Source organism: Caretta caretta, chromosome 5 (genome assembly GCF_965140235.1).
Source record: "Caretta caretta isolate rCarCar2 chromosome 5, rCarCar1.hap1, whole genome shotgun sequence".
NCBI lineage: Eukaryota > Metazoa > Chordata > Testudines > Cheloniidae > Caretta > Caretta caretta.
In genome coordinates this window covers 63,195,159-63,267,247 of record NC_134210.1, presented here as the reverse complement: position 1 = coordinate 63,267,247, position 72,089 = coordinate 63,195,159, and the positions used below count along the sequence as shown (strand labels likewise).

The window sequence follows — 72,089 nt, the reverse complement described above, 5'->3', positions numbered from 1 at the left end:
TTGTAGTAACACTGATCACCAGGCATGTATTTAGTACAATCGTGCCAGCTGTTGGCAAATATAATATTCCATTATTTATTTTCCACATTTTTATGTTGAGGAACCCAGTTTTCTCCATAACCTTTTGAATTCATGAACCCCCATTCTCTGAATATTTTCGCCAATGGTTCCTCTTTGTCCCCAAACTCTCTATTACCTTCCATCCTTGAACATCCCATTCAAGCTGAGTATCCTGCCATGGCAAACATCTCACGCGGACAAATTCTAAATCTATGTAAACTACACAGAAGAGAGTGTTGATAACTCTTGATTTTCAACCCATACTCTCCAAATTAATAAAAAATGGGGAAATTTTTCAATGACAGTTTGAAAACTCAAAAAACATTGATGAGCTCTCATAACTAACAGCCTGGTTCTTCCACACTGACTCAGAATGATTTCAATGGAATTGCTCATGGAATAAGGCACTGCTCCCTCTGAGCCAGGGTGGTAGAACATAATCTGCTTGAGAACTAACCTATGTATCTATTTACCTATCTCATGGTACCTATCACCGCAGTATGTAAGCACCTCTTATGTAAAAAGATCAGCAATAGCGAAGTCCCTAGTGGACTTCTCTATCACAAAGCTCTAAGACTCAGAGTAGGGTTCGGGGCAGGAGCTTTGTGGGAGTGGTTGATATTACAAATGTAATTCTTATGGTTTAAAAAAAAAGCTTCATCAAAGAGGAAGGTTTTGCAATGTTTTCTAAAGATTGTCACTCCTTGGACACCAAGGCAGGCAGGTGGCATTTCCACCATTGTCTTCCCCATGTGTTCTAATAGGCTGGTATGATCCAGGTACCACATGATGGCAACAGAGAGGGGGGGTGCATAGTCATACCCAAGGACTTGCCTGGAATGCCCAGGCAGGCATGTTCCTGAGATCACCATCTTCACAGTATTTCACCAAAGGGGGCCACGTGCATTCTCTGCCAAAAGCTAAGAACTCGCTGGTTGTCGTGGTTATTGTGTGATGTATGCATGGAAAGTATTTTAAGAGTTATATAACCCATAGAATATTGTGTTCCAAAGCTGCTGCAGGTGAAATTGGTCACCTGCCGGGGGGAGAGGGGATGATTCTCAGAGTTAACTCAGTCGAACATGAGAAAAAAAAATATTGGAAATCCTGTCTAAAGGCCCCTCTCCCAGCCTTGTGGGAGGGACCACTGGACCCGGGAACCAGCTGAAGACAAGGGACAACTAATGAACAACAAGGTCTGGAGTGAAGGTCACAGGTTCAAAACTAGGGATCCAGAGCGGGACACAGAGCAGAGAACCCCAGAGAGCACCCACTGCTCCTCAAAACTGTCTAGGGAGCCAGCAGACGACACCTAGAGGAACTCTGCCCGGATGTGAGAGACCATGGAGGAGCAGAAATAGGCCCCACAGTCACAGAGCACCTCCTCGTCTAACATCCTCCTCCTGGTGTTGAAGATGGCCACTTTGTCAGGAGGAGGTCTCGTGACTTGGTGGTGCCATGGACAGGGTGTGCAAATATAAATAGGTGTGGGGGAAAATGCAGCCAGAACCTCAGCAGGAGGTTCAGGAGGAGCCGGAATAGGGGCTACAAGCTGGTACATTTGAGATAAGCATGCGCCAGGTTCTCCCTCACACCGCAAAAGGGGCAGGCATCGGGGATGAGGGTGAACTGTGCCAGGTACACACCCGTGCTCATGGCTCCACAAAGGAGCTGCCAGCTGATATCCCTGGCAGGCCATGGGACCAGGAAACATGAGAACAACTGACAACCCAGCCAACATTTACAGTCTAGACAAGGTGCAAGCTTGGGTCTTCTCAAAGCACAACAGTGCCCAAGAAGATGACCTTGAATATGGGGGAAACCAGCAGGGACTACCTGACGTTAACAAAATGCCATGGTTATGAAAAAGAGACAAAAGGGCTGGAATTGTATAATAGGAAAAAAATGGTTTCATTGACAGAGGCAACACTGCCAGCCTGTCTCATGAAAAGTGGATCCCAGCTCTCTGGATAGGATAAGCACTGTACCGCCTGACCATTGGCTGAGAAATACCTTATTAGCCAGAAAAGGAATTTGTTAATAAGGATAGTATCTAAACTGCATTTTAATCCTTATCTTTGTCTTAAGTATTGTCAAACTTCCATGTGATTTGACTATAGACCCAACAAAGTGCCAGATGCTAAGGGGAGTGTTTAACTGAGGTAAAGCTAGTGAACTGGGAGACACTGCTTCCATGGAGGCAGCGAATCTGTGTGCATTGTGAGTGTCCAGGAGTCAACAGACTGGACGCTTGAGTGTAACAAAGTGGGTGTACAAGTAGATTAGAGAGACCTGGTGCCCTGAGGCCAGCCTGGAATTTTGGGGACTAACTGCTCTCTAGATTTAGCCCCAGGTTCTCTCTGCTCTGCTCTCTGGGAGCCTAAGGCCTGGAACATGCATACCATCAGCCTGCAGAGGGGAAGAGCACAGCCTGCAGAACCCAGAGTGGGGCACTTGTGTTGCCAGCAGCTGGCAGTTTGGGGCAAGTTTCCCTTAGTAGGCACAGACCACACTCCCTTGTGCTATAAGCAGGTGGCAGCAATTCACCCTATGCCCCTGGGGTAGCCCCAAATGTGTCACACTGGGCAGGTTTAAATCCAGCAAGTGCTCCACAGGACCATGAGCAAAGTTCACTGATTCAGCACATCCCTAGCCACCCTCCCTACACACCTTGCAGAATAGTACCAGTAACTCTGTTGGTCTTTATGCCCCCCACACCTCACCACAGCAGCGGGGAGGTTGCTGACAACTTGCGCAATGGCAGCCCATCCCAGCCGACTTTATACCACAGGGGGCTCTCTCCCTTCTGCTGGTGCAGATCCTGAACAAATTTGGCTCATGGTGACCCTATGGCAATTCTTTCACAATGTGAGTGCACGTAGGGCTTTTTCCAATGGCATGCTTCGCATTCTTTGCAAACTCTTGTCACTGAAGAAAGAGTGGGCTACATTTTCTGCAGTAGTGACTTAACATCATGACTAGGCCCTTTACTTGTCATCAAACAAGCAGACGTACAGAGCAGTGATGCTACTTAGTTCAATGTACCCGACACATCCAGACTCCAACGTGTCATAGAAGTAGTATGAGGAGGCCGATCCTGCCATCTTTGAATTTGATGGCAAAACATGCATTGAATTCAGTATGAACAAGAGTGGGACTGAGATCTCTCTTTTGTAGGAGCGATGAGGAGTAGGGACACACAGTTAACATACTGGCTTTTCTAAAGAATCTAGGGTTCATCATGCTGCACAGGACATACTTTAGGTAATAGATCAGGTGGGAATATATTATAATGCTGGGTATTTTTCCCCACTGTGTTTGGGGAAAACTGATCTTATTTTTAATCTACCTAAAAGACTAGCTCTAGGACTTTTGCTCTGAAATAACCTCCCCCGAGTCAGTGGGGTGACTACACAACACATCTGAGAGTGAGATGGATGTTATAATGGTAGAGACTTGTCAATGCCACAGTTGTCATGCCAATCCAAACCTCGCTGATAATGCGTGAAATGAAGCTCCAGCCTCTTGATTACACTCTGCATGTTGCCTTCATGCAAGGCCAGCTACTTTGCTCTCTTATCTCCACTGCTGTTTTAATTTCCATAGCTTTGATTTCATAGCAGAATCTGACTTGCAGTGAAGACCTAAAGGAGACATTTTCTCATATTTTTGTAGCTACAACAATTTATATGATTTTTTTCATTACAAGATTGCAGTTCTATTCTGTTGTAACCTATTTTGACTTTAGTGCTGACCACCCTCAGACAACGCATGGGAACACTCAGAGTCCCACCTCAGAGGCTATGTTTACACTATGAGCTAAGTATCAGGGGGGAGCCATGTTAGTCTGTATCCAAAACAAAAAACAAAAAACCACAACAAGGAGTCTGGTGCACCTTAAAGACTAACAGATTTATTTGAGCATAAGCTTTCATGGGTAAAAAACCCACTTCCTCAGATGCATGGAGTGAAAATTACAGATGCAGGCATTCTGTACTGACACATGATGAGAAGGGAGTTACCTCACAAGTGGAGAACCAGTGTTAACAGGGCCAATTCAATCAGGGTGGATATAGTCCACTCCCAATAACTGATGAGGAGGTTTCAATTCCAGGAGAGGCAAAGCTGCTTTTGAAGTGAGCCAGCCACTCCCAGTCCCTATTCAAGCCCAAATTAATGGTGTTAAATTTGCAAATGAATTTTAGTTCTGCAGTTTCTCTTCGAAGTCTGTTTCTGAAGTTTTTTTGTTCAAGTATAGCTACTTTTAAATCGGTTATAGAATGTCCAGGGCGACTGAAGTGTTCTCCTACTGGCTTTTGTATGTTACCATTCCTGATGTCCAATTTGTGTCCATTTATTCTTTTATGAAGGGACTGTCCAGTTTTGCCAATGTACATGGCAGAGGGGCATTGCTGGCACATGATGGCATATATCACATTAGTAGATGTGCAGGTGAATGAGCCCCTGATGGTGTGGCTGATGTGGTTGGGTCCTCTGATGGTGTCGCTAGAGTAGATATCGGGACAGAGTAGGCCACAAGGTTTGCTACAGTGATTGCTTCCTGGATTAGCGTTTCTGTGGTGTGGTATGTAGTTGCTGGTGAGTATTTGCTTCAGGTTGGGGGGCTGTCTGTAAGCGAGGACTGGCCTGCCTCCCAAGATCTGTGAGAGTGAGGGATTGTTTTCCAGGATAGGTTGTAGATCATTGATGATGTGCTGGAGAGGTTTTAGCTGGGGGCTGAAGGTGATGGTCAGTGGTGTTCTGTTATTTTCCTTGTTGGGCCTGTCCTTTAGTAGGTGACTTCTGGGTATCTGTGTCACTCTGTCAATCTGTTTCCTCACTTCCCCGGGTGGGTAGTGTAGTGTAGTTTTAAGAATGCTTGATAAAGATCTTATAGGTGAAAAAACTTCAGAAACAGACTTTGAAGAGAAACTGCAGAACTAAAATTCATGTAAGGGCTAGGAAAAGTGGCAGAAGAGAGAATGAAGGACAGAGAGGGGACAGGGAGGGTGTTTATTCAAAATTGTGTAATATCTTTGGGGCTGGGAACATCTTTTTGTTCTGTGTACGTACAGCATCTAGCACAACGGGACCCTGGTTCATGACCAGCATTCCCACAAGACAGACAGACAGACAGACAGACCAATAAGCATGAGGCTTTAGCATGGGGAGAGTGGAGGTGTCAGGAAAAGGTCAGAACAGTGTCCAGAGTTCAAGTTAGGATGTTGAAGAGTCCAATGATGTCACAATGCTGTGAGGGGAGTGAAGATCTCAGTGACTACCTCCATTGCTATGGTGAGATCACAACCATGGGGGAATGGGGCTTTTAAAGGGAAATGATTCTCCTTCCCGTTTGTAATTTCTTCCTTCCAAACATAATCACTTCAGAATTTCAGGGTGGGAAGCTTATCCACCTATCTTTTAACAAGAACACTCTGCACCCGAACAATGTGTGGAGTGCAATCCCAATCACTCTAAAGGAGTGGAGGTTTCATAGGAGCCAGCCACACTGCATTTTCAAGTTAAAAAAAGAAAAGGAAAGGAAAAAAAAAGGGAGGGGGGGAGAAAGAGACTCACTACTTTTAAAAGTCAGGTTTGTGCCACCTCCGCTTTCTCAGCAATTTACAGTGAAGACATGATCTAAGTTCCATTAGTCTGAATGGGGACTTTTACTGAAAGAAAAATTGATGCTGTAGCAGCAGTGAAAGTATAACAAAAGGGAGGATATTTTACAGCAATCACTAAGCTGCAATATTTCTCCTGCTGAAGGCATAACTGCTGCAGTAAAGGACAGGACAGCCATGCGTGTCTGTGTGTGCAGAGGGCCAGTCAGTTTCCAGATTAGGATAATTGTGCGCCAAAGTACTGACAGTATAAATAGAGAAGAAGAGACTAAGTAGACTGGGTATTACATGAAGTATGAGCAACATTCATTCCTGGCATGACCCTACTGACATCGGTGGGATTACACCAGGAATGATTCTGGCCCTTGGTCCTCTCTAAGCTATTTCCACTCTTTTTCAATTGTTCAGCTACTGCTCCATTTTTCCCTTGCTAAATCATGTACATATAGACACCAATACATGTGCCCCACAGAGTGAGGGACTTGTGTCATCTCCATTCGTTTAACCCTCAGCTCTATTTAACCCTCAGCTGCTGCAAAGAGACTCAGTCAATGTCCCACATTTTACAGGCTCAGGAGAAGATCCCTGTTCCATATGACACCTTGCATAGTTGCTAAAACCTACCCCAATTTTCACAGGTGGCCCACTCAACTGGCACATGTGGCAATCTGCCCTTTTGGATTAATGTCAGTATCTGCCAGTATCCCAGTAGGAGAAGATCAGTGAGGCTGCAAATAACTGCTAACTAGGCCGTTAGGCCTGAATTGCTCCTAAACAAACTCAACCCATTGGGAGAAGACAAGGCTCATCAGACTGAATAGTCCCTACCCTACTGGGGACTTGAAAGACAGAAGGAGACCCCAATACCAGGCAAGCAACCCCCAAGCAACAACAGCAGGATAATTGAAAAACATGGGTTATAACTTGGGGTAGAAATGCCCCCAGCCACACGTTTCATTGACTGAGGTGGGAATGACCCATACTTAAGTGAGACTTTTTTTAAACCATAATAATAATAAAATAATAATACAGCCAGCCCCTATCCCTTCCCTGTTGCTACAGACCAGTAAACAGTGCCTCACCAGCCCTCATCTTCAGTGACTTGTACAGTCCCATTGAGGAGATGGCAGCTGAAGGGAAGGACACACCAAGAAGAGGAGTATTTCTACACATCCTGCCTATGGAGCAGGGTTGTTTCTGCACCACTGGTATCCAGACAACATGGTTTTAGAATTTGCTTTCACTCAGGGGTCTATTAAGGTATAGGCCCGTGCTTAGGCCCTAGCTCCTGGAGTTATAGGATTACATCAGAATCTCAGCTTTCATTCTCCAAAAAAAATGAAGACCTGAAGAAGAGCTGTGGATCTTAAAAGCTTGTCTCTCTCACAACAGAAGTTGGTCCAATATATGATATTACCTCACTCACTCACCCTGTCTCTCTCATTTAAAAAAAAAAAAAAGTAAGGTATCAGCTCTCCTGGTAGCTAAGGAAAGCTTGAAAATGTAACCCAAGAATAACTAACACAGTAATGTCTTCCTGAGTCTGCAGAGAGCCTGAGTCAACAGTTCTGAGAAATGTGTAAAATGTCCCATTCCTCTCCATTAACACCAAGACCCATTGCTTTGGGAGCCTTACCAACCACCCTACCTCATCCGAGGACTCATGTGGTTGGAAGACAAGATAGCAGAGGGCCCGGCTTCTCACCCAAGCAGATACACCCCAACCACTGAAGTACTTGGGCACTCCCTTTCTACCTCTCCTACTTCCCCCAGGAGGTAAGGATTTCCCTTGCTGACACTCCTGCAGGGAGCATCATGCTGCTGCTTCTGCCTTTTTTGGAGGGTAGGGAAGACCCCCCGCCAGTGCCACCCTAAGATGGGGGCAGGTCCTAGTGCAAGGGTGGGGTCACAGAGCACTTCAGTGTGGTGTTTCTAAGGTCCCAGACCGGCTTAACTCAGCCCTGGTCATGCCCCAGAAGGGTCACACCTCCAGTAAAAAAGAGAAGGGAATTTCCTTTCCTGGCAGCCTCAGGAAAGTAGGATGGGATGGTAAGTAATGATGATAAACAATCCATATCACTACTGTACTGCTTTAAAAATAGCATCAGTCATTAAATCTACCTTGTCAGAGGAAGAGCTGCTAGATGTGTCTCTGTTTCTCCTTTGTCTGCTGATAAAGCGTCCCCAGTCTCTTCTATCATTGTGCCTGAACATCAAAACAGAAGGGGAAAAAAGTTAATAAGAGCAAGACCTAAAAGGAAATAAATCCCACAAAGGGAGGAAAAGAATAAATGAGTAGGGTTCTACTGCTAGGTGGTAATTACACCTTAAAGTCCTTACAGCAAAGAGATAATGCTGCTCCGTGACTTCTGCAAATCTCTTGCTTTTCTAGGCAGTGCATTGCCACCTAGCAGCAGTTTGGGTAAGCAGCATGGTTTTGACTTTAAAAACCCAAAATCTCTTGAAGTACAGAGTGGATTGCTGTGGTAATATGCAAGGGTAGGAAACACAACAGTATGGACTTTATGCAAATACAATACAAGGCCCTGAAGCATTTGAGAAGCATGTCATTTGGAAAAGGTGTGATGGAGTTCACTCACCACTAGAGTGCCTCCTTCTGGGTAGGCATGGTGTAGCAGCTCTCACCCCATCTGGCATCCTCTGCCAACCATCACTCTGGTGGTCTCTCTTCCCATAACTCGGCCCTCCATGCAGCTCATGATTTAAGTCCAGCCTTTCTAGGTTACCAGAAAAGCACAACAAAGTCCAAGATCTTTTATCAGATCTTTTGCCCCTAGTCTGGACCTCATAGTCCTCACACCCTTTTGTCAGCCATCTTTCTCCCTGCCCCCCTGGGGCTTCATACCACCTTCCCTAGTGACTGGAAGGGGAACTCGCACCTTCCCACTAGGTTCCAGCCCAGGGATAACCAGCAGCCAAGGTCTGCTCCTTCGACTATTTGTTATGGGTTCCCTCAGCTTCTTCCTACCATGATCTCTTCTCAGGCCTTCTCCCCAGTAACCTCTCTAGGCTTACCCTTCTCTCAGGGCCAGGATATTCAGGGCACGCCCTTGGAATCCCCAACAAAGTCCCAAACTAAAATATAAGTTTAAACACCCTGCTACCCTTTTCAGGCTTTTTCCACACTCTGATCCCAAAGAGCTACAGCAAAGTTCCTGTTTCTTTTCCTACAGCCCGCAGGTTCCTGTCTTCATGCTGACTCCCAGCTCTTCCTCAGCTGGGATTCACCAACAATTGGAACTGGCCCACCCAATTGGTATGGCCAGGTACCTTAATTGAACTCTCTAGCTCTAATTACCCTTTTAATGCTAGTGTGGGGATACATACCACATCACACAGAATAACATTCAGTTTACAATGGTTTTGGCTTAGCAAAGGAGACCCACATAGAAATAAATTAGGGGCCAGGTCTTGGAAACCTTTATTCACATGGGTACTCCTCAATTGTGTGAGCAGTCTGGCTGCAGTCAGGATTTGTAGGATGCCGCCTATTTGGCTGGTGAGATCTGCCTTGGTGCGGCTGCGCAGGTCAACTGGAGTGCCAGCTCCTCAGTCACAACTTGTTTTCATCTGGGCACCCAAAAGCTGAGACTCACAAAATTAGCGAGCCTTCTGAATAGCTGACTACCCTGAGATAAGGGGAGATTCAGTACCATTATGCAGGGTGCTTGGTTTAAACAAGAGCTCAGTTAGGAAGCAGAGCCACAGCTGTTCTCAATCCTGTGAGGAGAACAATGAATTCTAGGGGGTTAAAACAAATCTTTGCTTTTTAGGCCTTTCATTTAAGGAAATCTGAGATCTTTTTGCTGCACCCAGCAACCAAGGGTTGTAAACACGGGTGTCCAATGTATCCAGCTGCAGGGGTCAGGACCAGAAAGTGGGCTAGCTGTTCTGAGAGATGAATGTGAGGCACTAGATAATGAGGAAAAAGAAAAGGAGGACTTGTGGCACCTTAGAGACTAACCAATTTATTTGAGCATGAGCTTTCGTGAGCTACACGATGAAGTGAGCTGTAGCTCACGAAAGCTCATGCTCAAATAAATTGGTTAGTCTCTAAGGTGCCACAAGTCCTCCTTTTCTTTTTGCGAATACAGACTAACACGGCTGTTACTCTGAAACCTAGATAATGAGGAAATTCATTTGTCATCAGGGATGGATCTAATCGGCAGCATACAGGCCTGCTGCTAATGGAAACGAAGGTTTGGTAGCACTTCTGGAGCTCTGGCTCCTTGATCTGAGTAACAGAGCCAGCTGATGAGCAGCTGCTAGCAACAGACCTGGCTATTGCTACTCCTTCCCCACTCCCCTTCCTCCCACTAAGTCTTTCCCAAACCTTTTCCCATCAGCTTATCAAGCCGTCACTCCATTTCTCCAGGGCCTGATCTGGCTTCCATCAGTCCCTGCATAAGGAAGGATGAATTCCCAAGTTTTTTTAGGTTGGCACAGCTGTGAATAACATGGAGGAAGAAGCTGGAACACACCTAGGATGGTTGTCCAGATAAATGAAGATGGAGGTTTGGTATAAAATCCACAAAATGAAATCCTGACAATGTCAATACCAAAAAAACTCAATACCAGAACAACTCGGGAATCAGAGTTATAATTAGGGCTTCTGATTTTAGGTTTTAACTGATAAAATACTCCAATACAAAAATAATTAAACTGATATTTATTCAATAAACATTGAAAAAAGTGGAAATGATTGTTTCTATCTAGGGCTCGTCCACATGGAGTAGTAATTTCTAAAGCACACTAATGTGTTGTGTGTTAATTGGTCCATGTAGTCCCTTCTGGTGCGCACTAAAGGTTCCCTAGAGCACTTTACCTTAGTGCTGTTTGAAACCATAGTACATTAAAGCGCACTAGAGAATAATACAAAAAAATTACTCATTACGGTATATACCTTACTCATGACAGAGTGTACAAAGAAAAAGCCCTGAAAATCCCTGATTTTTGGCCATCTGCATGTGCAACTCATCTCAGAAATTGCTAAAAGAAACATAATTAATAACCCTGACAAACAGAAGCCCTAATTTTATAACATATGAGACTTTGCAGAGAGGCCCAGAGGTGACTAGCAGAGATTTCATACCAGAATGAGACCATGGGAAGAGTTTAGAATGAAAGAAATATCATTGTTTCAAAATTATAAATAAGAAATGGTTTAAACATGAATAAGCCCTTTTTTTAAAAGGTAGCATATAAAGATCTTTGAGAATAATTTTACTAATAGAAAAGAATAGCACTGTGGGATAAATCCTGAGTGTAGTACTCAGGAATATAGCATACCATCAATACTAAGCTGCAGGCCTTAGCAGTGTGGCCAAGTGGTCTAAGCACTGGATTTGGTCTCAGGAGAGATGGGTTCTAGCTCTAGCTCTGTCCCTGGCCTGCTGGGTGACTTTACCTCTCTGTACCTCTTTCCCGATTTGTAAAAGAGAAAAAAGTGATACCTCCTTAGCAGGATGCTTGGAGATCGATGGATGAGAGCTAGGTATTTTTATTATTATTGATAATAATAAAATAAATGAGTTTAAAATTAAAGGAGCATGCTACATGCTTCAGTTTTTACCCAGGGTGAGCTCTATAAAGGGACTTAGGAATTGCAATGCTGAACATCATGGCGCCTAACTTTTAGGTACCTAGAAAATCATAGGAACTACGCTGCAATCCACAAAGTGAGTTAGGAGCCCAGGCTCCCTATACAATTTAGATAGGTGCCTTAGAATGCCAGCCACAAACGCCAGCATGCTAGACACGGAGCCACCTAAACTAGCTAATGGGAGATTCCGATGACAAGAGTGTGTCCTAAGACCTGCCCCACCCTCAGAGATAGATGCCTAAATCCAGGCTGCAAGGAGGCACCTAGTGCTGCTGAATGATCCACAAATGGGAACTAGTCACCTGCAGTGAGGGAGATCTAGAATGTGGGAAGGGAGATCACCTCCTGCTCAGCAGTGTGCTCTAACCACTGGGCTAGAGGATATTCTGCTCTGGGGAGTCTCTCAATCTCTCCTGTTGAAGCTGTTCTACTGTGGCTAAATAATGAACAACTGATTGGAGCAGGGATACTGATCCTAGGCTATCCCAGCTCTGTGCCCTAACCATTGGGCTACAAAAAGAACAGGAGTACTTGTGGCACCTTAGAGACTAACAAATTTATTTGAGCATAAGCTTTCGTGGGCTAAAACCCACTTCATCAGATGCATGCAGTGGAAAATACAGTAGGAAGACATACATATACACACACAGAACATGAAACAATGGGTGTTACCATACACACTATAATGAGAGTGATCAGTTAAGGTGAGCTATTACCAGCAGGAGAGAAAAAAAAACCTGCCTCTTTGAAACCTGTCATTGGGCTAAAGTCATTCACCTACTAATGTTCTCTCTCTGGCCCAGTGACTATTTAAGTACTTATCCACAGTGGAACAGTCTTTGGGCCAGAGGCAGTGGTAGCCCATTGGGGCCCCAAACAGGAATATCTTGGGGGCCCTCCCCACACAACACACAATAAAAAGCTAATAGGGGGTGCCTTGAGCTGCTTGGGGCCCTAAGCAATTGCTTAGTCTGCTTATGCCTAGTGCCAGTTCTGGGGCCAGAGAAGAGAGAGTGAAAGTGAGAATGACCTGAGTGATAAGTACTTGGTAGACAGATAGAAAACAATATTCAGCTGTACATCCAAACATGAAAATAGAGAAGCCCTGTTCGCAGCCTTTACCCACTCCAATTGTATGAATTTCCGTTCAATAAAAAAACACATTCTAGATATTCACATGGAATGAAATTCATCCCTGTGCAGAGAGCCAACACAAGGCACATCCACCACCTAAGTCCTATTTTGAGGGCTTACCTTTTTGTTTCCTTGTGTTCCCACTGTAGTAGAAAGAGACCCTCAGACAAAAGTTCTTGTATAAGAGGCCTGGTGTGAGGCCTGAGGTCTTCTGTGCCAGCTACCTGCACACAGCGGGGGCAGCACACAGAGAAAACACACATCTGACAGCATCCACGATATGTCATTTCTGATGTTACTTGTTATTTCTTGTCTTAGACTGTAAACTCTTTGCGGCAGGAACTGTCTCTTTTTCATATGCTTTTACAGTGCCGTGCCTAGCCCATCTGGACCCGGGCCTTTAAGGAGTACCACAATGCAATAATAAATAATAAACTGGAACATAAAATGTGGCTAGACCTTGCACTGACCCTCTGTACGGAGCAAATGTTACCACTAATTCTTGTAGAATGATTGGTGTATCCATCTATAAACTGCCTTAAGCATATCATTTCTTATTATTTCTATATTGCTGGTGTTGGAATAATTAAAATACTGTGTTATTTATTACTGAATTTTATTATATCTCTTTAGCTAAAAACAAAAAGCTCTTCCTGCAAAAGTGGTCAGTAGAACAGAACTAGGCTCCCGTGTGAGTATGTTCAGTAGAGTATAAGAGATCTGCAATGTTCTGTAAGTAATTTGATACTTCATAGCTACCAGCGCCAGCCTGAGAGCAATTGCTGTCCCAAGTGAGACTAGATTACATTGCCACACATGCAGCTAGGGACAAGAGAGGATTTTACTTCAATTCAAACGATGCCAATAAAAGCACATACCCCCATGGTGCACTGGTAGCAGACATACTAGTAACATGACTGATGTGTTAGCTTAGGAAGCCAAAAAATGGGAATTCTGCCTCTGGGTGCTGAAATACCGACTCATTTTAAAAATGGCAATCGTTTTTTTACATTTTAAAGGAAACTAAAGCAAGTCCTTTTTTTCCAGTGAGACAAATGAAAGTAGACCACATCCGCACTTCTGAGTGCCCCGTGAGACCCTTGGCTATCCCTGATAGCAATGGTGAATTCACTAAGAAAAATTTAACATGCGCTTCAAACTGCTTGTTGCACTTCCATGCAAAAGACTTGAGGTTTATTTTGGGGCAGTGTGGGGGCGAGTAGAGATCAGGGATGGCAAAGTTCACAGGCACTGTAAGTGCAATAAGATGCTTTCATTCTCTGTGAGGAATGTACAAATTATGATGCTCCTATTTCCTTCCCACCTCTCAACCAATCCTTGGAGCCGAAACAGGCTGTCCCAAATGAAAGGAAATAAACACATGGGAAGCGTGAAGCTCTTTCAAAAGAGGAGGAAATCACCACTCCCAAGAAACGTAACTCTGCCGTGGGCTTTGTTTCTTGGTTTTTTTAAAACTCCACAAACATAAGAAAGGGGGAAGTATAAAATGGTTGATTTTTTTTATTAATTATTTTTTAATAAGTGATGGAAAATGTGCCTGCTTGAAACCACGGAGCATTCGGACAAGCCCCTGAACCTCTCTATAGGCCCGTCAAGCGAAACCCCACAGTTTCAGATGGGAGGTGAATCGTGCAGCGATGTAACATGCAGTTACAGTGGTTCTTCTCCTTCTCTGTTCACCTTCCGAGGCCCCTTTACTCTGACAGGGGAGAGGAAGAAGGGGATCCCCTTGGTGGGAAGGACAATGAGTAGTGAAGCACAGTGATGCTCTTTAAGGCATGATGAAAGATTTAGATTAAAGAGAGTAAAAAGAAAGAGATCTCAATGAGGGTTAGGCATTTCCCACTGCTGTTGTAGCACATTGTGTAGTTACTTGATTCAAAAGCAACAGCTTATTTTGTGATACCTGTTTCCCTTATTCTCTTCCCCCAGATGGGAAAAAAAACTGAGCTGTATAAGGATGTAATGTCTCACATATACTATAAAAAGCTAATTCCTCATAATACTTGAGTCTTTAAATATAACCCTTAGCCCTTTACAAACATTAATTAAGCTTTCCAATGCTTCTGTGTGATATTATTGTACACATTCTACAGGCATCTAATTCAGACAAGGGGAACAAGTGACTTGTCTACAGCTAATCAAAATAAATGGCAGCTCCAGGTAAAGAACCCAGGAGGCCTGATTCTCAGTCCTTAGCTCTGAATGATACATAATATCCTCTCACAAAAGAGCCCATCGATTCAAATACAGAATGTCTATCATTTGAATTTAAAGGAGAATCTCCATTATCATTGAGCAGTAGGGCTCGCTGTGCACTTTGTTATATTGGAGGAATCTTGCATTATGTTCCTGCAGTGACAGGTGTCTCACAGAGGGAGGAAAATTGAACCAATAGCCACTCTGATGCCAGTAAATAGTGTGACTTTCTCACAGTAAATAGGCTTTGACTAAAGTGGGGGAATGCAGTGAATCACAGAAAAGAACCTTATATGAATCAAGAGCAATGAACTTGAACCACAGAAAAGTGTAAATGTAACTCTGAGGTACAAACATAGTTTCTTTCCTCAAAGAACACTATAAAATTCAGTCTATAAAACCTGACCGTTCTAGTTAATTAGTACTCTGTGCAGTAGATTATGTGATATGTGATAGTTTGATTTTTGTGTTATGAACTATGGCCTAATAAGTCCAACCAATTAATTTGCACAGGATTTCATGATTCTTTTTCTTATGCTCTCACAGTAAATCACTGGTTGGATTCTTTTTTGGGTTTTTTTTTTTAATACAGAGCCATGATTGCTTTTTGTCATATTTCCAAATCCTCAGTCCTGTGTCTTAGAACATCAGGCAGTGGAACATTTCCAAAACTGCTAATGTACATAATGGCCTGATCAGACCCCAACTATTGCCTTCCAGAGGAAATGATTCATTTATTAAGGTTGTAATTACAGGCAATGAAACAGCTGGTTATGGGCTCTTTCCCCAGGCCTCAACTACTTTCTAACATCTGTTCATGTGAGCAAGAGCAGGCCACTGACTCATTACGGAGAGACTATTAGCTTCCACATATATAATATTGCAACCACAGCTTTATTATAAGATCTGCTTTCACTCTGCCCCCCTTTAAAACTCCAATACAAAAATACACATATTCAAGGTTGGGATTAACTTTTAGTCATACATGGTGAAATTCATCTGTGTACAAAGGGCTAGCACAAGGCCTAGGGGCCAGATATTTAAAGGCATTTATTTAGGTGCCTAGTGGGATTTTCAAGAGTGCGTATACAGGTTCAGTGCCTAACTCTCATTGGAATCAACGCATGTTAGGCATCTATCCTTCTTCGGCCCTTTTGACAAACCCACTAGGCACCTAAATACTTTGGAAATCTGGCCCAAAGCACCACTTACATCTCACTTAAGGTCCCAAGGAAAAGGAGCAAGTCATTCTTTTAGATGATGACAATTAAAAATTATTTCTGGTTGAACTTGGTGAAAAGTATCTATCTTTTCCTTTCCCTATGGCTGGAAAATGGAATCAAATCATACTTCATCATTTACCATGGCAATCGCTTCCATAATTATCTAGCCCCAAGATCCCCCCTAAAAAAAGTGAAAATCTTAATTAGAATTTTTTAAAACTGTGCAAGTGCAACATTTGCTGTAGCCGATGGAGAACCAAAAAAAGCCAGCCAGCCAAAATGTGTGATGCCGACTATTTACATATATTCACTGACATAGTAGCTCCCCACGTCCCTAAGGGAGACTGAGGAAAGGGGAGCATGGTGCAACAGAGGGGAAGGAGGAGAATCTCCCCTCAAGCCTCCCAAACCGTACAGCAGAGGGTGGCAGCCCACGCATATCTCCAACGTTTCATAAGGGAGGGGAGTAACTAACTTTAACTCTGATCCAAAGCACAAACCCATCTCTGTTCAGTAAAGTACTTAACCAGGTGCTTAACTTCAAGTGTGTGCTTAAGTGCCTCTGAATTGAAGGCGACTAAAGCACATGCTTAAACATGTACAGAAGTGCATTCCTGAATTGGGTCCCAAGTACATATTTTGCACAGAAGTTGTAGGCATATTAGTTGTCTATAAGATGAAAGAGTTTACATTTTGGGGAGGTGATCAAATCTGGAATAAAGCAAAAATTCAACTACACTAAATTTTTGTGCAAGATTTCACACATAAAAACAGTGATTGTCTCACGGTTCACTTACTCAGTGTCATCATTCAAGTATGTCCACAAACCAGAGATCTTGTTTTAATGTTTAAATTCACCAAATGATCTTGTGCTAGGGAATAAACAACAATTAAAAGGGGATAAAAGTACCCTTCTGTAATAACATTACATCCTTTTCAGTACCTCTGATGTTCACTGCCCTGACTTCTGGGCTCCAGCCAGGGAAGAGTTTGAGATCATCAGATACCCGAGATAAGATACTCTAGAAAAAAAATATTAGTGGCTCCTCCAACAAGGAGTGACATGAATGTGTTTGCATTGCAGAGAGGGGGAAATGTAGAAAAATCCACACTGGACTGTGATATCTGTGTAGCTGCTATGTAATAATCTGTAATAATTGTATGGGTCAATGAGGGAAGTCACTGTATATTTGAATTTCCTGTATGACTGTAGCCACCTAACTTATGCTGGGGGCTGTGGGAAGAATAAACAGAGAAGCAACATCATAACTTCCTAGATAAGAATACACACTTGAAAGACAATGGGCCAAGCTGCTAGCTTCAAGGATCCTGTCTCTTCTGTGGCCAAAGAGTTGCAAACCTTGTTTTCCCCAAACCGGGGTTACCAGATCAAAGGGCTATAATCAGTTAAAAAGTGACTTGATTCTTGTGAAGGGGGAGCTGTCTAGGGAGATAGGCTGACACAGGCAGGCTCTGTGGAGGAGTCAGAAGGAACTGGGCTTTGCCAGGTGGAGGACAGACAGAGACATGGCACAACTCTTGCCAATTAATTGTGAAGGACACACTTTCTAAGTAGAATTAAGCCTGACTCATGGATCTTGTGATAGCACTCTCAAAGGTTAGTATTGTTTTTTCAGATGCAGCTGAGAGTTCTATTCTGAGATCATGAGGCAGGCGTAATAATTTTACTTAGAAACCACTGTCAGCCCCAGCAGCTGAGCACAGGCAGCCACATATGTGACCTGAGAGCACCTTAAAGGCTCAGAAACTGGAAGGGAAATAAAGCAAACCCACATTTCATTAAAAAAAAATCCCTCATGATTTTTAAGCCAATCTCATGATTTTCGGGGGTCTGACCCATGATTTTCCAGTGGCAAGGGTTGGCAACATTGAGATATGTCATGGGCCTGACTGTTCTCTGCATTCCTTCTGAGGTTGCCTCTCTTTGAGGTTCACTAGCAGGAAATAGTCTCAGGACAGCATGGATCAGTTATGTCTGGCCTTGGCAAAGCGGTACCAAGGGGTCAGGCTACTTACGCCTCACACACGGGCTCTAATCATTCAAAGTGCTTTATCAATATGAATCCTAATAATTCCCCTGGGAGGTGGATAAACATCATTTAGATAAAGAAACTAAGAGGTGAAGTGATTTTCCAAAGGTCACACAGCAAATAATCGGTAGAGCTAGGAACAGAAACTAGGAGTTCTGGACTCGCGTCCCATACTCATTCCTTCCTACCTCCCTGCCATGGGCTGCCTCTGTGTAATTAATTACAAATCTGTAATTGAATTACAAGATGTGATGGGAATAGACTTCACTAATCTGATTTCCCATGCTTTAATAAGGCACATTATTTAATAAAGAATAGGTAAACAAGAGTTTGGGCTTTTTTTTTTTTTTTAAATTGTACAGCCTCAGTCTAGTCTTTCCATGTGGCTGTTCTCATACGAAGGCTATCCCCAAAGTTGATGAAAGAAGATGCTGTGCTGTGCTAATACAGGGCCAGATTCTGCTACCTTTGGTCATAGAGAATAATATCTTAGTCTGGGAGTAGTTCCACAGAAATCAATGGGACTACATGTAGAGAAAGGTACTGTAGAACAACAGCAAGGATAGTAGAATTTTGTCTGCAAAGAAAAGAAATCACACCATCTGCCCTCCAGGTCATGTTAATAAAAACATGTAATATTCAGTACAATACCCAGCTTCTCTTAAGCATAAATATTCATCCACATCTAAAACAAAATTCTTATTCTGTTCATTCAAGGTAATTTGGAATTTGTATTGCTTCATTTATTGTATTGTTGCTCTGTGCTATGTCCTGCAATTAGCTGATATCCCACAGCCACAAAAGCTCTTTGGAAACATGACAATGTCTAACCTTTCAAAATGCATCTAATGCACATACCAGAAAAACAATCCCTGGAATTAATGAAGCTGTAATAGGTGCAATGAAAGGAATGAATTGAATTATGATAACATTGTTAGCAATAATTGAACCAATGTTAGAAAAATGAAAAGTCAGCCTGTGTTTTAATAGCGTGGAGATTTGAGGTGATTGTTTTAGAACTCTTCTTTCAGGGTTTTTGCTTTGTTGTACTGCGGCGAATTGTAAAGCAGTACATAGGATTCATGGGACTCTGCATTTCCTGATGTATCTTTGTCTTCCAGGAAAAACTAGTGGGGAGGATGAAAGAAGCAAGCAGGGAGGATGAGGTCATTAGAAACTTGCACTGTGGGTGATTGCAACAGGCTCAAATAAAGGACTTCAAGTTTTTGGGCCTCTTTCCTTTAATCATGATAAGCACTTTTAAAAGATGACCCTTTTAACAATGATAGCAGTGAGCTGCATTTCCAGAAGAGACCAACACAGAAAATGACCAATGAATATTAGTTAGCTCTTGCGCATGCATTCTGAGTACAAATCAAGATGGAGGTGGCATTCTACCACCACATTGAATGTAGTCATTGGATTCACTAAACCCCACCCTCAACAAGTCAAACTTTTGGCATCTGTACTGTCCTGGGACTAGGACAGTGAGTTGTCAAATCTGTAATACTCATTTTCTTTCTGTTAGAATTTTTATATTGACCGGAGAGGGAATGTCATTCTTGACTACCTCCACAAAAGTGAAGATAATACTGGATAAATTATAGAGGCATGTTGGTGCATTTGCAAAGGACAATGTGAGTAACTAATCCCATCCATATGGTATCCTACCTCTCAGAATGTACTAAATGCAAATGCATGCTGCTTTCATTATTTCCCTTCTGCAGTATTAATATTAGACTATAAGCTAAATTATACCACTTGCCATAATACTGGCTTCTTTAGAACACCACATAAGAGATTAATAGGCAGTATTATGATAGCCTAATTGTCTTTGTCTGTACTTGATAGTTACGTCCTCATTCCAGTTGATAATACAGGATCATCTCTTAATGGAGAACAAGGGATGCTTTCACATACCTGTGTATTTTTTTCTACATTTATCTTCAGTTGTTTTAAGCAGGCATGCTAGGTTTAAAGTCCCACAAATTGCTACGAGAGGATTTTTAATCTTCTAATGGAGCTACATATCAAACACTTAACAGCCTAGGAGAAGGAGTTCACATCCCAGCATACATACGTCAGGATGCTCATCTTACTGTATAGACTACCATCATGCATTCATGTCCATAAGAAAGTGGTGTTTCCCATGATGTTGTCTGGGATAATCCCTTCACACAAGAACAAAGTTTCTTCAGAATCACTGGATGCCCATGCATTCAGCTGATTTACATCACAAGCAGAAAATGACACAAACTTGTGTCTTTCTAAAATAAATAAAAACCCTTGTCTTCCACACATCTTCTGAAGATTAGATACTATATGAATCATCATGTTCTGTACCTCGTTTACTAAAGACATTACTGGACTGAGAAAATATCTGCAGTTTAATTCCACATTTTTCCTAATATAAGGCCCATATTGTTAGGATTTTGTATTTTACCTAAGGTTCTACAGCCCCAAATATGGCCACAACTGCAAATTAGGGAGATCAAATAAACAGCCCTTTGCAGGTCAGTTTGCCAATTACTATACTTTGCTTTCTGTCTGATGGACAAGGAGGCTGGTGTCAGTCTTCAGATCTTTGATTTAGTTTATTTCAGGTGCCAGAGATGTCCCATTTTAAAACATCTATTTAAACTACAGAGTCCCCTGGGGATAAATGATAACATACTTAAAATTTAATCAAAGCTAAGGAAAAATTGCCATTTGATACAGCAGCAAGGAACATCTATGACAATGGGCCCTTCATAGAGTTTTAATCCCTGCATGCCTATGGCTGCAACCCTCCACTGTTGCTTCGATTCATTCTATGATGTTAGCATGGAGTTATTTCAAACCTCAACAATTACACGTTCCTTTTTGCAAACACTGGGAAAGTATATTGATTTTCTTGGCATACACTATAATTTTCATTGCTGCTAGAACTGGAGAAATTTTGAAGGAACCATATTCCATCAGAATATGTAATTTCACCAAAATTGAAACACTTCACAAAATTGGAGATTAGCTGGGATTTTGTTTTGGAAGAAAAATGGAAAAAAGTTCTGACAATATTGAAAACATCCCATTTTGTCATTTTCAGAATGAAACATTTCATTTTGAAATGACTTTTTCTATCAAATTCCTTTTATTCTGTGTTATAATATAATACAAAATATAAAAAGTCAAAATCAAAATGATTTTTTTTTCTTATTTTGCCAAGACTAAACATTTCAATCACTTTCAAAACAATTGTTTTTCCAGAATTTTTCTTCATGGAGATTTTCTAAATTTTTTGTTTTCATTCCTAGTCATAACAAAGCCAAATTTCAAAAACTCAAAATCCTTTGCGAAATGGAGCTTCTGCCCTCCACACAGCCCTAAATGCTACCAAAGATTTGTGAGTACCTGGTTATGTGAGCACAAATATCCAGGCAAAGTGTAAAGAGAAACACAGCAGTAATAATGTTCACAACAGATTGGTCATTGTAAATATGTGAAAACTAGAAGTTCTGTGCAATGGAACTGAAACTTCTATAAAAGTGATCTTTTAATGACCTTTCGATTAGTGCCAAGAATACTAAAGTATATGCATTTAAAGAGCACTATGACCGAAGTGTTTATTTCATTGGTGAAATATACACCACCCCCTACGGATAAGCTGAACAATAATGAAATACAGAGGCCATGTACAATACTCTTTTATTATACTGTGCAGTACACCATTATGCTGAATATTGTCACCTGTTTTCCAGGACAGCTGGTATGCCAGGAGCTGGTCAGAGGGACAATAAAGTGTAGGTAAGAGAGTGCAAAAAGAACAATCTGAAACTATTTTACTGTATCCCCAGAGCCAGGGGAAGAGATAATCCCAAGGCAAGTCCAGGAGGATGGTTTTATGGTACTCAGGAAATCAGGATTCAGTTTCTGGCTCTGTCATAGACTTCCTGTGGGACTTTGGGCAAGTCACTTACGGCCTAATCCAAAACTCACTGAAGTCAATGGAAAGACTCCCTTTGACTTCAGTGGATTTTGGATTGGAATCATAATCTTTGTGATTCAGTTCCCCATCTGTAAAATGGTAAGCATAATATTACATGTCTTCTTTGGACTATAATCTGTATCAGAGAAGTACTTTACTACCTTCTAAAGTACAAAATGAGAAATAAGGACTGCACAAGACTGATTCCTAAACAAAGTATATCAAAATAATTCTATTTCACAGTGCTCTTCCAAACAGCTTGGAAGAGTCTCCTAATCTTGTAAAATGAGCACAGTTCTGCATTGCTGGATGCTAGGCACTGCAGTGACACTAGCTGTATAACTTCTCTCAAGAATTCATGTCTGATATATAAAAACTATAAAAGTATGAATCAATTCCATCCATCTCCCTAATAAAAGAGACTGAACAATCCTTCTTTCCGGGCCTTGGTGCTTACGTAAGACTGCTCATTGTCCACATCCAGCATTGTTCTACAACCAGAAGCATTTCAAATTGAAGTAATACAATCTCCACCAAAAGGCTGGCTGTCATCCGTAAGAAATGTCTACTTTCCTCAGATGGGCTGCATGCTTTTTCTAGGACTCCTCTAAGTAATAAATAGAAGAGTGGTGTGTTTTAGGAATGAATACAAATTACAACATTTGGATTTTCATACTCATGAAATGCGGCAGATCTGGATTCAGAAAAGCTTACCTTTTGTTTTATCATATTGAGTCCTTCCATCATGTGGCCAAGGAAGGTAAGTCTCTTTCTTCCTCTCTAACATGGTCAAAAGAGGCCCAGGAATTCATTTTCTTTCACTTACTTCCATCATATGAAATCATAGAATATCAGGGTTGGAAGAGACCTCAGGAGGTCATCTAGTCCAACCCCCTGCTCAAAAGCAGGACCAATCCCCAACTAAATCATCCCAGCCAGGGCTTTGTCAAGCCTGACCTTAAAAACATCTAAGGAAGGAGATTCCACCACCTCCCCAGGTAACCCATTCCAGTGCTTCACCACCCTCCTAGTGAAAAAGTTTTTCCTAATAGCCAACCTAAACCTCCCCCACTGCAACTTGAGACCGTTACTCCTTGTTCTTCATCTGCTACAACTGAGAACAGTTTAGATCCATCCTCTTTGGAACCCCCTTTCACATAGTTGAAAGCAGCTATCAAATCCCCCCTCATTCTTCTCTTCTGCAGACTAAATAATCCCAGTTCCCTCAGCCTCTCCTCATAAGCCATGTGCTCCAGACCCCTAATCATTTTTGATGCCCTCCACTGGACTCTTTCCAATTTTTCCACATCCTTCTTGTAGTGTGGGGCCCAAAACTGGACACAGTACTACAGATGAGACCTCATCAATGCCGAACAGAGGGGAATGATCACGTCCCTCAATCTGCTGGCAGTGCTCCTACTTATACAGCCAAAAATGTCATTGGCCTTCTTGGCAACAAGAGCACACTGTTGACTCATATCCAGCTTCTCATCCACTGTAACCCCTAGGTCCTTTTCTGCAGAATTGCTGCCTAGCCATTGGTCCCCAGTCTGTAGCAGTGCATGGGATTCTTCTGTCCTAAGTGCAGGACTCTGCACTTGTCCTTGTTGAACCTCATCAGATTTCTTTTGGCCCAATCCTCTAATTTGTCTAGGGCCCTCTGTATCCTATCCCTACCCTCCAGCATATCTACCACTCCTCCCAGATGAGTGACATCTGCAAACTTGCTGAGGGTGCAATCCACACCATCCTCCAGATCATTAATGAAGATATTAAACAAAACCAGCCCCAGACCAACCCTTGGGGCACTCCGCTTGATACCTGCTGCCAACTAGACATGGAGCCATTGATCACTACCCATTGAGCCCAATGATTTAGCCAGATTTCTATCCACCTTATTGTCCATTCATTCTCTTTGCTCCCATCCTTCATGATCTGACATAAACCCAGCAACTCAATCTCCACTCTTATTGGGTCTTTTTAACTAGGGAGTACAGTGATTGGCAGAACCATTAAATGTGTTTGAAGCTCTTAGCTCCCCGCACCCTCGAAGAGGATTTTCCACCAGAAATTGCTCCCAGATAGTACTGGAAAGGGGTCACACAGACATTCATGAAAACATTGCCAAAATCCAGAATGATGCTCTCAAAGAATCAAAGATGTTGCTTGAGCCCCACATACTTCAAATTTTGTAACATTCAAGCTTCAGGCCTGCACACATTCCCAGTATCTTTTAAACAGCACATTCAGTCAGAGAATTTGTGGCCAACAGTGTCTTGTGTCCTTCTGTGTCCCACTCACAGTGGGCTTCAAATATATTTCTTTACCTTGGGTATTTATAAAGCAACGGGCACCATAATGGTTTGACTAGGATTTAGGGGTAGGGGGTGCGTGCATGTGTTCATGTGTACTTAGCTGTGAAAAGCCTACTGAGTGAGTTACACCATATGCCACACTACACACTTGTGTGCTTTTAATTTTAAATGGGTTCAGGTTATCAGATATGAGGCTGAAAATCACAAACAGCTGGTAGCCTACAAATGATAGCCTACCAGCTATTATTGTTGGGTGGTGGGAGGTTAAATATACAGTAAAAACATTTTACATCAGTGACAATTCTAGACTCTCAGTTTTTCATAACAATATAAACAATTTCATGTGCCATTTTAAGCCTTCTGTATTTGCTCCATCCTATGTCCGCCAGGTGCTGTAATCTGTTACACATTTAGGTTTTGCTTTTTGGAAGTTTTCTGCTCTTAAACAGGAACTGTACTCGCTCTGAGTAAGAGGGAAGGTACACATTCTCCTCTTCAGAAGTATATTTACCTCTGTGTTAAAATTGTAGAGAGGATAACTCTTAAATAAGATCTAGGTTTTCTGGTGCCAAGCTGCTTTAAAAAAAGCCTAGAAAAGAAGAGCAAAGGCTGCTATAGATCTTATCCATGGATTGCAGAATCCATCACAAAGAGACTGCGCTCACAACCAATTTTCAAATTCAAATCTAAAGGTGGTGGTGAGCCATTCTTTGGGAATATGATCCCCATGAGGAATCTGAGATGAAATTCCCATCATCCAGGAATGAAAGAGGCTGAGAGAGCTGCAGAGGCAATGTGCTCCATTACTGTGGTTAGGATGCACCTTGAATCTCTCTCCGGAGACATTCTTTGGGTATGTCTACACTGCAAAAAAAAAAAAAAAGGAGAGAAGTGTTATTGGCATAATCCCAAACATTAGCTGAGTTATAGCGAGAGCTCTAAACCAAAGGTTCCTATGCATATAAGCCATACAGAGGATCCCTGGCTAAAAGTACACTTGTGCTCTATCAATTTTATAAGCCAGTAATAATACCAATATTAATTATCCAACTGGCTGAATGGATCTTCCCTTTACATCTTTTGGATGACTGTCTGTCAAGGACAAAGAGAACTGTTTTTACCAAGTTCTTGCCGCTGTCTGGGAAGGATACAAAAAAGATCCATTAATTCATATATTATTTTATATGACTTTTTTCCCTCTTGCAATTACTAAAACAGAGAGATACTATGATTAGCCACTTGGGTGTTGCCTAGCATGACTAATACTTGGGACAAAATGCACCTCCAGTGCTTTCTTGGATGTACAGATACGCCCTTTGAAGTGCTGACATTAGCACTTGAGAGAACGCTATTACCCTCCTGCACCACAGTGGCAACAAGAGAAAAAACAACAAAAAAGAAGGTTTTGTTTTCTTGCCAGCAGTCCCCTATGTTCTTGCTAAAGTTCCTTGGAAGGCGAGATTCATTCATTTGTCAGTTTCATCAGTGTCATTATTGTTAATTATTATTATTACCGGCTTTTAAAAATGAAATATAACACTACATTTTGCAAACTCCCTAGTCTGTCTTTGATTAACACTCTTGACCACAAAGGTTACAGTGAACCTTTATTCATTATAGCAGGTTCTGGTAGTGACCACTGTAATTAAAGTTGCTAAACACTTTCCATTTTAACCTCACCCCCAACCCTCACTGTTTTTCACAAACTCTTAACTCTCCAAAACATTGACTCTTGGGAATGAAATTTTCCATGCTGGGCCTCTGCATGAAGGTTAATATTTCTGGAAAAATTGAGCATAATCCATTCAGCCATTTTGAGTTATGGAAGAGTGAAAAAAAAACCCTCTTTTCTGTTTTTTTTTTTTAAATGAATCCTTACGTACTTATAATTATCCACAACCTTAAAGCAGCCTTAGCCAACCTTAAGGGCTTAGATCAGTTTCAACGATAAAACAGACACACATACAAAACAAAAAAAGGAAGAGTCTTGGAGGAGAGGTGACTAGAATGTGGGACAATTTATGCAGCCTAATCTTGCACTGAGAACTGCATGGGCAGACTCCTGTATCTGTGAACAGCCCACTGAAGTGGGGGTCTGTGCAGGGTCCACCCAAACATATGCACTTGTAAGAACAAGGCCTTAGCCAATTATGCTAAATAATACTAGGTGCCCTTTAGTTGAATGGTGCCTCTTTTAGAACTATTTTTTTCTTTTTTCCTTTCTAGGAAATTAAGTGCAAAAATATGCATAAAGCAATTTTAAGGTTGTAGAATTAAACACTTAAAAGTCAGAAAATGTGAAGATCATCTTTGAATGCACAGCCTTAACTTGGCCTCTCTGTGTGAATGTATTTAGATTACAGTAATCTGACATTTGGAATTACTGTTATGAACAGTGGCCACTCACACTTCACAACAGTATCTTGCTAAATTTGTTTTAACCCTAACCTAGAGGCAGAACACTGCAATCCCTAGCACCATACTAAAGTGTTGGTTCAGTGCCAGTTCACAGAGGTGAGTTCTATTTACTGAATCACCGCACACTTCCTAAAACATCTGCATATGTTATATTGTTTAACAAAAGATGGGGGTGTTGAGCACAGGAGAGATGAAAATGAGAAGGAAAGAAAAGCTAGACAGAATCATAAATCAATATCCCTAGTTACTTGTGGATCAGTATTTACAGTTTATCAAATGACAAAAACAAATACTCAGTATGTTATAAATAAAGTGAATATCAAAAGGATAACAAATGAATATTTTAGTTTTCTTTACATTTCTAGTTAAATTTATGTCTGATTCTGCAAGGTGCTAAGGACTCTTGTGAAGTATGAGCAACTTCAAATGTCAATGGGAGCTGTGGGTCTCTGGTATCTCACAGAATTGGGCCTACTGTAAGCTGTACTCAGAGACAGACACAATCACTCTTCCTAACAAGAAGGCATCATAAGTGAAAATGACTACTTGCACCGTCTCTCTTAAGAACATAAGAAAGGCCATACTGGGTCAGACCAATTATCCATCTAGCCCAGTATCCTATCTTCTGAGGACGGCCAATGCTAGATACTTCGGAGAGAATGAACAGAACATGGCAATTATTGAGTGATACAGCCCCTGTTATCTGGGAACTGGAGACTTAGGGACATTTCTTAGGGACTTCCTGCTGGCTTTCCAATTTTACAGAGATTGCATGTTACCACCACAGATTAACCCCAGATTGCAGACCAAACACATTTAACTAATTTCCCTCATATGTTTGGTCTTTGAACATGTGAAGGAGGATCGCAATAATAAGGATCTATACAATGTTATAAAGTAAACATCTCTCCACAGCCTCCAGGGGGCAGAATGGAAAACTCCACTCCACAACCATTCCCCTCCTCCCAGTCCTGACATGTTCTGGTTTTAGGAAACATGAACTAAACAGAGATGCCTTGAATCATGCCTCCAAGCTGGCAGAGGTAGCAGATTCCACCATCATGGATCCTCCACTAAGAATACTTTAGGGACTGACAGTAGCTGTATCTCAAGCTCTTCTCAGCTACCACAGTAGGCCAGGGGAAAGACAACCTTTTTAGGTAGCTGGTTCCCAGATAACTTGAGGAGAGGAGGAAGGGCCAAGCTGCTGTTGCAAAGTGGGAGTCCTGACGCCATTGCAGCTGCCTCTCTGTGGCCAGGCCAGCCTCTCCAACCCCAGGCCAGAGTATCAACTGCTGGTAGTAGGAAGGAGCTTGGAATCCCGCCACGGCCCACTCGGCCACTACCACTCAGGAGTCACCTACCCCCACCAGCTACAGGAGACCTGTAGTAAGTGTGGGGCCTGGGGGCAGGAGAGGGATTGAATAGAAATAGTGGGTGTTTTGCTGAGGGAAAAAGCATAGAATGGACAGATTTTTGAGGAGACTATTTTGTACAAAAAATAGAATGTCATCCACTGACTGAGGCACTGTACAACTGAGGGAGGCCCTTGCTAAAATTTCAGCAGTACACTCTGTTCATGCTATCTTTACACATTTCTAATGTTCCCAGCACTGTGGTGTTCAGACACAATATGCCTAATTAGGGATAACATTATTTCTGTCATAACAGCAGGCCAGTTGCTCACTCATCCCTCATCATAACCATTTTCCTTTGTGGGATTAAATTTAGAAAAGATAAACAACTTCAACTACGGCCAGAAGTGAATGGGGAAAGCGGGTGTGTACTAACATGGATGACAAGATAATGTCCACAGTGATCATATACTGTATGGAACCAGATCTATGCCCATAAAGCACTAGATACAGGTACTGTGATCCTGAACAGTGAACCTACAAGAAATGCAGAGCAATAAAGGGGTTAACAAAATAGCATTTTCCCTTTAAATACACTCAGCTCTTATCAGAGAGCAATCTTCATAAGCCAGGATTTTGGGTGCTGTAAAAGGTGGTTGTGAGAGTGTGAGTAATTACAATGAATTTCCATAAGGCTGGAAGCCTTGTATCAGAGCATTAACATGACTGAAACGTGCATATCATTTTTGGACTAGCTTCAAAGAAAATGTACGATTCAAAAGCAAAACACAGTTTGTTTTATTGTAAAATGGATGCTGGGCTTTACAGACTGAGAATTTTCAAAGAAAATAGTTTTTATGTTTTGAAAATTAATGTATTAATCTGCTTTTAAGGTTATTATAAAATAAATACTTCATGATCAAACACGTGCTTTTGATATATGGCTTAATTAAATCACAATGATTTGTAATAGAAAGATGCCAACGAATATGAAATGAGCTCTATTTTACTTAGAAAGGTCATTCTTTTTTCTCCTGATTAAAACTCCTAATAAAATTACAGCAGCTATGGTTTTCATCAAGGAAGTAGTTAAACAACTAATCTTTATATAAATATATTCCATGCCAGTTCAATAAATTAGAAAAAACAAGAATAACCTAGTTAAAATGCAATTCAGAGGAAACACTGGGCGGATGGCTATTTACATGAGAAAGCACAGAATAAATGAGCCTCATAAATTATTCACAGCTAACCAATAGAATTTAGGGGATCAGATCTCTTCAGAAATTAAGTGAGAGCTACTGCAGAGAGACTCCATTTTTTTTCCACCACAGCTGACAGGAGAATCTACTTTGAACAGCCTAATGAATTTCAGTCCCACATCTGCTTGCAAGCAAGACCAAGATCACCTTGAAAAGGAATCTGTGACAAATCACTCTGTCATTTGTTCCAGTAGTTGCTGTCCTGATACATTCCCTGTCTTCTGAGGCATAAAATACAAAGGATTCAGTATGAGATCAAGCAGCAAAGGAAATACATGGTTTTATGATTTTTTTTTTGTCTGTTCTGTGCATTGTTTTCCCTTTTTCGCACCCGAGTTAATTAAATCTTTCACTGTAAAAGCCAGATTCCATTTCTGTCAAGGGCCTCTTTTTTAAAAAATGGTTTAGTAAACTACAAAGTTGCCTTGCACATACCACAGATTTCATTCTCATCTCTCCAGCAGTTCTTTTTCTCCAAATGGGGAAAGAGAGGAAATGACACTCTCTCATTCCTGCTTTTTGCACCCAAACAAAGGCAATTATGTAATTTTCATGTTTCACATGTAATGTCAAGACCTTATTAAGTTTAATTTAGATTAATAAAATTGCAGCCAAGGAGAGGAAAGCAACTCTCATCATAAAGGGAAACATCTCAGGAGCTACCTTCTTTTCCTCCCCCAACTTTACCACATCTTGTCCTATGCCGGTTGTTTCGAGCTGAGAAATAAGTTAAAGGGGAGGAATTAGGCCCTCTTCTATGGCTGGATTCCACAAGGCACAGAGCTCTTCAGTGCTGATCCAGCAAAGCATTTAAGCACATACTTAACTTTAAGCACAAACTACCCACATGCTTAAAGTTCAACATGTGCTTGAATGCTCAGAGATGCTGACTTTTTGGTTTTCCCGGAGGTGCTCGACCCGTGCACTGCCCTGGTCCCGCCCGCACTCCACCCCTTCCCCCAAGGCCTCACGCTGCCCCACCTCTTACCACCCCATTCCACCTCTTCCCTCCTCCACTCCGCCCCACCTCTTCCCGCCCCATTCTACCCCTCCCCCAAGCACGCCCCACCCTCACTCCTCCCCTTCACCCCCAATGCCTCCTGCATGCCACTGAACAGCTGATCACTGGCAGACAGATCCTTTAGCCCTGTGTACAAACTTTTTTTATTTCTCTCACCATCATAGCCATGTCTTCCATTCATTCCTGCCCCAGACCCTGTTTCTTACTTCTTCTTTATGAACGGAGAGTGGGCAGAGGAAAAGAGTTTCTGATTCTCCAGCATTTTCATACCAGGATTTTTTCATTCTGCACCCATCACCTTGGGCAACAAATTTACAGCTGTAAAAGAAATCCATAAAGCTTGAGGATATAAGGCCTGATTTTATTTGCATGCACAATTCTGGCAACTGCACATACAAATCAGGTATTTGTATGCATACATGGGTCATGATGAATTCAGTTGGTTATTTACATTTACCTGAGTGAAAAATTACAATAATTATGCATATAAATATGGCATGGAGTTCTGTGTGCAGTTTTAAAAATCAGCTCTTTGTGACCATGTTCCCTCCTCACCCTAATTTCAGAAGGTTTTTTAATATGGCTCAGCATCCGAAGTATGTCTTCATTTTAAGTTATCTCCTAGCTCTTCTGATAATGAATATGACTTCATAAAGTAAATCAATACAAGCTGTCATTTTGTTTCTGCAGAGTCTCAAATAATTATCTAGGAGCAGGTCAGAAATAAAGGAAGATACAAAGTGAGGGGTCAAATTGGCCACTGTTTTTGTTAAATAATAAAGTGAGCCAAATCAGCCAAAACTAAGCAAGGTAGGATGTCCTTGCTAAAAATGACTTAGACCATTGTGTGCTAGGTAATCTACACCACAGCAGAAACCAAAGGCACCACTCCACTGGGACCAGCATCCACTGGTGAAGTCCTACCCTGGGATGGGTTACCCTGGCAAAGATGCAGCCTCGTATATTGGGCCTTCATGCAGTCATGTCCCTCTATTTGATGCACCTTACAGATGCCAGTAGCTTGAATCCCTCAATGTGTGCACATGGCATAAATAGATCACTTTACCACATGAGGTTCTTTGGGAATTCCAGGTTTGATTGAACATAACATCAAGTGAACCGTAACAAAACTGGGTGGTTTTGTAAGGTGCCTGGCAAGTTTCACTATCCCCATCCTACCCACAAGCAGCTCCTGGCACACACCCTTTCCCTGTTGATGTTTTCTGGGTGGTGAGGCAGTGACCTGTATCCCCAATTCCCCCTACAGACTTGTCTGGTGTCAGCCATTACTTTGTATCTGACACCTGTGAGTATAGGTGTCAAGGGGGAGGGTTTGGAGACTTATAGCAGGTAGAATTTTAGCTCCCCGTCCCAAGCAGGCATCCTTGGGTGCAGTCATAGAATCATAGAATCATAGAATATAAGGGTTGGAAGGGACCCCAGAAGGTCATCTAGTCCAACCCCCTGCTCGAAGCAGGACCAATTCCCAGTTAAATCATCCCAGCCAGGGCTTTGTCAAGCCTGACCTTAAAAACCTCTAAGGAAGGAGATTCTACCACCTCCCTAGGTAACGCATTCCAGTGTTTCACCACCCTCTTAGTGAAAAAGTTTTTCCTAATATCCAATCTAAACCTCCCCCACTGCAACTTGAGACCATTACTCCTCGTTCTGTCATCTGCTACTATTGAGAACAGTCTAGAGCCATCCTCTTTGGAACCCCCTTTCAGGTAGTTGAAAGCAGCTATCAAATCCCCCCTCATTCTTCTCTTCTGCAGGCTAAACAATCCCAGCTCCCTCAGCCTCTCCTCATAACTCATGTGTTCCAGTCCCCTAAACATTTTTGTTGCCCTTCGCTGGACTCTCTCCAATTTATCCACATCCTTCTTGAAGTGTGGGGCCCAAAACTGGACACAGTACTCCAGATGAGGCCTCACCAATGTCGAATAGAGGGGAACGATCACGTCCCTCGATCTGCTCGCTATGCCCCTACTTATACATCCCAAAATGCCATTGGCCTTCTTAGCAACAAGGGCACACTGCTGACTCATATCCAGCTTCTCGTCCACTGTCACCCCTAGGTCCTTTTCCGCAGAACTGCTGCCTAGCCATTCGGTCCCTAGTCTGTAGCTGTGCATTGGGTTCTTCCGTCCTAAGTGCAGGACCCTGCACTTATCCTTATTGAACCTCATCAGATTTCTTTTGGCCCAATCCTCCAATTTGTCTAGGTCCTTCTGTATCCTATCCCTCCCCTCTAGCGTATCTACCACTCCTCCCAGTTTAGTATCATCCGCAAATTTGCTGAGAGTGCAATCCACACCATCCTCCAGATCATTTATGAAGATATTGAACAAAACCGGCCCCAGGACTGACCCTTGGGGCACTCCACTTGATACCGCAGTCATACCTTCGTGAACAAGTTTATTGTCCTGTGGGTGTCTTCAGAGTGGGCCCTAAGGAGATAGTCATCCAAGTATGGGTAGATCATGATCCCCAGGGTGCATAAGTGTGCCGCTACTAAGGAGAGGACCTTGGAGAATACTGTGTGGGCTAACGAGAGGCTAAAAGGAAGTACTCTGTACCGGTAGTAGTCCTGACCTAGGGTAAACAGGAGGAATTGTCTGTGGGCTGGTACAATCAATATGTGGAAAATAGGCATCCTGAAAGTCAAGGGCTGAGAACCAATCTCCCTGTTCCATGGATGGAATAATCGCTGCTAATGTGACCATCTTGAATTTTTGAGGCTTCTCATATTTGTTCAGTGCTCTGAGGTCCAGTATGGGTCTCCAACCTCCCTTTTTCTTAGGGATCAGGAAATATCAGGAATAAAACCCCTTTGCCTCAGAGATATGCACGCATAGATGTGTCTATGGCTCCTAGAGATAGGAGAGGATCTATTTCCTGTCGTAATAGTATCTCATGAGAGGGGTCCCTGAAGAGGGATGGGGAGGGAGGGTGGGGAAGTGGATAGAATACCCATGAGAGATAATTTCTGAAACCCATCTGTCAGATGTTATGTGTTCCCAATTCTGATGAAACAGAGCCAGACAATATCCAAAGGGATGTGAAAGGTTGGAAAGCTGCATCTGGTGTCATGGGGAGCAGTTTCTTGAGGCCTCAACCAAGGAGTCAAAATTGGAGTTTTGAGGTGGAAGGTTGTGATGTGGAAGACTGAGGGCGTGATGATTTACACCTTTGAATTTTAGACTTTTTCCATTGTGGCTCACAATAGCACTGTAATGGGTACTGGGCTGGACATGACTTTTGGGAACGCTGAGGAGTAAATTTACTTTTTTGCCTAGCCCTGGTGAGCGAAGTGTGGCTCTGAAGTCTTATGGAGCTTGGCATCGGTCTTATCTGCAAAGAGTTTGAAGGGGAGATCCTTGACAGTCATCTGAACCTCCTTTGGCAGTCGTGAAAGATACAGCCATGTCACTCACCACATCATGACTACTGTGGCTATTGAACAGGCTGCAGTATCCGTGGCAGCTAGTGCAGTTTGGAGTTCTGTTTTTGCCACAATTGCCCCTCCTGTATGATGGCCTGAAGTTGATCTCTGTATCATCAATAAAGTTGTTAAGCTTGGCATAATTTGTGCAATCGTATTTGGCCGTTAGTGCTTGGTCATTTGCAATAAGAAATTGCAAAGTCGGGAAGAGTAGATCTTTCTCCCAAACAAGTCCAGTCTCTCCCAATCCCTATAGTAAGGGGTGGATTTTGAATAGTGCTGGTGGCCACAGGAGTTCATTTTATCCACCACAATGGAATTAGATGGAGAGTGGGAGAAGAAGAACCCTGAGTCTTTGGTGGGGGCATAATGCATTTTGTTGGCCTGCACATCTGTGCGGCCGATGCTGTTGTTTGCCATATGAATCTTACTGGGTCCAAAAGCACCTCATTAATTGGGTGGGCGATCCTTGAGGAGGAAGTATGTAGAATGTCCAGCAGTTTATGGTGGGTGTCTCTCAACTCAAGAGGGATTTGTAATAAATCTGCCATCCTCTTTGTAAGGTCCTGAAAGACCTTAAATTGGCTGCCATGGATGGAGGAGGGGGCATTACGGCCTCATCTGAAGAGAAGGAAGAGAAATGAGTTGGTGTTGTGGTCTCCTCTTTTGGCTCAATCTCCTGCTGTTCGGAGATTTCCTCAGTAGGCTCTGAGGCTCTAGATCAGCAGTTCTTAACCCACAGCTCATGGGCCACATGCAGGCTGTGGGGCTGGGTTAGCAGCTGCTTGGCCACCCAGCGCCTTGAGGTCCAGGCTGCCTGGCCAGGCAGGGCACGGTGCAGCACAGCGGGGTCGGGGTCCAGAGTGGCAGGTTCCAGGCTGCCACCCTGCCAGCCCCATGTGGCAGAGTCCAGTGGGGTCTGGGGCTGCCTGCATGGCGGGGTCTTGGGCTGCCATTCTGGCCAGCCCCACATGGTGGGGTCCAGGGCTGCTGACCGGTCGGCCCCACAGGGAAAAATCAGTCCAAGTTAATAAGCTCTCGCTTCCTGTCTTTCTGACATATGACTGGCATAAAAGACATAAAAAAAGCAAACCCAAAATGCTGGTCTTTTGACTACGTTTACTCTGTTACCGCTATTACAGCCACCAAATTAATCCCACTTGTGAATTCACAGCTGTTCTCTTGAAGTGGTTGGTGTAACCATTGCAAAACACTTGCTTTTGGTACAACAGAGAAAAATGACACAAGCAAATATATTTCAGTTATTGCATTTCTGTCTGCACCCATCCCAACATCCAGGCTCTTTGGAAAGTTAAATGGACCAATGGACCTTCCTATCTTACTAGTACTAAGAGAAAGGAAGGAAGAACAGTAACAGAAATACAACAAAAATACTATGTCTGCAACTTCAATTTTTCTCACCAGAAAATAAAACTTTATAATCTTTAGAATTAACAAAAAAGGTGATTTAGAATAAAAATATAATATCAAATTTTAAAAACAGGAACATTACACACTCAATTCTGACTTATTTACATTGTCATTCTCAGTAAAGTAAGGCTCTCCAAAACCATTTGTTATCAGTAAACATTATGAACACAATTCTCTTCTCCTTGTATATGTAGTAATTTGGGGCATTCAAGAGATTTATCATTCACATGAGCTTGGGAATCTAGAGAGATTTCCTTTCAATACAGATGCCAAGTCAAAGAAGAACAAATTTATAAACATTTGTCAGATGGCTGTGGTCTGTTAAGTCCCCTATGTGCTTTTGGTAATGAAACAAAACCAAGCCTGGTGCCAGCGATTTTTTTTTAGTCATTCTATAACCTTCACAAAGTGTAAAAACACATCTGTGATGAAACAGCACATACATCCAGCATAACATTAGTACAGTCGATGTGCTGAGTGTGTATATTACCTCTTCAAAAGCTATTCATTCTAGTTTAACACCAGCCATCTACTTCTATCCTTCTGGTTTGCTGCATTCTAGCATGAACTAAGGACCTGATCCAAAGCCCCTGGATGGGAATTTTGTCATTGACTTCAATGAGCTTTGATCAGGCCCCCTATGAGGTTCCCAACACCATTTACAAGGTGTTGAGTTCCCTCAACCCCCCGACTTATTCTTTTCCCAACACCTAGCAAAGTTGTGCCCCTGGAGTTCATCATAACACAAAATATTACAAACTAGCTCAAACCATTTTTGAAGAAAAAGATATTAAAGATAAAGTGATGGTTAATCTTGCCAAGGTGGCCTTGCAGTGGTCTTCATGCTCTTACTCCTGTGGGAGCTCTTCCCCTTTTGGTGAATGAATAACCCCTTAGAACTCTGCTGCTGCCGTTTGGATGATGAGTTGCTGGATGCTTCTGCCATCGCAGACACATGGTTGGGCAAAGGTCTCTCACTGTGTGGAGGAGGCAGGGGTGTTGAATCTGGCACTGGGTTATCTTTTGAAATCTTATCCAAGCCGCTTGCAGCTCCTCCTCCTGCACTCTCCCCCACTTCAGACTTTGTAAAATGAGGAATGGATTCTGTTTTCTTCTTTTTTCGTTCCTTTCTAAAGCTCTGAAGGTTTTCAAAGGCTAGAGCCAGTTCAGTTTGTGAAGTTTCCATTTCACTGGCTGCTTTATCCCATTGTTCCCCACAGTCTTTGAGTGAATTCTCCAAAGAGAAGAAGAACTCTTTTCCAAACCTTGACAGGGCCTCATCACCTTAAGAGATAACAGGGCAGTGAGTTAAATTACAACAGACATTTCACATCAACAGGAATAATCAGGGAGATTTATAAGTGCCAGTACTCGCATTAAAGTATAAAAGCATAAATCAGTAGTAGTTTTGACATGGCTTGGAATGTGTCAGTAAAGCTATAAATTTCTTGTCCTGTGGATCACCTGGTTCTTTGCAACATGTGGTTCATCATTTATCTAGAAAAGCTAAGACTGACAATACAGTGTGTTAGAGAAAGGATTTCCTCCTCTACCAGAAATCAACAGTGCCTGTGTGTAGTAGTCACTAGCCCTCTGCCAAAGACGCCTGAATGCTACTCCCAAATTGATCAGACAAGTTGCTTTCAAATTATGTTAGCCACTCCCTTTCTCCTTCTCAGCAGCTGTCTAAAATTCAGATCTTGTATTCCCATTAGACTGTCAGCCCATACCTTGACATTTCAACTAGAAAAACACAAGCCGAGAGTAGCCACAATGGAAGTCATCACTGATTACATATGTTCTTGTTAATCCATAGTAGACTCAAATAATGAAAAATGGTATAAAACAAGGTCAGGGTTATGGAATTTGTTCCCTTTATATATCCAAGTCAAGGTGCCAAAGAGAAGTAGCACTTTTCCCTTTTATGGGTTTGTCTTTTTATTGTTATATAAATAAGATACAAGGGAAAAAACATTGTTATGCAGTAGAACTGTGCAGAACTTTTTCCTTTTCCTCCTGGATTTGGTACCATGACTATGGGTTAGACACTGCAGAGTTCAAAGCTTCTAACTGATACAACAATATATGATAACCCTGACTTTCTTTTTTAATAAGGTTATGATTGGAAGGGTACAAAAAAAGAAAATATTTAGGAATCTACTCATTTTTTACCCCTATGCATAGAGTTGAAATTCTGCAAGATCTATAATTGTTTACTTCCTAGATCCTAGACAGAAACAATCCATCCCCTTCCATGTGTGGAGAAGACAAAGGAGGGAGATTATACTCGAATTAAGATCCACTTATGATCTCATCCTGCATCACCCTGTCCTATCAGGATGTGGCATTTTGGGGAAGTTCTCTTCAGGTGATTTCATTGACAATGGCCTCACACCTCAGCTGAATTAAGGCAATAAAAATCTAAAAGCCAGTGTAGCTTCTCTGAGATAATACATAAACCTGATGTAGGAGCATAAAGGCTCCTATACCATCCCCTTCCTTGCAGCCAGTGTAAGATGCATAACTGGGGCTTTCCCTCACCCTGGTGATACATGACTGAGGTGTGGTCTAGAAGAATGAACAGAAGACTGGAATCTAGAGACTCAAGCCTTGCTGTGTGATGTGGGGGAGAGACCTCAATATCGATGCAAATATAATATTAATCAAATAGTTATATCTTATTTTTAAGTTATTATTAACTTGTTTGCATCATTATTTAATCTTAAAAATATATCTGCAAGAATGTTCTAGCCAGAATATTTTGAAATATAAAATGTTTAATTTGTTATGTTACAAAATCTGCTTCTATATAATTCCTGATGTTATTGCTATGTAAATGGTAAAATGCTTTATGTACCACCTGGAATCTAATGACCTTGCTAAACTAGTGTAGGAAGCCATTTAAGTACAGACTATTTATATTAATGGGAAACTAATTACGTACTGGCAGTACACAAACAAACCCTAACCAATTCTGGAAGATGAGTATCATCTCTCCGAAGTCATCAACTTTAAATTATTTAAGATAAAGACTTTGTAAGAGTTATTTAATTTTAAAAGACTATTTTGCAAACTTTCATATAAAGAACAGGAGTGTTTGGACTTTTTAAAAAGAGAATCTTTTTATATAACTCTAATAAAACTGACAGATTATTTCAAACTGGACTGAATAAAAAAGAGTTAAAACAAACTTTAAAAGTTGTCTGGATCATTCCTGCCACAAGAAAAACAAAGGCAATTAAAGAAATGTTGCATATTCATTAAACAGAACATTTAGGCATATTTAGGAACTGAAAGTGTCACCTAAGCCAACCCTAAAGACATAAAGCCAATGAAAGGGTGACAGTAACCAGTTTAGAATCTAAACAAGCCTGGAAGAGGTGTGCTTTCCTCAGGAAATCTAATAATCTCAGGAAAACAGAAAGGAGAAGGGTAAAAAAAAAACTTGTAAAGTGAGCTCCTCACACATACACACCCTATGCAATCCTGCTCAAACACACCATTCCACAAGCAAAGTACCATAAACAAATTAACAAAAACAGAGAAGACTCAAGATGAAAGCAACCCAAGGAAAACCACCCTAAGGCCTTGGCTACACTTGCGAGTTGGAACGCATTAAATCAGCCCCAGGTGCCCTAACTCCTGAGGTATCCACACTGGCAAGGCATGTAGAGCACCCAGACTCCACCGATGGAGCGCCCTGGTAATCCATCTCCACGAGAAGCATAAAGCTTGCTGTGCCCCAGCTGGAGTGCCGCGGTGCCAGGGTAGATGCCCTGGTCTGTTAGTGCGCTCTGATCGGCCTCCAGAAGTGTCCCACAATGCCTGTTCTAGCCACTCTAGTCATCACTTTGAACTCTACTGCCCTGCCCTCAGGTGACCAACTGTCAGACCTGCCCTTTAAATTCTTTGGGAATTTTAAAATTCCCCTTCCTGTTTGCTCAGCCAGGTGTGGAGTGCTCTCAGCGAATCTTTCCAGGTGACCATGCCTTCATGCACCAGGCGATCCCCAGTATGGAGCTGGGGATCAGTGTTTTGGGGGAGGAAGCTGTCCAGTCCCAGCTGTGCTCCAGGAATTACGATATCTATGGGCAGATATCAAGGGCCATGATAGAAAGGGGCCATGACCGAGACGCAGTGGAGGGTCAAAGTGAAGGAGCTACGGAATGCCTACCACAAAGCGCGGAAGGCAAACTGCCTCTGCAGTGCTGCGCCCACGACCTGCCATTTCTACAAAGAGCAGGATGGGATACTTGGGGGAGACCCCACCTCCACTCCAAAGAGCACCATGGACACTTCAGAGGCCATAGCAGCCCAGAGTTTAACAAGGCAGGAGGAGGAAAGCAGGAGTGAGGGTGCTGAGGAGCAGGGAGGCCCAGAGCTAGAGGATGGCCCAGCATCCCTAGATGCATGCAGCCAGGAGCTGTTTTCAAGCCAGGAGGAAGGTAGCCAGTCACAGCGGATGGTGCTTGTGGAAAAACAAACAGTAGCAGAGGTGCCTGGTAAGCGATTTTTATGTTGGAAAGGTAGTTGTTCAGTGTGGGCTGTTGGGGCGAGGAGGGTTGCAGAAAGAAGAGTCAGGGCTGCATGCATGCCGAGATGTGGACTAGGGCATTGATATGCTCTCTCACATCACGATAATCGGCCTCAGTGATCTCATCGAAGGTTTCATGCAGAAGCTGGGCAATCCGCTTGCGCAGGTTCTTTGGCAGAGCTACTGTGCTCTTTGTCCCAGTAAGGCTAACATGTCCATGCCACTGTGCAGTGAGGCGCAGGGGGACCATTGCTGCACACAGGCAAGCGGCATAAGGGCCAGGGTGGAAGCCGCATTGTAGTAGAAGACCTTCCCTTGCTTCCCAGATCACCCTCAGCAGCAAGATATCTTCCAGGATAAAGTCATCCTGTGGAAAACGTGGGGACAGTGTTCAGCTGTTGTCTCTCCCCAAGGAACAGAACCCCAGAGGACAGTATGGCCCTGAAACAATCAGTCCCCCTTGCCCCTGTGCTTATTCACCATTTCAGGGCTCTTGTGGGTTATGTGCACTCGCTTTGCGATGGGCACTTTCTGCTATTGTATGCACTGTGTTTGTCTTTAAGTTTGGCCGAATCATTGCTTTGTCTGGTGTTAACCATGCTGCCTCTGTTAAGTGTTGCATTTTGGCTTTTCAGATGCAACCTTGAGATCCCAGCTGTCCTTGTTATCAATGGCCAAAAGGCTGCAAAGAATCAGGAAGCGTCTGTGAAGAAGCAAGGAGGACCTTCTGCATGAAGTCATGCAGCAGTACCCTACTGAAAATCCAAAAGTACAGGAGTGGCGGGAGACCGAAAGGAGGCTCCACCAGCAGAATGAGGATCGCCGGCACCAAAACATGGAGCAGCTCCTAAGCTTTATGAAGCACCAACCGGACTCGATGTGGGTGCTCATAGCACTCCAGATGGAGCGGATCCACAGCCGCCCCCCCACCACAGCCCTTGTCCCACAACTCTTTCTCTTGTGCCCCCATGACACCGCCAACCCACTTTCCCCAACATCAAGTTTCTTATCACCACCAGCTGCCTCCAAAAACCTATAGCTTCACCACCCAGCCCTGGAAACTATGACCCTTACCCACTGCACTCAACCCCCATCACCATGCATTTTAGCCAGCCTGAAGTGCAGCACTCATTGCACGGCACTCCAGACAGAAAGGCTGAATATGATAACAGGGCATACACAAATCTATGATTGTCACATTCCCACCCTGCCCCCTTCCCTCCTCCCACACAGTACAGCTGTGACATGTCATGTGTGTTTCCCAAGCAGTTGGGTTTCTTTTCAATAAATGAATTTTTTGGCTTTGAAAACATTCTTTATTGCATTAAATAAAAGATACCATAGCCCAGCAAAGCAACAGGTGCTGCAATTCAGTGCATCATACATAGCAAACACAGATGCCTACTAGCATTGTAACCGATGCACTTCACTCCCATGCAGGGCACCAAACATTCCAGTCGCCTTTCAGCATCGAATTACTCCCTCAAGGCATCCCTAATCCTTACAGCCCCGTGCTGAGCCCCTCTAATAGCCCTAGTCTCTGGCTGTTCAAATTTAGCCTCCAGGTGTTGAACTCCGTGGTCCATGTCTGAGTGAAACTTTCACCCTTCCCTTCCCAAATGTTATGGAGGGTACCTCACACAGCTATAACCGTGGGGATGTTGTCATTGGCAAGGTCCAGCTTCCCATACAGACAACACCAGCGGCCCTTTAAACAGCCAAAGCACACTCAACAGACATTCTGCACCGACTCAGCCTGTTGTTGAACCGCTCCTTGCTGCTGTCAAGGCTCCCTGTGTATGGTTTCATGAGCCATGGCATTAAAGGGTAAGTGGGGTCTCCAAGGATCACAATAGGCATTTTGACTTCCCCTATGGTGATCTTCTGCTCTGGGAAGAAAGTCCCGGCTTGCAGCTTCCTGAACAGGCCTGTGTTCTGAAAGATGCATGCATCATGCACCTTTCTGGACCAGTCTGCATTAATGTCCATGAAATGCCCACAGTGATCCACAAGCACCTGGAGAACCATTGAGAAATACCCTTTCTGATTTATGTATTCGGAGGCTAGGTGATCTGGTGCCAGAATTGGAATATGCGTCCCATCTATTGCCCCTCTGCAGTTAGGGAAACCCATTTGTGCAAAGCCAGACACAATGTAAAGCATGTTGCCCAGAGTTATGGTTCTTCTGAGCAGGATGCGATTAATCGCCCTGCAAACTTGCATCAACATGATTCCAACGGTCGACTTCCCACTCCGAACTGGGTAGCGACCAATCAGTAGCAGTCTGGAGTAGCCAGCATCCAGATTGCAATAACCACCTACTTCTTCACCGGTAGTGCAGCTCTCAATCTCGTGTCTTTGTGTCGCAGGGTGGGGGCAAGCTCAGCACACAGTCCCATGAAAATGGCTTTCCTCATCCGAAAGTTCTGCAGCCACTGCTTGTCATCCCAGACTTGCATGACGATGTGATCCCACCACTCAGTGCTTGTTTCCCGAGCTCAAAAGTGGCGTTCCACTGTGGTGAGCATGTCTGTGAATGCCACAAGCAATCTCATGTTGTGTGCATTATGCGAGTCAACATCATCGTCGGACTCCTCACTGTCACTCTGTAGTTTAAGGAGTAACTCGACTGCAATTTGTGACGTTCTGGCGAGACCCATCAGCATATTCCTCACTAGTTCGGGATCCATTCCCACAGACCGAAAGGGAAGACAGAGCACGCAGTACAAAAACCGTTGAAAGATGGCATCAAATGTGGATGGAAGCACAGGGATTGCTGGGATGCATCACGGGGCATTGGGACAGGACCCAGGATGCCCCGTGCCCCCCCACCCGCCCCTTCCCACAAGCCACAGCTCCAGAATGGGAAGAGATGCTCTGCGGGATAGCTACCCATAATGCACCGCTCCCAATGCCGTTGCAAGTGCCGCAAATGTGGCCACACCACTGAGCTTGCAGCTGACAGTGTGAACACACGGCAGCGCTTTCCCTGCTGCGGTCTCCGAGGGCTGGTTTAACTCACAGCGCTCTACATCTGTAAGTGTAGCTATGCCCTAAGACTTCAACATGGATTGGTGAGAGGAAATTAAAAAAGTGCTAAGGGATTAGATTTGCAACTCTTGTAATGATTTTCCTGGAATATTAAAATGCTGTTGTAACTTAAAAGACTAACAGTTTCTCCTGAAACACCAAATGATTGGACTACATATTTGGAGAGGAGACAGGGACTAAACATTGGTAAACAGTGAAACAGTGGAATGTAAAATTCTTCACATTCGTAACTGGTGTTTCTTAAAACAGCTCCTCAAATGGCTTTTTCTAAGTAAATAATTTAAATATGTTCTTCAATGTCATAGGATTTAGTTAAGATTGCTTACTTTGCCAACTATAAACTGGCTGATTAGTTATTAATAACCAACAGGTTCCCCTCCCTGGAACAAAATTATTTTGCCCATTGTGACACTACACCCCATATTCTTCATACAATTATTGTTATAATATAATTATAGTATAACGATGATATGTTTTGTGCAAGATAAGGCATGTGAGATATCATTGGAAAGGTTATGATTTGCTGAATATGATTATTTCATTTGTATGCATGTATCATTTTTGTATCTAAAGTTAGGAATATTGACTATACATCTATGTATACATACATACATCTGGCTCTGTGGATGAGGGGAAAGCAGTGAACGTGTTATTTCTGGACTTTAGCAAAGCTTTTGATATGGTCTCCCACAGTAATTTTGCCAGCGAGTTAAAGAAGTATGGGCTGGATGAATGGACTACAAGGTGGATAGAAAGCTAGCTAGATCATCAGGCAAAATGGGTAGTGATCAATGGCTCCATGTCTAGTTGGCAGCCGGTATCAAGCGGAGTGCCCCAAAGGTCAGTCCTGTGGCCAGTTTTGTTCAATATCTTCATTAATGATCTGGAGGATGGCGTGGATTGCACCCTCAGCAAGTTTGCAGATGACACTAAACTGGGAGGAGTGGTAGATAAGCTGGAGGGTAAGGATAGGATACAGATGGACCTAGACAAATTAGAGGATTGGGCCCAAAGAAATCTGACAAGTGCAGAGTCCTGCACTTAAGACGGAAGAATCCCATACACTGCTACAGACTAGGGACCGAGTGGCTAGGCAGCAGTTCTGCAGAAAAGGAGTTGGTAGCCAGGAATCAGAGCCCAGGGTCACAGCAGGAGTCAGCACCAGGCTCAGAACTGGAGTCAAAGGCCCGACGCCAGAGCCAAGGGTCAGAGATGAAGTCAGTGGTCAGGAATCAGAGCCGAGGGTTAGAACTGGATTATCTGGAGTGAGACAAAGCAGGGGCAAGGCTCGGTCCAAGGCAGGAGCAAGGAGGGAGCAAGGCTGGGAACAAGCAAGAGCAGGAGCTATTTCAGCCATAGGCAAATGTTTTGAGCAGCCACTGAACTGTTGTTGGGTTTAGGAGCTGATCTCCTGACTCTTCCAACCAATCAGGTAGCGTAGCCAACCAGTTAGACCAGTGGTTCTCAACCACGGGTATGTGTACCCCATGGGGTACACAGAGGTCTTGCAGGTGGTACATCGACTCATCTAGTTATTTGCCAAGTTTTACAACAGGCTACATAAAAAGCACAAGCAAAATCAGTACAAACTAAAATTTCATACAATGACTTATTTATACTGTGCTATATACTATATATTGAAATGTAAGTACAGTATTTATATTCCTACTGATTTATTTTATAATTATACTGTAAAGATGAGAAAGTAAGCACCTTTTCAGTAATAGTGTGCTGTGACACTTTTGTATTTTTATGTCTGATTTTGTAAGCAAGTAATTTTTAAGTGAGATGAAACTTGGGGGTACGCAAGACAAATCAGGCTCCTGAAAGGGGTACAGCAGTCTGGAAAGATTGAGAGCCACTAAGTTAGACTACTACAGGCCAGCTGCGCTCATTAGGTTGCCCAGCTACTGGCTCTGCTGCAGGCCCTTCTTCCAGACTGGCTCAGTTGCACGCCCTGATTCCTGACAGCTACTATGCTGGTGTGCAGAGAGTACTGCTAACCTATCATGCTGACCAACAGTTCCTTGTAACAAGCACCTCCCTTGATCTGTCTGTATCCATTTTTGTCTTATGCTTGGATTGTAAACTTTTTCGGGTGGGGGACTGTCTCTTTGTTCTATTTATACAGCACCGAGCACAAGGAGGTCCTAGTGCATGAGTGGAGTTCCTAGGCACCGTGGAAGGCATAAAGATAAGAACAACTACCACCACCAATGTGGCTCAATATTATTCGGTAAAGCCAATCTCTAACAGTGAGAGGATAGTTCAGTTTCTTTGCCCATTGAGCCCTTGGCTTCTGGACTAAACTAGTCAACAAGGTACCAGATCACTAGAGTTGATCACCAGATCAACTTCATGTGTGCCACCAGAAGTACATCAATTCACTGTTTCTAAGTAGGTCTACAAATGTTCAAGTTTATTAGAATACCAGGATTACATGAAAATTGGAGTACAATTGCTTTAGAAACATATGCAAGCCTCATTGTATTTATTTATTATGAATGCAACTACTGCTTATTTAGAGCTGTTTGATGCAGGGAGCACATTTCACCTGTGATAGCACTGGCTAAGGGCAGACACAGTGTGAGTAGGCACTCCCAAAGTTTACCCAGCACAGCAATCCTGAATATTAATATAGTCATCAAACCTCTCCTGAACAGATTGCCAGTACTGTATTGTAACAGTCACCTTAAAATCTTCACAGTTGCATTTCCTACTATAGCTAATACTGCAAATAAAGTATAGAGAAATTTAAGTAATGCCAAAACTGAGGCAACTGTATTGATCTATTGATAGCCAATCAGCAAGTTTTTAAGGTAATTATTGTAAATCATATGGGAGATTCTTGACACGAACAAACAAAAATGTGTTTTTACTGATGATTTAAACAGATTTGAGCCCAGGTATTCAAAGATTAAAGTTCAGAGTGATATTCCACTGAATCATCTTGCCCTTGAATAAAATGTATTGGCACTTAACTATTATGTTCTACACTGTAAAGTGCGTATATGAAAGTAATTAACAATAAAATATGTTTTTTAAAAACATCCTCAAAGTCATATATGATAGTTTAGTTAAATGATAAAAAGAAAAGGCTGCATTTTGCTCATGAAGGAAATAGATTGTTCTGTGCTACTAAAAAGTGTCAAGACACAGACGATTTTACACTCATTGTTTCATCATGACATCTGAAAATGTTGCCCATCCTGGTATCCAGCATCTGTAGGAAGGTTCCAGTGAAGCACTACTCTCATGAGCTGCTGGTGGCAGATGAAAGAGTAAAAAGTGTTTCTCAGAGCAGCAGTCAGGAGGGTTTTATAAAACCCTGCAGGACCAGCCTGCTCTGCTCCCTTTATGTCAGTGGGATAACTCCCACTGATTTCAAAGGGAGCCAAATTGGACCAACACTGAGCACTTTGGAAAATCCCACCAATAGTGTGCAATAATCAACAGTAGTATCCAATGGCTAAGATAGTAAAGGGTCAAAAACAGAACCAAAAGTAGTCTAAATATGAACCCTGAATTTGTGAACATTTGCTATTTACATGTAATATGCCCTGAAAGTCACAAAATTTACTCAACTGCTAGAAGGGGGCCTCATCCTCTCTGATTGAACTAACCTCGTTATCCCTAGCCTGATTCTTGCTTGCATATTTATACCTGCCTCTGGAAATTTCCACTACATGCATTCGACGAAGTGGGTATTCACCCACGAAAGCTTATGCTCCAATACGTCTGTTAGCCCTGGTCTACACTAGGACTTTAGGTCGAATTTAGCAGCGTTAAATCGATGTAAACCTGCACCCGTCCACACAATGAAGCCCTTTATTTCGACTTAAAGGGCTCTTAAAATCGATTTCCTTACTCCACCCCTGACAAGTGGATTAGCACTTAAATCGACGTTGCCGGCTCGAATTTGGGGTACTGTGGACACAATTCGATGGTATTGGCCTCCGGGAGCTATCCCAGAGTGCTCCATTATGACCGCTCTGGACAGCACTCTCAACTCAGATGCACTGGCCAGGTAGACAGGAAAAGAACCGCGAACTTTTGAATCTCATTTCCTGTTTGGCCAGCGTGGCAAGCTGCAGGTGACCATGCAGAGCTCATCAGCACAGGTGACCATGATGGAGTCCCAGAATCGCAAAAGAGCTCCAGCATGGACCGAACGGGAGGTACGGGATCTGATCGCTGTTTGGGGAGAGGAATCCGTGCTATCAGAACTCCGTTCCAGTTTTCGAAATGCCAAAACCTTTGTCAAAATCTCCCAGGGCATGAAGGACAGAGGCCATAACAGGGACGCGAAGCAGTGCCGCGTGAAACTGAAGGAGCTGAGGCAAGCCTACCAGAAAACCAGAGAGGCGAACAGCCGCTCTGGGTCAGAGCCCCAAACATGCCGCTTCTATGATGAGCTGCATGCCATTTTAGGGGGTTCAGCCACCACTACCCCAGCCGTGTTGTTTGACTCCTTCAATGGAGATGGAGGCAATACGGAAGTAGGTTTTGGGGACGAAGAAGATGATGATGAGGAGGTTGTAGATAGCTCACAGCAAGCAAGCGGAGAAACCGTTTTTTCCGACAGCCAGGAACTGTTTCTCACCCTAGACCTGGAGCCAGTACCCCCCGAACCCACCCAAGGCTGCCTCCTGGACTCAGCAGGCGGAGAAGGGACCTCTGGTGAGTGTACCTTTTAAAATGCTATACATGGTTTAAAAGCAAGCATGTGAAAGGATTACTTTGCCCTGGCATTTGCGGTTCTGCCTTTGCAAAAGGTTTCTGGGGAGGGCAGCCTTATTTCGTCCTTCATGGTAGGACACTTTACCACTCCAGGCCAGTAACACGTACTCGGGAATCACTGTAGAACAAAGCATTGCAGTGTATGTTTGCTGGCATTCAACCAAAATCCGTTCACGCGGTGGGAGGAGGCAAAATGCGACCTTGTAACGAAAGCACATGTGCTATGTATGTAATGTTAACAGCAAGGTTTACCCTGAAAGAGTGTAGCGACTGTTTTATAAAATGCGTCTTTTTAAATACCGCTGTCCCTTTTTTTTTCTCCACCAGCTGCATGTGTTTCAATGATCACAGGATCTTCTCCTTCCCAGAGGCTAGTGAAGCTTAGAAAGAAAAAAAAACGCACTCGTGATGAAATGTTCTCCGAGCTCATGCTGTCCTCCCACACTGACAGAGCACAGACGAATGCGTGGAGGCAAATAATGTCAGAGTGCAGGAAAGCACAAAATGACCAGGAGGAGAGGTGGAGGGCTGAAGAGAGTAAGTGGCAGGCTGAAGACAGGGCTGAAGCTCAAATGTGGCGGCAGCGTGATGAGAGGAGGCAGGATTCAATGCTGAGGCTGCTGCAGGACCAAACCAGTATGCTCCAGTGTATGGTTGAGCTGCAGCAAAGGCAGCTGGAGCACAGACTGCCACTGCAGCCCCTCTGTAACCAACCGCCCTCCTCCCCAAGTTCCATAGCCTCCACACCCAGACGCCCAAGAACGCGGTGGGGGGGCCTCCGGCCAACCAGCCACTCCACCACAGAGGATTGCCCAAAAAAAAGAAGGCTGTCATTCAATAAATTTTAAAGTTGTAAACTTTTAAAGTGCTGTGCTTAAAGTGCTGTGTGGCATTTTCCTTCCCTCCTCCACCACCCCTCCTGGGATACCTTGGTAGTCATCCCCCTATTTGTGTGATGAATGAATAAAGAATGCATGAATGTGAAGCAACAATGACTTTATTGGCTCTGCAAGCAATGATTAAAGGGAGGAGGGGAGGGTGGTTAGCTTACAGGGAAGTAGAGTGAACCAAGGGGCGGGGGGGTTCATCAAGGAGAAACAAACAGAACTTTCACACCGTAGCCTGGCCAGTCATGAAACTGTTTTTCAAAGCTTCTCTGATGCGTACCGCGCCCTCCTGTGCTCTTCTAACCGCCCTGGTGTCTGGCTGCGCGTAACCAGCAGCCAGGCGATTTGCCTCAACCTCCCACCCCGCCATAAACGTCTCCCCCTTACTCTCACAGATATTGTGGAGCACACAGCAAGCAGTAATAACAGTGGGAATATTGGTTTCGCTGAGGTCTAAGCGAGTCAGTAAACTGCACCAGCGCGCCTTTAAACATCCAAATGCACATTCTACCACCATTCTGCACTTGCTCAGCCTGTAGTTGAACAGCTCCTGACCACTGTCCAGGCTGCCTGTGTATGGCTTCATGAGCCATGGCATTAAGGGGTAGGCTGGGTCCCCAAGGATACATATAGGCATTTCAACATCCCCAACAGTTATTTTCTGGTCTGGGAATAAAGTCCCTTCCTGCAGCTTTTGAAACAGACCAGAGTTCCTGAAGATGCGAGCATCATGCACCTTTCCCGGCCATCCCACGTTGATGTTGGTGAAACGTCCCTTGTGATCCACCAGAGCTTGCAGCACTATCGAAAAGTACCCCTTGCGGTTTATGTACTCGGCGGCTTGGTGCTCCGGTGCCAAGATAGGGATATGGGTTCCGTCTATGGCCCCACCACAGTTAGGGAATCCCATTGCAGCAAAGCCATCCACTATGACCTGCACATTTCCCAGGGTCACTACCCTTGATATCAGCAGATCTTTGATTGAGTGGGCTACTTGCATCACAGCAGCCCCCACAGTAGATTTGCCCACTCCAAATTGATTCCCAACTGACCGGTAGCTGTCTGGCATTGCAAGCTTCCACAGGGCTATCGCCACTCGCTTCTCAACTGTGAGGGCTGCTCTCATCTTGGTATTCATGCGCTTCAGGGCAGGGGAAAGCAAGTCACAAAGTTCCATGAAAGTGCCCTTACGCATGCGAAAGTTTCGTAGCCACTGGGAATCGTCCCAGACCTGCAACACTATGCGGTCCCACCAGTCTGTGCTTGTTTCCCGAGCCCAGAATCGGCGTTCCACAGCATGAACCTGCCCCATTAGCACCATGATGCATGCATTGTCAGGGCCCATGCTTTCAGAGAAATCTGTGTCCATGTCCTGATCACTCACGGGACCGCGCTGACGTCGCCTCCTCGCCCGGTATCGCGTTGCCATGTTCTGGTGCTGCATATACTGCTGGATAATGCGTGTGGTGTTTAATGTGCTCCTAATTGCCAAAGTGAGCTGAGCGGCCTCCATGCTTGCCTTGGTATGGCGTCCGCACAGAAAAAAGGCGCGGAACGATTGTCTGCCGTTGCTCTGACGGAGGGAGGGGCGACTGACGACACGGCTTACAGGGTTGGCTTCAGGGAGCTAAAATCAACAAAGGGGGTGCCTGTACATCAAGGAGTATTTCAGGCAGGACTGCACGGAGGGTTCCAATAAGAAATGGTGCACCTAAGTTATCGTTCTTATTGGAACAAGGAGGTTAGCCTGGCCTCTGATTGATACATGGCTAGATTTACCTCGCTGCACCTTCTCTGTGAGTGACTGCAGTGTGACCTAGAGGAATGAGTCCCCTAGACAGGGGAGGAGGCAAATGAGTACAAAACAAATCTGGTCTATTTCTTGTTTTGACCCACTCCATCTATCTTTTACATCTTTGGCTGGCAGCAGACGGTGCAGAAGGACTGCATGCCATCCACATCTCATGGCTGCTCGGCAGAAGATGGTACAGTACGACTGCTAGCCATCCCCATCTCTTGCCTGCCTGGCAGAAGATGGTGCAATACGACTGCTAGCAATCCTCATCTCTTGCCTGCCTGGCAGAAGATGGTACAGTACGACTGCTAGCAGTCCGTATCGCCTGCCCGCTCACCATAAGACGGTTCAATAGGACTGACTGCAGGACTAAAGAGAATGACCTGGTCAAGTCACTCCAAATTTAGTCCCTGCGCCCATGTCTGCCCAGGCGCTCCCAGCCGATGTGGCCAGGAGCACCTCGGACACGACGAGGACGACTACCAATCGTATTGCACCGTCTGCTGCCAGAAGGCAATGGGTTGCTGCTACTGTGCAGCAAAGCCGTACCGCGTCTGCCAGCACCCAGGAGACATAGGGTGACGGTTACCTGAGCGGGCTCCATGCTTGCTGTGGTATGGCGTCTGCACAGGTAACTCAGGAAAAAAGGCGCGAAATGATTGTCTGCCCTTGCTTTCACGGAGGGAGGGAGGGAACGGGGGGCTGACGATATGTACCCAGAACCACCCGCGACAATGTTTTAGCCCCATCAGAGTGCTCCATTGTGACTGCTCTGGACAGCACTCTCAGATGCCCGATTGTTTGCCATTGCTCTGACGCTGGGAGGGGCGCTTACAGGGTTGGCTTCAGGGAGCTAAAATCAACAAAGGGGGTGGCTTTACATCAAGGAGTATTTCAGGCAGGACTTCACGGAGGGTTCCAATAAGAAATGGTGCACCTAAGTTATTGTCCTTATTGGAACAAGAAGGTTAGCCTGGCCTCTGATTGATACATGGCTAGATTTACCTCGCTGCACCTTCTCTGTAAGTGACTGCAGTGTGATCTAGAAGAATGAGTCCCCTAGACAGGGGAGGGGGGGAAGCAAATGAGTACAAAACAAATCTGGTCTATTTCTTGTTTTGATCCACTCCATCTATCTTTTACATCTTTGGCTGGCAGCAGACGGTGCAGAAGGACTGCATGCCATCCACATCTCATGGCTGCTCGGCAGAAGATGGTACAGTACGACTGCTAGCAGTCCGTATCGCCTGCCCGCTCACCATAAGACGGTTCAATAGGACTGACTGCAGGACTAAAGAGAATGATCTGGTCAAGTCACTCCAAATTTAGTCCCTGTGCCCATGTCTGCCCAGGCGCTCCTGATCGACCTCACAGAGGCGACCAGGAGCACCTCAGACATGACGATGACGGCTACCAGTCGTACTGTACCGTCTGCTGCCACAAGGCAAGGGGTTGCTGCTACTGTGTAGCAATGCCGTACCACGTCTGCCAGCACCCAGGAGACATAGGGTGACGGTTACCTGAGCGGGCTCCATGCTTGCCATGGTATGGCGTCTGCACAGGTAACTCAGGAAAAAAGGCGCGAAATGATTGTCTGCCCTTGCTTTCACGGGGGGAGGGAGGGAACGGGGGGCTGACGATATGTACCCAGAACCACCCGCGACAATGTTTTAGCCCCATCAGGCATTGGGATCTCAACCCAGAATTCCAATGGGCAGCGGAGACTGCGGGAACTGTGGGATAGCTACCCACAGTGCAACACTCCGGAAGTCGACACTTGCCTCGGTACTGTGGAAGCGCTCCGCCGAGTTAATGCACTTAATGCACTTAGAGCATTTTCTGTGGGGACACACACACTCGAATATATAAAACCGATTTCTAAAAAACCGACTTCTATAAATTCGACCTAATTTCGTAGTGTAGACATACCCTTAGTCTATAAGATGCCACAGGACTCTTTGTCGCTTTTACAAAATTTACTATTTCTCTCCCATAAATTAAAAGAAACGTGAACTTCTGTCCAAGTATTACTGTTTTAACTACTTTTTATTGCCATCAAAACTGTAACTTGTACCTTTAAGAAACATATCTAAAAAACTAGGAAATATTTAAATTTTTGCTGTCATTTGTTCTAGAAGTTCAAAGCTTAATGCTCTGTATAGTAACTGCAACCTGAAATCGTCCTTGTAGTAAATAATGGAATGTGTTCTGTCACTGAGAGAAGATTTGTTTATTACTAGTAATAAACGAATCCAAACTTCAAGGGCAATATTTGGATCTCAGTTACACTAGTGTAAATCTAGAGTAACTCTCCTGAAGTCAATGGACTGGAAGGATTTAATGTAAATGCCATTGGAATCTGGCCCCAGGTGTTTAATTATTTTAACAATAGGATTCCATTTTTCAGATTTTATTAATTCAAATTGCAGTCTCTTAAAGCAGCTGAGATTTTTTAAGGAGATTAATGCACTAATCTCCCAATGATGGGGCTCAATGCCAAATTCCAAGTATAATATATTTGGTGGTCTTAACCTACAGCCTGATCCTGCATACACTTATGCACATGAGTGATTTAACCCATGTGATAAGTCCATGGAACAACTCCTGTAGATTAATCACTCACACCCATGCATAAGTCTTTGCACGATCAGGCACACAGTCCTTAGCTGATATTTACCCACAATGCAAACAGAGTTAGCAGTCTTAGCATAGAAGAGGACCTCAAATGGCATGTCAGGAGTACTGTAAGTCAGAATTGAGGTACTATGGCTGAACCATGTGGAGGAAAGCTTGAATATTACAAGTACTTGCATTATACTGTCATAGATTTTAAGGCCAGAAGGGACCATTATGATAATTGAGTGTGACCTCTAGCCAATGATGAGCTGCCAAAATCTTGACAACGGGTTCCCTCCTCACCCCACGAGGGGGTCGTTGCCCACCCACACACCCCGGGACTCCTGCCCCATCCAACCCCCCCACGTTCCTTGACGCCCCCCCCCAGGAACCCTGCCCCATCCACCCCCCTCCCTGTCCCCTGATTACCCCCAGAACCGGGCAGGAGGGTCTCGTGGGCCACCGTAGTGGGTGCCCACCCACGCCTAAGAGCCAGAGGCACCTGCCGGGGGGTGAGGTGGAGAGTCCCGGTGGTGCTTACCTGGGGCAGCTCCCAGCAGGTACCTCTGGCTTCTAGAGGGGAAGCAGGGGGGGAGCAGCTAGGAGGGGAGTGGCCACTCCCCCCACTGATCACATCAAAAGTGGCACCTTAGGCGCCGACTCCCTGGGTGCTCCGGGCCTGGAGTACCCATGGGGAAAATTGGTGAGTGCAGAGCACCCACTGGCAGCTCCCCACCCCGCGCCTGGCCCCAGCTCACCTCCGCTCCGCCTCCTCCCCTGAATGCACCGCCCCGCTCTGCTTCTCCGCCCCCCCGGCTTCCTGTGAATCAGCTGTTTGGCAGGAAGCCGGGGAGGACTGCGAAGCAGACCACGGCTTCACACTCAGGCCGAGGGTGATGGAGGTGAGCTGGGGCAGGGAGCGGTTCCTCTGCGCGTGTTCCCCCCCCGGGTTACGTGCTGCAGCGCGGGCAGCCCTCCTTGTGCCCCACCCCCACCCCACAAGCTCACTTCCGCCTCCCTGGGCCTGAGCGGGAAGCTGCCGCTTTCTTCTCAGCCTGCCCCAGCTTCTCGCACCAGCAGCTGATTCGCGGGACGCCGGGGGGGGGGCGGAGAAGCAGAGCGGGGCGGCGCATTCAGGGGAGGAGGCGGAGGCGGAGCGGAGGTGAGGTGAGCTGGGGCCGGGGGTGGGGCGGGGAGCTGCCGGTGGGTGCTCTGCACCCACCAAATTTTCCCCTTGGGTGCTCCAGGGTTGGAGCACTCGTGGAGTCGGTGCCTAAGGTGCCACTTTTGGCCAGTTAAATTTAGAAGCCCTTTTAGAACCGGTTGTCCCTCGTGGAACAACCGGTTCTAAAAGGGCTTCTAAATTTAACAACCAGTTCTAGCAAACCGGTGCGAACCGGCTCCACCTCACCACTGCCTCTAGCGTAACACAGGCCAAAGAACCGCACGCAATAATTCCTACATCAAGTCCATAACTTCTGTTGGAGTTAAAGCATCTCTTTTAGAAAGCTATCCAGTCTTGATTTAATGATGGCAAGTGATGGAGAATCTACTACATCCCTAAATACTTGGGCCTTCATCCAGTGTTATCAGTCTCTTAATTTCATGGTCATTGAAATGCACTACAAATATACACACAATGAAAGAGAAAACATTCAATCCTTCAGAGTTTTAGTACAATATTAATAAAGCTATAACCAATAGGGAAAACTAAACAGTAAAGCAATGGAGAGCTAAATACTGCTCACATTTGCACCACTGTAAATCTGGAATAACTCCACTGAAATTACTGCAGCTACTCTAGATTTTATCTAGTGTAACTGAGATCAGAATATACTATGATTTTAGTCTGTAAGAAAGCACAGAGGAATTACTTTCCTTCCAAGACCTGTGACTTGTTTTTACAGACTCAGGAATACTGAAAACAGCTATTTTTTTTCATTTCTTGCTGTCTTAAATTGAACAAATAAAAATTATTACCTTCGTGCTGCTGATTCTTTGATGGAGTCAAAGTGTCAACTGCATCTTGGATCTGTTCGGCATTGTTTTTAAAAGCAGTGAGAAAGTCCCTTAAAGCAACCTCTGAAGCTTCCGCTTTAAGGTTTATGCAAGAAGAAAGAACATCCGTAAAGAAAGTGGGGTGGGGGAGAGACAGACAGAGGGACAGACATGTTATCTAGTGTACTCTGGAGAGCAAGCCCAGTTCTGACAGCTGAAATACTACAACAGTACAGGGGGGGAAAATGTTCAGCACTTCCTACAAGGAAGTCCAGACATATAGTACACTTATGTGTCTATGTATTGTGATACAGCAGGCCAGAAGGCAGCAGGAGAGTGATATAGGAGAGATATATGGATATGTAAGCCACAGGATGAGGTGAAGCCTTATTCCCTGTAGAGGGAAGAAAGGTTTCTATAGATTAATTAAAAGCACCTGAAGCCAATTAGAGCATCTGAAGCCAGTCACCTGATAAAAACCCCCTGCTTCAATCAGCTAGGGGAAGGACTTGAAGTAGAGAAGAGTTTGAAGAAGTGCCGTGGCTGGCTAGAAGACCAAGACCCTAGATAAAGAGACACCGGCTTGTGCAGAGAGAGGGCAGGAAGCCCACAAGCTGAAGAGCAGGAGAGGGAAGTAGCACGGGGAAGGAAGCACTAGTTCAAGTGGTTTGCCACTATCCCTAGGGTCCCTGGGCTGGGACCTGGAGTAGAGGGCGGGCCCGGGTCTCTCCCTCTCCACTACCCTTCTCTGGGTTACTAGTGGGACAGTAGATACCCTAGTTCAGGGGCAGAAAACTGTGCCCTGACCCCCACGCCCAGAAGAGGAAGCGCAGGACCCATCATAATTGTGCCAGCAATTTGCCACAGTGTGTACATATGAACACAGAATGACTGCAAAATGATGAAAAAGTTTATCCCATAAGCATGGTGAGTATCACTTAGGATTGAAAATTCCACCTTGATTCATTAGCACAAACTATGCCAATTTACATGGGATGAGGTGCTGAATTTTTGCATAAAAGTTGCTGAATTTTTTTTTAAAGAGACACCTTTAGAGAGTGAACAGTATTTGCAGTATTGTATTTTTATTTTTTTATTATCTAAAGTAGAAATCAGTTTGTCGATGCTCCATTTTAAATTTGTCTCTTTACATTTCATATTGAGTTAGTAATGTCATTACCTACAACACTCTATTACTCTCTAAGTACCTTTCCCAGATGTGAAGAAGAGCTCTGTGTGGCTCGAAAGTGTGTCTCTTTCACCAACAGTAGTTGGTCCAATAAAATATATTACCTCCTCCACCTTGTCTCTCTAAATTATTTACTACCTTTTTTTTTAAGATCACATTTGTAACTAGTATAAAATGACCATATGTTTGTGGACTTTTCTGTGCTAAAATTGAAAGGAAAAAGAAAATAGAACAGACTTGTATATTTGCCTTCCTTTGTTGTGATATGGGTTGTAATGATTTTTTATTAATTTAAATGTCTTCATCATTGCATGAGATTTTAGTTTGTTTTGTACTCTTCTTGAAAATGTAATAAAGAAAATATGAAAAAACCCACACTAGAGTTCATACTGCATATTAAGGATGAATTTTTACACATTTATTTCCCAATACATTTTTTTAATAAAAAGTAATAAACACATTTTTATTTTCCTTATGAATGCCATATAATACTGTTATACCATATATTATGTATTTTATGTAAGGAATTTTGAATTTTTGAGTCTACAAATGTGCATAGAAAATCCAGTATACAGATGAAGGGATTATTTATAATACAGTGAAGAAAAACCAGTGCTAGGTGGGATTGGTGCTGATTGTAAATTACAGCTTTGCAGATCTTTTATTTAATGTTTATCGATATTTTCCAACTGGTTTTAGTTTGTGCTGCTGGAAATATCACAAAAATACACACTAACCTTGTAGTGGTGAACATAGAACTGACACAACGTTCTCTTGAAAAGTGTGGTAGGCTTGCTTTATCCCCTCAAAAACAGCTTCAGTGTACTTAACTTGGAGGTTGTATAGGCTTTTATGGAAATTGAGTTCAGCTTGCAGAGCATGTATCTAGAAGACAAAATACATATAAAACATAATGATGGTTAGCTACAATAATTACCATTATTCACATCCTATGCGGAGGTCACATTCAAAATTTTCTTCTGTTTTGAGAGACATTGCCAGTCCCAGAACAATTCCCCATTTTAAGCATAGGCAATCTCTCTCAGAATGGCAGAATCTTTTAAAGTGTGAATAGACTGGGAATTGGAATTTCCAGCCTGTGGGAAATTTCACATTTCTGACTTGTTTGGTTGTTTGTTCTGATTTGGAAGAAGCTGGAAATTCAGATTTTTTCCAGGGAACAGACATTTTTGAAAAGTTCAATTTCAGAATAACCAAAACAGATTTTTTTTTAAACTTCTGCACTAGCAAACCAAGCAGCCCAGGGAGCATATTTGAAGCTTAAATACACCATTAATATAGTGAATTACAAGCAGTGTAGTTCAGCACAGAAATCTTTTAGGACCTGATCCAGTGTGCCATTGAAGTCAACAGGGAATCTTTCCATTGATTTAAATGGGCTATGGCTCAGGCCCTTTAAAGAATTATTATAAATGTAACTGTAGCACAGGGGAAGGTAAACTACAGCCTGGGGGCTGCATCCGGCCCTACAGACATTTTAATCCAGCCCTCAAGCTCCAACCGGGGAGCAGGGTCCAGGGCATGCCCTGCTCTGGCACTCCAACTGAGGAGCGGGGTCAGGGGCTTGCCCCACTCCACGCAGCTCCGGGAAGCAGCAACGTGTCCCCCCTCCAGCTCCTACACATAGGGGCAGCCAGGGGGCTCCACATGCTGCCCCCGCCCCAAGCGCCACCCCCGCAGCTCCCATTGGCCAGGAACCACGGCCAATGGGAGCTGCAGGGAGCTGCTTGAGGTAAGCACCACCCAGAGCCTGCACCCCTGCCACCTTTCTGCACCCCAATTCCCTGCCCCAGCCCTGATTCCCCTCCTCCCTCAAACCCCTCGGTCCCAGCCCAGAGGACCCTCCTGTACCCACAACCCCAGAGCCCGTACCTCCAGCTGGAGTCCTCACCTCCTCCCGCACCCCAACCCCCAATTTTGTGAGCATTCGTGGTCCACCATACAATTTCCATACCCAGATGTGGCCCTTGGGCCAAAAAGTTTGCCCACCCCTGCTCTAGCAAAATCTCTGTGAGCATTGAGAAACAGATGGTTTCTAGTGACCAAATATTTTTTTTCTTTCAACACCATAATTTTTTTAAGTGTTGTGAGGAAAAAAAAATGTTAACACAAAGCTTATATAAAACACTACAAATATTTTCCATTATTTCAATGTGTTAAAAATAATAAAATCCATAAAATACGGATGGGTCTTTGTTTCTGCATATCAGTATTGCTGTGGATGAATCCATATTTCCATTCTCAGAAACTGTTTTCTAAGCCCAGCTGGAGAGTTCCCCCTGAAGTGAGCAGAAAATTGGATGTGGAAATATTCCACTCTCCACTTGGTATTTCAGAGGGAGAAGTTATAGCTGAAAAGCCACAGTAAGGAATCAGATTCTCATAAAGAAAAGGTGGTTTGGCATTATTAATTACTATTGTCATGACTTATTTATTAAGCACCAAGATGTACATGGTGCTGTACAAATCAGTCCCTTCCCCCAAAGATCTGATGATCCAAAAAAGAGAAACAGAGAAGATTAAGAAGGATGGAAAATTCAGAGGCAGGAATGGCGCTTTTTTTAAAAAAAAATACTGTTAATTAATTTGGATTAGTGCTGTAAATTCATGCAGTAACAGTTAACAATCAGGAAAAAGGGTGGCAACATTACCACAGGGGAAAAAATGAGCTCTCTTTCATTGCTAACTCAGTGAGTCTGGATAGCCCACAGGGATTGAAACAAAAACCAATGGCCTCTAGAAAACACAATACTTTGCCTACATCTCTGTTCATTTGAAGCGCGTAGAAAAGAACAAACCTCCAAATTAGTCGAGTCTTAGGCTTTTCCAGACCTTAGATCAAACATTCAAAGACTAGTAAGCTGTACTGGAAGAAAAACGCAGAGCAGAATTACAAGAAACCCAAGGAAGTTGTCATCTACATAATGTAACAACTGTCATATCCAAATGTTAGTCAGGTAACAGAGTAGTGCCTATAAATGCAATGAGTAATATCTTGGACCCACTGAAGTCAATAGTAAAACTCCCATTGACTTCAATGAAGCTTTTATATTTCTAGTAACTGAAATGACAGTCTGCAAGATGCTTCCTCAACACAATGGCCTTTCTGTGGGCTCTTCTTCATGAATGATATGGCTGTCTGAACAGTTATGAATACTTACATTAACTTTATTTTTGATGAAGAGGCAAAAACCTATAACTAGTAATGTCCTAATTGGTCCCTTTGGCAGTCCTGATAATATGAAACTCTCATTAATGAGAGTAACCCTCTTATCCATCCTGATAGCATTAGACCTCTTTGGATTAGAGAATCCAACAAAACAAAAACCCAAAACTGAACTATATTCTAGGCTAGGAGAACTTGAAGTCCATCTTTCAAAATGTACCATATGAACTGATATTGCCAGTGAGCCTGGGTAGAGATGAGGAGACAGGAAAAACTACATACACTTAGTTGTCAAATGCTTCTCATCACACCTAATTAAAATATGAACAGACAGCTCTTGCGGAGCACTTTGCACTGAGCAATGGTAAAGTAGAGAAGGACCTGATATAGCATACCTTTCCCAACAGGATTACCTGAGTGAGAGAGAGAGAGATTTAGCCTTTGCCCCCATTCTTTGGTTCTGACATTCTTACAGTGACTACAGTTCTATGCCATATGGAGACCAGGCCTATCATGACAACATGATCAGTGGATGATGCTTAAAAGAAAGTGACGCTTAAAGGAGTAAGACCTATGAACAATTGGACTCTCATTCTCAGACTCCAAATAAAGGTCTAAAATCACTTTGCTGTGGTGATGCTCAAGAAAGGACTGAGTGCTTTCAGGGAACCTTGTTTTGAAAACTGGACCGTTGTTGATGTTCCTTGATTTTTTCATTGTTTTCATGGTCTTTGAAACAGACAAGATTGTATGAACAAAGGAAATTATTGGAAGAACCTAGTAAAGATCTTCTATGGACAACCTACGTTCCCCATGACCTGATTGTAGACTGAATTTGGATGCGGGACAGTGTCATTCATTCATTCATTCATCTTAGCACTGTATACAATGAGAATGTGCATAATTTCTTTTTTTAAGTAATTTTTATTTTATTTTCTATGTTATGGGCCTAACCAGTTAATACAGCCTTCATACTCTCGGGTTTGGCATTCCTTGAGGTGTAATAAGTTATTCTCATTGGTCAATAGTCTAGAGCCTGACATTTTCTTTGCTCGTTTCCACCCCTGGAAGAAAGTGGAAACTTCATCCAACAACTAGATCTCATCTCCTGCTCTGCTCCAGTCTTCCAGCCTGACTTCTACCAAGATGATAGGTCTTTATCCACCAGAGCAAACTCCTATCTCAAAAGACAGCAACCACAGCCACCATCAACCGCTTAACTGTAAAGAAGCACTCTTTCCTTTTCCTTCTCCTTCACCTGTCTTTATCTAGTGTTTGTCTGTGTTACTCTGTCTGATTTAGGGAAACTAAATTTTCTGAAAAAAACTTTTGGCTTTGTTATAACCCAATTAATATTGTCCATCATAAAGAGCTGAATTTGATTTTGTGACTTGCAATTTGCTTTGCTTTATGAAATTAAAATCAGAATATTTTGTACACCGTGTTTTAATACTGAGATAAACCTCAGACCATCCAAAAGAATGTTATCTTCTTTGCACTAGCTATGAAGTGCTTTAAATAACACCCATCTAATCAATGAACCATGAATATTTAGTGTCAGAGAAGCTGCACACAATGTTTTATTCCTTTTTGATTGGTTGGGTTGAGCTTTTTAATAAGCACCTGCACTGTGGTTTTGATCAGCCTTTTACTAGTGAGAGACTAGAACAGCTGTGCTGAGAAAGCAGAGCACACAACTGTTTTCGCCTTATCATTATTTGACTTACAGTTTTTGTGGCTATTGCATTCCACATTTTTATTACAATATTCTGCCAATAAAATTCTTCATTAAAGCACCTGGAGGAACTCCCTCACTCCCACTCCCCTCCACTTAAATATAGGAAGTTTACATAAAGTAACCCCAACCAATATTTCCATTAAATTTGAAAAAGTAGTTGATTTTAGGAGCACATTGTGAGTGTGTAAGCACTGCCCATTACCTTACCTACGTCATCTTCCCACCTCCAAACAGTTTGCTGCTTCCCTTTTCCCCATTAGCAGGACATAAGAATGGCCATACTGGGTCAGAACACAGGTCCATCAGGCCCACTATCCTGTCTTCTGATAGCCGCCAATGCCCCAGAGGGAATGAACAGAACACGTAATCATCAAATGATCCATCCCGTCACCCATTCCCAGCTTTTGGCAAACAGAGGCTAGGGACACCATACCTGCCCATCCTGGCTAATAGCCACTGATGGACCTATCCACCATGAATGTATCTAGTTCTTTTTTTAACCCTATTATAGTCTTGGCCTTCACAACATCCTCTGGCAAAGAGTTCCACAGGTTGACTGTTCATTGCATGAAGAAATACTTCCTTTTGTTTTAAACCTGTTGCCTATTAACTATCTGCTTCCCCAAGCTAGATCTTTAGGAGGTAATGTATAAGATGGGAATGGTGTGAAAATATCCTTGATGTTAGGTTCAAGAGTGACCTAAAGATGCTGCATACCTATCCCAAATTAACTCCAGTTTAGAACACTGATGTTGAGGAAGGAATCTTTGTGACATGGTAAGTAGCATTACAAAGCCCTGAGAAGACCATACTTTATTTGTTCTGCAAGTTCCATTTTACTGAAAAGTTTTATCCATTTTTGTTTTTTTAAGACTGGCCTGGTCTGAAAGGTTGAATAAACTGTTATTATGGATGCCAGCTTGGTTACTGAAATTACAACTAAAACTGCAAGAGGAGAGATGTGGGGACATAATCTAAATTTACTTGTATTCAGTTAATATGTAAATGTCCTCTTCTTTCTTCATCTTTAGCTTATTGTCAACATTTAAATTTGGTTGGCCCTACCTCTGCATGGAAAACTGCGTTAGTGGAAGATCTGAATGACGTGCACTTTGAAAACTTATGTTGATTACTAAGGAGCTATATCTTGAAAGAAAACATTTGTCTTTAATCAAGAAAAAATATTTATCTTTTGGAACAACTTCAGTTTCCAGCCCTGAAGAATCCCGATTCTACACTTCAGGGAGGCCAGATTGAGAGACTGTTGCATACAAGAGAGATCCAGTAAACCTGCCAAACATCTGGCAAAGAGACCCAGAGGAATACTAGGCCAGATCAAGAAATGTCCTGCTAGTGAGCTGATGAGACAGAGATAACTTAAACAACTGATTGAGAGACAAAGCTGTAAGAAGACAAGACCATAACCAGAGACCAACTACTTAGGAATAGGGAGACGCCAGCTCCACTTGGAACAACAGCATCCACAAATCTATTTCCAAAACATACCTGAATGTATTATGGGAGAAAATGGCTCCTTTATTAAAATCCTTTGCAAAAGGATGTTGGTGTTTTCTAATGAAGGATTTACAAATGAATTACTGGGCATATTCTTAATAATCCTTGTTAAGACAATTTCATGGGTTATTTTAATTTGCCAAAGAAAAATCCTGCAAACATGATAGAGCCAATAGAAATTTTCCAAATTTTGATTTTTCTGATAAAAAACAGAGATGAAAAATCCATCCTGTTATTTTGACATACTACAGAGCCAGCCAGAATTTTTCAAAATTCAAAATTCCAACAAAAAGAGACAAAAAGACAAAAAACGTTCTTCTTTTCTGACCGCCGCTAAAATCTGATGTACAAAATGAAAACTTTTGTCTCACTGTTTTATAAAGTATGTTTTGTAACGTCTACACATACTAAGCTGAATACTTATTACTACTACGACGACTAGTGATTTCTTGTGTTTATATTGAACAGAACATAAAAGGGCCCTTGTTTGTACTCATTGTGTCTTAGCTAAAAAACATTGGTTCAGGCACTTTTTTTTTTAAGAGTAAAATAGCAACTGATGCTGAAATGGGAATGTGCATTTGAAATTTCAGATGTTTTTCTGATTAACCTTTCCCCCTTTCTTTCTTTTGCATAGTAACCAAAACATATGATCCCTCTGTAACATTTTTGTTACCATATGTGCCTGATTTATGGTTTATGGGCTTCCCTCTGTTCTATGCTGTACAGCAGAGCAAAGGAGAAGAACAAGGGATGGAAAGGCCTCTGAAGCCATGGAAGGCAGGGTAGCAAAACTAATTAGAGATACTTCCCTCTTCCCCAGGACTCAGTATAAGCTCCTCCTTACGATCATTAAACAGATGCTGAATCCACAGACTAGGGTGGACTTAAACCTGCTATGTTCAGTGTTCTGTGCTCAATAGTAACTAATTTCCAAACAGAAATTTATTTATTTGTTAGTACAGCATTAAATCACTTTTGTTGCTTTCCCCCACCTTAGAGAGGGAGCTAATCTGCAGACATAAGGAGATGAGGGATGGGTGGGGTGAGGGTAGACAGTGATATCCCAGCTCCTAAAAGATTGCTGCCATGAAGAAAAAGGTCTGGCACTGTCACGGAGGAACCAGTCTTCTTTATACATTTATCTACACAGCTAAAGGGTCATTTTCTCTGTCTCTTCTATAATGCCAAAAACCCCTCTCCATGATGAGGAAAATGTGTCAGTTCTCTCATAGGGTTGCCACCCTTCCAAGTTTTCCCAGGAAGATGCCTTTTTGAGGTAGTTGTCCTGGGAAATCCGTAAGGGTGCTCAGTAGATACTGCCAACTCTCCAGTTTTGTGGGCTGAGGTTCATCTGGGATATCCCTTTGGGGGGGGGGGGGGGGAAGGCAGGGAGGGGAAGGTACCTCACAGGTGGAAACCCTACTCAAATGCCACTGAGACTCCAGATTTTATTTTCCAACCTCAGGTTTCTGGCGAGTGAACAAACCTAAGTGATTCCCTGTGGGGTTACCTAGAGAATAAGTTAATAAAACCCAAGAGCCACATTATTGAACTTTTAGGAGGTATAGCAGAAATTTTATATCTTATATTCACCACAGAGAATTCTTCCAACCCAAGACAGTGACCCCACTTGACCTCCTCTGGGATGCTCCTCTGCACCATGTCATCAGAGTAGGACTCAACCCCTGCCTGCAACCTTTCCCTAATACCGCACCAGTGCCCAGCATTTCCCCCATGCACCTTCTTAGGCCTTCCCAGCCTCCTACAATGCCCACTCCATACATTCTCTCCTCCTGCCTTTCCCAGAGCCCTTCCTCTTACTTCCATTCCAAGACTGGAAAGCATGACTCTGTGCCGCAGAGTTTCCTCCCAGTTTCCTACCCTGTCTTTGCCTCTCCCCCTTTATGCACATACAACTCTGCCCAGAGTGCCTCTATGCTGTGGAACAACATATGGAGAGTCAGGACTGAGGCATTTCTCAGCGTGGTCCAAAATCAGGCAAAACAGTAAAGAATGGCTTTCATCTACCTGGTGTAAAACCAAACACTTCTTTACTAACAAAGCCTCTGTACCTCTTATAAGCAGTATAGCAACTGGCTTTTTCCGGGAAGGCAAGATGTTCAGTTTCCCAGTTCTTCCTGGGCCCTTCCTGATCCTATTTTTCCCGAGATTGTGAGGGGAGAGAGAGAGAGCTCTTTTGCTGCCTCCTCTTTATATCTCTGTTCTAATGAAATACATTGTTAGCGCCATCCCTGACTACCTTAAAGTCTAAACTATGTACATCCCCATCAGAAGCTCTGACTAACCCACTCTCTCTCACAAAACATGACAACAAATTAAGCTGCACTCCTCCCTTGTAAAGTCAACAGCCCAAATGTGAAATTTTGGAGTGTGTAGTCTAAAACATTTTGGAAGTTTGAGGAGCCAAAAATATTTAGAGGTTTTTTTTATAGACAATCACAGAGATTTTTTTAAAAATAACATTAAGACTTTAAGAAGTTACATCTTGATTTTTTCCAAATGTCAGATAAATTCTGCTGTGGGATGCAATGTGACATGGGAAGTTTCAGGGGGGACTTATTTGTTTTGGGGGAAGATGACTGGGAGAGTGGGCTGCTTAATAATTAGGCCTACAACAAAAAGCTGGCTTCGTCCTTTGCTCTGGAGTGGCTACCACTCTCTAACTCTAAAACTGCTTTCCCAAGAGTGTAGTATTAAGTGAATATACATGAACCACCCAAAGGTATTTTATATGCAATAAATTTTCAGTTTCAGAGACACTGTTCAAAACATCAAACCCAAGTGTTTCTGGAGAGTTGTACATCTGGATTGTTATTTTTTTCTACTGTTTCTTGTTAGTAATAGAGCATTCTGTTACATAATTCAATGTCAAAATATTGAATATTTTAGTATTATTTACATAGCATCATAAATAATAAAGGCAATAATGGAGGTTGTGGAATCTCCATCATTGGAGATTCTTAAGAGCAGGTTAGACAAACACCTGTAAGGAATGGTCTAGATAATTAATTCTGTCTCAGGTGCAGGGGTGCTGCCAAGGACCCGGAGTGCCGCCAGGTGAGTAAAAAGGGATTCTCAAGAGGAGCCTCCCCAGCCGGGAGCTCAGGCGGGCCGGATAGGATGGTCCAGCAGGCCAGATGTGGCCCGCAGGCTGCAGTTTGCCCAACCCTTAACAACCAGTTCTAAACCGGCTTCTGAATTTAACAACCGGTTCACGCGAACCGGTGCGAACCAGCTCCAGATCACCACTGATTATACCACATCCCCATATAACACCAGTCTAAGGACAAGGATTTAAAGGATTTGATCAGGTGTTTTGGCATTCAGAAATATCGATCAGATGCACTCATGAGAAAGTGTATGTAGTTTTCTTCCTACAGTAAAATCATTCTTGTAACAAATGATTTCAGCAAAACACATTTTGCAATAACTGGTTTAAGAACAACGAATATGAAATAATTTTTTAAAATGTTTTGAATTACATATTTAGACCTCCGGTCAGGACAGCATGCCCATTTAGGAAAGGTGCCTAATTTTAAGCACATGCAAATGTTAAGCATGTTGAACTGGAACCTAAATCAATACAACTGACTGTTCTGAAGCCAAGAAAAGGTGGGTGAGGTAATGTCTTTTATTGGACTAACTTCTGTGGGTCAGAGAGACAAGCTTTAGAAAGCAACAGAAGTTGGTCGAATAACAGATACCATCTCACCCACCGTGTCTCTCTAATATCCTGGGGCCAGATACACAGATACAACATTGCATACAACAATGTGCTGAGGCTGTACAGTTTCATGAGAAATTTAGTTTAAAAAATCCTCTTAATGGAGACCAAAGGATTGGAATTGGCTACAGTTAGCAACCAAAAGAAAGATGTTTTTCTCCCAAGTTAAAAATGTAAATGGCATTGAAGCAATACCAAATTCAGACTTTAGCCCCTGTTGAATCTCAGACTCAGGACCAGCTCGAAGCATCAGCAAAGCAAGCACATGCTTGGGGCGGCACAATTTCAGGGGCAGCATTCCAGCCATCGATTTTTTTTTTTTTTTTTGTCTTGGGCAGTTGCGCTCTCGGAACTTGGGGTGGCAAATATACTAGAGCCGACACTGCTCAGACTTCTAATCCTTTCATGGGAGTGCTTCTCTGAACTACCTAATTTCTTTACGTATCTATTTTATTATAGCCCCTTCATGATTATCCACTTACTGAGGTCCAAGGAAAACATGAAATTAACATACAAACTGATTCCATTGCTTTTCTTGCAGACTAACTGACCAATATCTATTGCTGTGATTATATTCTTGGCCAATCTATAGACTCCACCGCAAGGCCCCAATTCCACAAACACTTAAGTGCTAATTTTAAGCATGTAAGTAGTCCCAATGAGCACACATGTTAAGTGTTTGCAGGATCAGGGCCTGCGTTTATTACAGTTCTGTCCTCCAGACGTTGACTTGCTCCTTTCGGACTAATTGTTTTGTTTATACTTAGCAGATCACACAGTAGTATTCTGAGTTTTACTGCTACTAAACACATCATAAACTGACCATCAGTTTCTCAATTCTTTTTCACCACCTTCTTCATCTGAGGCTGATACCATATTTAGGGGAGTCGTAACAAATTTACAGTATTAGGAACAGCAGACAAAGCATGGTAATAGCAGACAAGAGTGAATGGTAAGTGTCAGTGTTGGACAAGGAGATACTTCAAAGACTTGAGAAGAATTCTCTGGGAATCAATAATGGATAGTTCTGGAGATGCCACTGTATTGGCAAGGGCACAGCTGGCTCCCAGCAAGGTCACTAGGCAACCCCGCAAGCACAGCTGGGTCCAGTGAGCCCCCTCAAACCGTTGTGCTTCCTGATTGGGCACAAGAGTCAGTAGTCTGCTACTTGAGTCTTGCAGCTGCTCAGTGTGTACCATGCCTGCAGCTGTGCTTACCCTGCTCTCACTTCCGCTGCCTTGCTCAAGTCCTACTCCTGCTCCAGCCCCAGCCTCCCTATCCATTCTGATTTCTGACTCCTAGCTTTGGCTACATCCGTGACTCTGACTCCAGCTTACTCTTCAGTTTAGACTTCAACTTCTGACTCCAGTTCTGAACTTGACTTGGCCCTTGACTCTGGCTTTACCCTTGGTGCCTGATCCCTGGATCTTGACTTGTCCTTACCCAAACTGCCACCACAACCACCAGGCAAGGTCCTGCTCCACTCACTAGATAGGCTGCCCAGGCCCCAGCAGCTTACATGTATGCTCCAAAATATTAAGAAACAAGAAGAGCTTCAACATTGTGCTACTCGGTTATGTGATCCATGACATAAATAATGTACGGAAAGAGCACCACTAGGGTGGATTATCAGAGATAAGTCATTCATGCTATCTAGATACTGACCCATCCATAATGGTATAAATATAATAAGTACTAATACTAATTATATAAGAAAGCTTCTGCTATTAAAGATGAATATATTGATATAATTTTCATTATATTCCCTGGTAGGTTTCAAAATAACTTGATTGCTCTCACAAAAGAGCTACTGGGGAAAAAAAGACTAGATTTAAAGTTTAAAGCTAGGGAAACTGGAAAACATTTATGCGTTTGCATCTTCCTCCTAAATCAAAACATTATGCAATTTTCTATACTTTGCTATAATACTGTGCCGCAGTAAATGTCTTTTGTTGTAATTTTGAAGTTATAAATAAATTCTTTGGTTTTTTCAACCAATTCCTATTGTGCAGCAATTCTTTGAAATCTACAAGCATTAAACATCAGAGATAAGTTAAGGCACACATTGTCTTTTTCTATACTGTTTCTGCATCCATGTACGTAGAAGAATTAAACCTTTTAATAACAACCTTTTAATAACACAGCAATTATGAATAAGATTACAAGCAATTCAGATTAAATGAATGCATACATAAAAGCTTAAAGATCAAGTTTCTCAGGCTGTTTTTAACTGCTATGGTGTAAATACAAGTATTATAACCCTCCTCAAATATCGTTTTACACATTTCCTGTTCAATCTGTGCTCAAACATAGATAACTTGTTTCTTTAATATTAAGTAGAACGGGAACTTACTAGCCGTAAAATCTGATTATTGTAGCCTATAGTGTGGAACTTCCACAGATCATACACATAAAAGTCCAGACAGAAGCAGGGCTGTTTCTTCTTATGAGTTTATACAGGACCTACAACAATGGGCTCTGATTAGGACTTGGAACCTCTAAACTCTACTATATTATTATGAGAAAATAATATTGAAGACTAATAGTGCTTACTGTTTAAACACTGCCTCATCAAACTCATGCTTCAGTTTTTGAATCCAGACCAAAACAGACTGTATATTATTCCAATCATAATATTAACAAGTCACAAGTTTAATTACTTAAAGCACTCTTAATGCTTCTCACAGAACTGCCATGAAATCTAATTAATTAGACAGGCTCTACTTTGATAAATCCATAAATTGACTGTGTAAATAACAGAGTGTCTCATTAATACCAGCTCTCAACAGATGTGAGGTTAAAAAGCTTTGGCAGACCAGGAAGACTGACATTCTGATGGTCTTAATTCTGAACTTGCTAATGTCTCATATTGTTAATTTCAGCTTTGCAAACATTAGACAATATGAAAAAAATGGAAACAATTTTAGTTATCTTTTCCCTCTTGTTACAGAGAGTTGGAGTCAATCTTTTTCAAATATTTGAATTTACTGTTTGTTGATATATTTTAATGTTAAACAGATTCAGTGCAATGATCCTGAATGGATCCTTTTTATGCATATCCAACAATACCTATAAATCTACAAGAGGCTAAAAAATAAACATGCTCCACACGTGGTAACATTTATTTATGGGAGAGCATTTTACTTCCCTTGATCAATGCAAAATAAAGCTTGGTATTAAAAATACTTGGTTCTATAGCTATTTATAATTTTGAAATACTTTTCTTTATCAGACAAGCTGTAAAAATGTTTTGAAAAAGTATATTGACAATTCAATGTAAAATAATTGACATTATACTGAAACATTATCTAGTATATATAAACATACAGAAAGTACAAATGGGCCACATGTGGAAAAACAAAACAAAGAATCAGATTTTGGCTGGCCTAGAGCTAGGAGCCTTTTCTGAAATGTTGCACCCTTGTTCCAGTGCCTGTATTCTCTCTGCTTTACCACCACCCCCCACTGCTACACCACCAGCCAGTGGAACAAAGCCAACACAACAGGAGCTTCAGGGGAGTCAAAAGCAATTTAAAAAAAAACTACACATGCAGAAAAAAAATTAAAACTTCAGTAAACCCAGCAATATTCCCTCACCTGTTGTATTGCCATTAGTCTGGAATAATTAGAAGCTTTCACCAGGGCTTCTGCAGCCCTTTTGGCCCGTTGCTGAGGGGCACCCTTGGGAAATGCAGGCAATATTGCAAGCACATTCTCCACCGTGAATTCTTGGCTCCAGTTTTACCTGTAAAACATTTGCAAATTCCAATTATACAAACCACCACTTTAATTAACAGTGTTTTTAGAATTCATTAAAGTTTCAACAAAACATGTGGAAAGAGAGTACATGCTGCAGGACTAAATAATTCAGTAACATGCAAGGCACCTCCTGTACACACGGAATGAGTTTTAACCACTGAGCTCCTTATACTATCTGCAGGAGACACCACTAATCCAAACATCCCTATTTAAACATTTCAGAGTGTAACACACTTTTAAAACATGGACGGCAATAACCTTTCAATATAAAAGACAAATAAAACAGAAAGCATCTGCTCATTGGTTTGAAACCAGTTTGTCTGCATCTGATATATCAGCACAAGGTTGAAGGTTAAAAGCCTCTTTTGTTGTTGTCTTGTGGTACTGTTAATATATGATTTACAAGATTATACACAATTTGGTGTTAACACATAAATGTACATTTCTCTGCTACAGCAGAAGGGAACTTAAGCCTAATTCTGCTAGTGATTCATGACAGAAATAGCATTTGTAAGCTAATACTGTTGGACTAAAATTTAGCCCACAAACGCTCTACTAGGTTACAGACTAACTTACATCTCTTACAGTGACAGTTAATGGGATACTTGGCTGACAGGGAATATGCGTGAGCAGACCTGGAAGCCTTATTCTGCTTAGTGCAGAATGAGGAATAATCTATGAAGTGCATTCAAGCAGTGGGCACTTACTACACCTGTACAAAAGGCACTCTCCCTGTCCCAGCACTAGTCTCCAGGTACTAACCAGTGTGTTTGGGGGGGAAGGAAAGCTATGGCTTGCCTATGTCCCCAACCCATTTCCTTAGTACAGCAAGCAGGGCTTCATCTCCCCTATCTGCCCTTGCACTCACAGCTGCATTATTATTATGATCTGTTCTAAAATACCGCCAGTCTCCAGACACTATTTGCCATTGCAGCGCACCCTTGCAGTGGTAACCATAATTTGGCCCTAAGCATTTTGTGGGATGTGTGAAATTTGTGGTATTTATAATAATTTGTATCAATCTATAACCATGTGTAGGTTTACTTTTACACAGAACTATAGGTAAATTATGCAGTGATGAAGACACATATCACCACATGATAGTGTTTGTTTGTTTTTAGTCCCTTTTCTAATCCTTCCTTTATTTATATAATTTTTAAAATGAAGCTCTACAGCAACTTGTGGAAGAGTACAAAAAGCTTCTTTTTTAATTTTTTAACCAAGGTTCACAAATCTTCAGAATATTTCACCACAGTAATTTTCAATGATCATATGGTTGGTTACTTCTTTGTAAAGAGATAATCAAAAACCGTCAGCATGTTAATACTCCAATGGAACTTGTGCTAAATTGCATGCCCTTTTTTTTGCAGACATTCCCACCACTCCATTCCTAGTTATGTATGTGTCTGTGCTCCATGGAGCATTATTTGGTCTAATTAAATATGGTTAAAAGAGCACTTAAAGAATTTCAGAAAACAGACCCAAAAACAAATAAATGATGTTCAGAAGTGGAAAGCACTACCTAATCTAGACAAATTGTTCTTTCAGCATCATCATTATCCTGATGTAACAGACCCACACACAATTATAAAGTCCAAACAGTCTACTATAAGAAAAAAATGGTTGTTTGGAACTAAATTTATTTTTTAAAAAGAGCACAAAATATGCACCAGGACCCCACTGTGCTAGGCACTTTACAAACACAGAACGAAAAGATAGCCCCTTCCCCAAAGAGCTTCCAGTCAGTATTACAAATGTGACCCATATGCCCACGTTGTCACACACTCACTCTTACTAGCTGAAACATCACTCATAGTAGGGTTGCAGCCAGTGAACAAGGTTCCCCCTTCACTTCCTTCTCCCAGCTACCAAACGCTACTCATGGGCATTACCCCCAAAGATTCACTTTTCCCTCTGTTGGCTCCCTCATCCCCCACTCTGCATCTCAATGCAGCACACTGGAGCAGGATGCAATAGATGACCAGCAGTGCTGCTTCCTGCTCCTAAGCAGCAGCATTCCATCCTTGGAGGCACCTATGGCATGAGGAAGATATGGCTACAGGGAATGCAATAAAGTTCAGGGAGAGAAAGGATGGAGGCAAAGTGAGAAGAGGGAGACTGGTCCATTGCAGGAAATAGGCCAACAAATAAAGTGGCAGAGAAAGGGCCAAGGCTGGGATCTACAT

The 72,089-nt window shown here is 42.9% G+C and overlaps 2 protein-coding genes across 2 annotated transcripts; one reads left to right on the top strand and one right to left on the bottom strand.

Annotated features, from left to right (window-relative positions):
• Window positions 1-34,371: 34,371 nt before the first annotated feature.
• On the bottom strand, window positions 34,372-69,877 carry LOC125637390 (uncharacterized). Its single transcript, XM_048851792.2, has 3 exons — window positions 69,742-69,877; window positions 56,694-56,841; window positions 34,372-36,430 (listed from the first exon to the last, which is right to left on the bottom strand). Exons 1-3 carry the CDS (start codon window positions 69,754-69,756, stop codon window positions 35,955-35,957), a joined length of 639 nt encoding a protein of 212 aa, XP_048707749.2. The 5' UTR covers window positions 69,757-69,877; the 3' UTR covers window positions 34,372-35,954.
• On the top strand, window positions 46,478-48,336 carry LOC125636846 (uncharacterized). The gene is made up of 2 exons (XM_048850615.2): window positions 46,478-47,411; window positions 47,799-48,336. The coding sequence occupies exons 1-2, from the start codon at window positions 46,832-46,834 to the stop codon at window positions 48,317-48,319; spliced, it is 1,101 nt and encodes a 366-aa protein (XP_048706572.2). The 5' UTR covers window positions 46,478-46,831; the 3' UTR covers window positions 48,320-48,336.
• Window positions 69,878-72,089: the final 2,212 nt, after the last annotated feature.

What these genes read in the sequence shown, in the direction of transcription:
- LOC125636846 (XM_048850615.2), top strand. Translation starts at nt 46,832, where the DNA reads ATGCAGAGCTCATCAGCACAGGTGACCATGATGGAGTCCCAGAATCGC. An exon ending in AGGCGGAGAAGGGACCTCTG is followed by an intron (nt 47,412 to 47,798) that starts GTGAGTGTACCT and finishes TTTCTCCACCAG; the next exon opens with CTGCATGTGTTTCAATGATC.
- LOC125637390 (XM_048851792.2), bottom strand. An exon ending in TCTATGTTCACCACTACAAG is followed by an intron (nt 36,431 to 56,693) that starts GTTAGTGTGTAT and finishes TTATCTCTTAAG; the next exon opens with GTGATGAGGCCCTGTCAAGG.